The sequence below is a fragment of the Anopheles nili genome, chromosome 3 (assembly GCF_943737925.1).
Source record: "Anopheles nili chromosome 3, idAnoNiliSN_F5_01, whole genome shotgun sequence".
In the NCBI taxonomy this organism is placed as follows: domain Eukaryota; kingdom Metazoa; phylum Arthropoda; class Insecta; order Diptera; family Culicidae; genus Anopheles; species Anopheles nili.
In genome coordinates this window covers 15,736,130-15,806,137 of record NC_071292.1, presented here as the reverse complement: position 1 = coordinate 15,806,137, position 70,008 = coordinate 15,736,130, and the positions used below count along the sequence as shown (strand labels likewise).

Below are 70,008 nucleotides of genomic sequence, written 5' to 3'. Positions count from 1 at the left end.
CCTGATGCCGGATGCTTGGTGCGTCCTACGCAAACGCCTCGAGCACGTTCACCTCGCGACGGAAATGAACTTTCCCAGAATGATGCGAGATTTTTGATTTTCTCTTATCTAAAATTATGCTCATTACCGAGCGCCATCGATGGTGGCGCGTTCGGCAAGGGCACTAATTAGCATTTAAATGGAACTTATTTCGAAGTACACGTCGCGTCCTTCACTCACACGCGGTCGGTGATGATATCGTGCGTGTTCTTGTGCCATTGCTATCCTGCCGAATTGTGGAATCTTTGCGACTCGACCAGAGACCTATTACCACCATTCGCTCGAAGAACGTCCTTTTTTCCTTTTATTCGATTCCTTCCAGAGCGCGCGCCCAAAAATTCACGCGAGAATGACGACGGCGTGGAAATGTATTTCCCGGCTAAGCACGCGTGGGAAGCGCAAGTTTCTAACAAACCGTAACGTGCGAGCACAATGCCACAAAGTGTGAGGGTTTTATGTGCGCGTTTCGTGCAAAGTGAAATTGAATATTTTAAAGGCACACCACGGCCTCACACAAAAGACACACAAAAGACACACCGCATTCCGAGGCGCGCGTGGCTGTGAAAAGCTTTAATGCTCGGTCTGTCACTAAATCAAATTTGTTAGCCACGGCCCGCTGAATGGCATCCACTGCATTAGCCGGAGGCTGGAAAGCGAGGGTGCCAAGAGCTGGGCATAAATGGTTCCAAATACATAATTAAGGTACGCAAGGGCCTGGAAGAACGTACTGCAGGGTGGTAAGATATAAAAAGGGAAGCCCTCATTCGCAAAATAGTACGTCGCCGGCGGTACGTGGGCATTTGCATATTATTAGCTTTTGACCTTAGGGAAATGGTAATCGGTTGAATTAAATTTAATTCCAAGCGGCATTTATAACCTCCCGCTCACCGTTGTCACGGATGCGTGCCTGGATGCGATGCGGGGTGACATTTTCTCCCGGTATGGGTCGGGAATGGTTAAACGCGTTTAGATCCGGGAAGCGGAATAGCATAATCCTTTTTGGGGGATGTGGCCCAAAAACTTTTCCCGAGACATTATACGGCAAGCATCTTTGTTTAACAGCTAGATCTAGTATTATGGTATCAGTATTTCAATTTAAATTATTAAACTGTTAACGTTACTCGCTTTTGAAATGCGGAATGTTTGCCCTGCTTCCTAAAATATTCCATTGACAAAAAGCGGATTCAGTAATTTAATTTTGTCTGCTACGCATTGCTTGCAAGATATTTATCAGCTTTAGACAGCTTTGTAGATTAAATATTTTGCATTAGCTACACGAGGTCCTGGTGTGCATCTTTTGGGAAAATCTTTGCATAAATAAGAACCCACTCGCTGGAGCCTGCAGCCGTATGCGACATATTCTTCCACTTACATCATCAGCACCGCCTCTCGAGAGCCGCGTGCCTGAGCGGGCACATATTTTTCGCTTATGTTAAATTTTCATTCCAGTTTTTTTTCCTTACCCTCCGCCCGAAGCATAACGCTAACACTGGCCACCGTATGCAAAGGCCGGTGCTGCATCGTGCTTGCATAAACGAGCGTTAGAAAAGGAGAAGACACTAAAAGTGTATCTAAACACACCAACAGAGGCAAAGAAGTTCGTCCTAGCAAAGCCGGCGCACGTTTCGCACGTTGCACGGAGTTGATTTTAATTTCATTATCACGTCCCCTGGACCGGCAGCTCGCACCAGCCACCAAGCGAAATCGGGCTTGCAGTGGACATTCGTCCTTGGTTGCATCTTTCCTGCATCGATGCCAGGCTGGTTGCATACTTCAAGGCGACGTTCTTGGGACCGAAGCAGGGAAATGGCGCCGGAAACGAGCTTATACGCGTGTGTGCTTGCGTATAAGTGTGTGTGTGTGTGCCTGCCTACGATTAACCTGGACCCGGCCTCCGAACTGCCGAAGGATACAGCCAGCAACTGAGTGGGTAATGAACGAAGGAAGGAATTTTAATTAAAAAACTTTTGTTGCGATCCCTTTTCCGTTGCCGTGCCGTGAACGCATTGGCGAGGAAAGAAGAGCCAACGAACGCTTTCTCCTTGCCGGGTGTCGAAGCCGGATCTTCAATCGGATGCACTCGGACAAACAGAATCCGTATGCAAAGCGGATGTGAGGCAGGTCACGGTCCTGACAAGCGGAGAGATGCTCTGGGTACGTGAGTCCAAGGTTGTCACCGGATTTGTGGCAAGTTTTCGGGTCTCGCTGTCGGATCGTTGGCGTTGTACAGCTGGGCACTTGAAAGCCTAAATCGAAAAGACCCTGCGATAGGGGGGGCAGGGTCTTGCTCTGGAAAATGGAATATAAATCCTCACAAAAGCCACCGCTAGCGGCGAACTCAGCACAAATGGTTACGTGGTTTTTGCGGTTCATTCCAGTTTAAATGATCCTTTCACGGGTGGAACGAAAAAATGTCGGGTTTTGGCAAATAAAGCTTAATTTGAAGACAATTTGTTTGAGTTGAGGGCATTAAAGCTATGACCATTTATTGGCTCAGCATTCAGAAAAATCTTTTGGATATAAAAACATAATGTAAAGGAGCAAAAAATCCACTCACAGCTGCTAATGTGAACACGTTTCAGAATTTTAAAGCCATCATGTGCCATCTGACCCGAATCAACCCTAACCATTGCACGCTAAACGCGTCAACTTCACGTTCCCGCAAGCACATTTCCCACCCACCCGCGAATGCGCGTGCTGGATGCAGTGAAATAATTGCATTTCTCGTACAATCGTGAAAAGGCCGTGTCCGGAGCGCGTTTGCAATCAGCGGCACTCACCCGATGGCTTTCAGCTTCCACACACATTTGTGTCAAAGCCCGCCAGCCTGCGAATGTTCGTCCGGTCATCAGCTAACGAGCTACAAGAGGGTGATGCGTGGCAAAAGAAAAATCCAATCACATCCACCAAGCACTCACGGCGCTGCAATGGAGTGCCACTTGATAAATCGGAGTAAAACTTTGCTACATTTTCATTCAATCGCCCGACTCCACCACAACCCACTGACTCCGATGACCCGAGCCAGAGTCCCAAGGATCAGCTCCGGTTCGTCGGGATCTTGAGCTGGCCATCGACCGCACGGATGGGATGGTGGCATCCGGCCATGAGCGACATGTGTAGCGAGTGCACTCGGTTTCACTGTTTTCGCATCCACTTTCCTTCACACGACCCACCCGGTGAAGTGTCGTGGCGAAGGATTATTGATGCTTTGTCCGGCAAGCCACTCGACGAGGGCAGTATTGGCTTTGTGGCTACAGCACAAGAAAGGAAAAGTAAAACAAAACTCAGCCCACCGAAGGGTTGCGCAACAAACTTGCTAAATCAGTGCCAATGTTTCCGGAAGGTTTGGTTTCCATTTCAAAGACGGAACGGAATCGTGTGGTGACATTTCGAGCATTCACATCTGCGGCGGAAATCATGCGAATTTTTGTTCTGTTTTCCAATACGGAACGTGAGCTTTTCTCGGAAACATTCAACCAATTTAATAAACAACACACTTCAGAATATGCTGAATGAAGTTGTGTAAACGTGTGATAGAATTTCATAGAATTTGAATCACTATTTCTATTCCGAAAAGCGTGATATGACTACAAATAATTCTCAATTGAGCCCTGAGAGCCAGCAACGAGTTTTGTATTTTTTTTTCACTTCATTCAGAACCAGTGCTTGGTAACGCAACGGTGCTTCTGGGAAAAAGGAAACGCAAATGTGTCCATATTGTGACCCAACAATCAGCGTACGCCATCGTGTGGAACATGGCAGCAAAATTGCATCCAAACGAGCATACGAGCTTCGAGCACAAACGGGAAAAGTCGCAGACAGCTAAAAGTCCTCCGCAAAGTTCTTCTGTCATTCGATTTTTCAATTCGAAGCGAGAAAAACACTCGGCTGGTATTTTTATTTCGCTTGCACCTGGCAAGCTGGTGCGAGAAAAATCAAGATAAAAGCAAAAGGCCATACACGACAAGCGGGTGAATATTCGCATGATAAAAATGCAACACCAAATGCAGCGAGTGACAGGTGGCTTCCTGGTTGGAGTGCAACTTTTGCCACATCACAGACACACCGACAGCGGCCGAAGTGCAAACCGTCGCCCGTCACATGCATTCGATGTCTGTTTTGCCAGTTCCGTGTACGGATTGCTCTTGCTGTATGTTATTTTTAATCCCTTTTTCGGTTGCATTTTTTGTATCGTTGCAGAATGCAAGCACAAAAAAAAGGTTTGTTTTATCATCCTCGAAAGATAAGCTTGTTTGGATTCGAAGAGAAACAAAAACTAACATTCAAAAAATTATACAATCCTCTATGATTTGGTGGTGTTGTAATCCACGAGCAAAATCTAGGAAGGTATTTATTTTTGCCCGTTTGCACACAGAACCATTGAAAATATTTCCCGTGAATCTACACCCCGTGGTGTTTTGGTGGGCCCACGACAAGCATCTGTTTGCGGTGGTGGACTTTCAGTCGGTATGCGAAACTCTGAACAGCTCAGCCCACAGTGTCTCTTTGGTGGAGCAAACCGTCCGACAAAAGATCAGGTAACCAAAAATAAGCTCAGCCTCCGGTGTTGTTTGTTGTGTTTTTTTTTTCAACGATTTGAAACAAGAGTACAAAAACTGCAATTTGTCACCGGTACGCCTCCGCGGTATGGGGATAAATTGCAACAAGAATTTTCTACGCGGTGTAGAACAACCGTCAGCTAAAAAACTGTGCTGTCAATTTTCCCTTTTCCCGGTTTTTGCTCGAAATTATTTTACCTCATACCAAACCCTAAACTTATTTCCCTTTCGCACGCCCGTACAAACCACCCGCGATGCAGGTGAGATGGTACAAAACCTCCCGGCATGATAAGTTATTTAATTTAAAAGTTTCAAGCTGCATCCAACACCGGACCGGTTGTTTGCCTTTAGAGAAGGTGTTTTAGCAATTTTCCTGGTGGCGTGGAAAACACAGCAACCAGAAGTGCAGCCCGATGAGATACAAATGCGTTGCGTTCTAGGAAAGTGCACCGCAATCGAGGCAAAAGTGTCGTCGGTTGGCATCAGTTAATGCGGCCACGTCCGTCACGTCTCCGATCCGACAGGGTTTGGCCACCGAAATGAAGTAAAAGCTGTAAAAGTGCAGCAGGATGCTGGAAGAGATTGCAGCCGAACCCTGTGTGCAAGGGCCGATAGCGAATGCATTACTCTGCTTGTGTGACGGTGTGTGTTTCACTATTCAAATATGGAATGAATGTTGCTGCAGCACCAGTGCCTTTCCATAATGCTGCTGCAGATTGGAGTGTGCACTTCCACTCAACTGCACCGGCAGCAGCAGCAGCACCAGCAGTAATAGCAGGGCGAATGGACGAACGATGAGTCTGGCTGCCGTTCGCATCGTGTGCTGTCACTCTGCGTAATAGATACAATACCCTAAGCTGGAGTCGGTACCATATCGCTCGGGTGAATGTTTTTCCTTGCCGGGACCGTTTTGGTGGATCGTCCATGCACTTGACATTGACGATGCTATCACACCCAGCCATCGGTGTGGGCTGCGAGCGGGAAAGGACGATGGGAGGGAAAGCTTACACGGAGATTACTCGAAATCCCCGGCCCCCGACCGAGGGTTACCGCGGCTTAATTTGTGTTCCCAGCGTTCACCCGGGTCGTGATCCGGGCATTACGAACCAGCCGTAGTCATTAAGGAATTAGGAAACCGGTGTGGTTTGCTGTGCGGGTTGGGGTCGTATTTACATCTGCGTGTGATTCCGATGGCATGCTAAACGTGCCCTAGGACGCGCCACCCCCGAGATCTCCGAGGCAGTCAATTAGCTTTTGGGTTAAGCATTTACATACTATTTGGCCGACATTATCCCTCGGCGTTTGGTGTTTACCGCTCGAGAAATTGAGCCTTAAAGGTGGTGCTGTAAGGCGAGCCGTTTAGAAGACCATCCGGAGGGAAATTAAACGTGAGAGAATGTCGGGCAATTATTTGCGAGTAATTGGCTCGAAGGCGGTCTCATCTGACGCTGATTAGCCCGAGGGAACGGAGCCAATCATCACGATGGCCACTCGCATCCGGAATTAGCGACATAACTCCATCGCGCAATCGATGCAGGAAACCCCGTAGCTCATCCCGTTCGGATGTTGAACCTATCGAACATTCGCTCGCTTCGGGCGCTTTCGTGTATGGTTTTCTTCTCTTTTTCTCCCTCACGCGATGTTCTTTCCGCCATGGCGAAAACGTAGCACGGAAAACGGATGTCGTAAGTACTATGACCACTCCGGGCAATTTACTTAGGACATTCCAATAACCATAACATTTCCATAAACAATGACCGGTTCCGTGCGGGAAGGATCGTCGTATCGTCGCTGCGCTCGCAACGTTACATTGGGGATGGAAAAATGAAACGTGCTTTCCCGCACGCTATCTCTCTTTCATTCTCACTTTTACACTAACACTCTCTCTTTCTCTCTCTCTCCTATTCTCTCGCTCATCCATGACCATCCATTTCCACGGTCAACTGCGATGGAGGGTAAGATTTTGAAATGATCTGACAACCGTCGCCCATAAATATGTATGACGCGGTGTGCGTGTATCGGACAACTCAGGGCCGTTGGGGTGAGAGCCCATATCTTTTACTTTTTCGCGCCACAACCGGGAAATCGTACGCCACCAAGGCCATTCGCCCGCCATTGCAGCCGATGCCGGAAAATGACCCCAGGTGCCAATTGATGGGCATCCGTCGAGCAGATGAATGTTACCACGTTCCGGGAGCATCGATCGGACGCGTCCCACGAAAGGCTCAACGAGGCTACTACAGATAGCCCAACGGCTCGTCGTCTAGCCTTGCAATGCAGAGCGTTCAGCTAGCGCCGAATTTTCACTCTATTCAACGCACGCAACTCGTAGAAGCGAACGAGGATATTGGTTTGTGTTTACCAGGATGCGCGCCTTTTCCCTCAGGAGAGCCACGAACGGTGATGGATCGGTGCATCCACGCGTTAACGTAGAAAGGAGCGAGAGAAAAGAACACCTCGCGAGCGATCATTAATAATAGTCGCATTATTGATTGGGAGCGCAACGTACAGTGACAGCGATAAATTCTTCGGCACATTCACGAATCCGAACGATTTCAACGCTCCACCGCCGCCAGATTGGCGTTGGTTAAACAGGCACTAGCTTTTGCACAAAAAGCCACCCTTAAGGGACGCTGGAACTCATTAGCTATGCATACAAGCTGGGATTGTGGAGGTGTGTTTGAGAGAATGCATCGCAAGCTAAGGATGCAATCAAAGATTTACATCCCTTTTCCCATCGGGCCCGTTTGCCGTTGCATCCGGGTGGTTATGTTTTGTAATATGGATGCCCGAGTTTCGCCTCGAAGTGGACCACATGCGGGACCGCAGGATTGCCATAAATTGAGAGTTGATGAATGGATTTCGATACGAGCCCTTCTCGTGTGGTGCGGGACCGTGACTCGGTTCGGTTGAGTTATGCTTCGATCATCAACCATCCGGGGTTTGGTACGATAATTTAGAGAATTCCACCGTGGATTCGTTTCCCATAGCAGAATAGAAACCATATATTTGGGCAGTTGGCGGAAGGATACCGCACACACACACACACGTAGATGGTATGTTCATAATTTATAGCTGAAGTCGAAAATAAAATGGAGAGCATCTCGTTTAGATATGTGGTTTTTTCTCCCCTAGCGATCCTTTTCGAAACAGCTTGAACACTTCGCGATGAGCGAGCGAGAAAAACACACGCACAACAATGGCACACACACATTTCAAAAAGTCGTTAAAACTGACACTACCGATTGCCCGCGACACAACGGCTCCAATCTGATCGATAAACCATCAATCATAAGAGCGTAACCGAAAACACGCCACCCATGACAAATGCGATCGCTCGCGGTATCCTCCATCGGAATCGTTTTTCACGCCGGTTGTTTTTGCGCCCAGCATCGACAGTTTACAAAATGTAGCGTGCAAAAAGCGTCACATGAACCACACTCAACAACTGTGACCGACAAGTGGGAGTGAATGAAGTGGAAAAAAAAGCCCTCCGTAAAAGGAGGGGTTTAAATTTTGCGCATGAAAACCCGAAAAACAAAAGTTTGAAAAGTGTTCCGCTTCTGCCATTCATCGAATGATGGAGACCCTATAAACCCGGACAACTGAGGCACATTTTTGTTTTTTTAGGTGTTATTTATTTTGTTGGTTTTTGTGCGTGAACGTGATTTTATGACGTATGCATTTATCGAATCGATTCCCGCGCGATAATTGGTTGAATACCACAGCAAATAAAACGAAACACATCAACCCCGCGCAGGTGAAACCGGGGAGACGATAAAAGGATGCTTCAATATTGACACAAATTTCACAGAGAGAAACAGAACCGTTGAGGTAACAAATCGAAATCAATTTTCGTGGTAGTAAATTGGAATTTCACCAAGCTGGCCGTTACCTATCCGGCGATCATCGGTCCCTAATTACTTTAGATACAACCCAGCGATACGTACTCCGGTTGCTTCGGTAAAGTGGTTCACTTTTGACAGGCCACCACGGGGTTCCACGATCACGTGCCCTTGCAGGACAGTGACTCGAAACGATCCTGGCGATATTGATTGACATAACCGGATTTCGCTTTCCTTCGGTTGCTACGAGGCTCGACCGAAAGAAGAACCCCTGGGAGCGAGTGAGAAATATGCTGTCAACAGACCGAAATTCGATTTTCCATCCGAACTCTCGATCAGCCGATGTAGGTGGCATGTGTGGTGGGCCAAAAGCATCACGAGAGCCTTGCAGGTTGTGGTGGCTTTCGGCGGGCCGGTTTGCCGGTCGCAGGAGAAACGTTAAAGCGCTAATCGTAATTGTATAAGTATAATTTGCTGATTCTCTCTCTCTCGTAGGCGCACAGGCGACCACTTTGGGCGAGTGATTTATTTAATAAGGCGTGTATAGCACTGCTTCTCTCAGCTGCAAAGGCTGATGAAAATGGGTCTCTAAAAATAGCTCCCACTTTAAACCCACGCAGCCGCATTTCTCGACCCGTCGACCCGACCTCGCCGCACAAATCTAATCAAACTTTTCGTGAAGTTTATGATGTTCCGTGCCCATCGTGCATCAGTTGTCGATTCTGACGCGGATCGCTAACACGCCTAACTACCCTTCACGGTTCGCATCCCGTCTCCGCACATGATCAGCGATTTTCCATCCACGCCCGGATGCGCCCGGAAGGGTAGCTCCGATGCTCCGTCACTCAAATGGCAAAAAACCCCTTAACCCGGTCCGGGGAATCAGAGGAAACCATTTTGTATCGTTCCGAGTCACTTTTGGGGGTACGTTCTGAGAAGAAGACAGAACTTTTTGGGAAAGTTTGAGTAGCAAAAAGAAAATCTCACCACCAGCCCGAGAGCCGTGCGTTAAGTCAAACGAAAAGCAACACTCGGCATCTTCTTTCAGCGTAGCGACGCGAGGCTATAGTTTTTCGTTCCGTTTCGTAAGGCGTAAACGAGCGTAAACGAATTTAAACTGGCTACACTATTACGAAAACCGATCGCTTCGGGGCCGAGACGAAAACATAAACGGCTCTTAACGAAAATGGAAGGAAAAAAAAGCAGACAAACCCGTTTTCCCGCTCGGTTACGAAACTTCCAGTCCATCCTGTCCGGTCCAGCTCGGACACGGACTTTCAACTCAATTCATTTCTCGAATCACGGCGCGTCTTGGTTTCGGTGAATCTGGCGGGTCCAAAGTGTTGGAAAATAATAAGCACGAGAAAAAGCGAACGAAGGAAGGACAAACGCCACGTAGTGCAACTTTTCCCACCACTCGTTTTTGGGGAGTTTCTATTTCCTTTCCAACAGCCGGTGAAGCGGTTTTAACTTCTTTTTTTTCCTACCCCGCTTTACGGTTTTAGGTTTACAATCGTGATGGGGTGAAAATCAAATTTAGTTGAATCAATTTTCGTACTTAACTGACAACGCTGCACAGTCATTCCCGGATGTTGCTTTTCTTTTTGGCAAGCGTAATAGTCGATCCCGTTTTGTTCGTTAAAACGATCTGGATTGTGAATCGTTTGTCTGTGTGCAAGGAAGCAGAGCGAAGGAAAAACACGAACAACCATTGCAATATGAAAAATCACAAAACCTTTACCAGTATACAGCTGATTGTGCTGTAAAGTTAACGGTGCATTCGGTCTGTTAGAAAGTCTGACCCAAAATAAGTGCAGATCCACAGGTTTACAGAAGTTCTACGCCGTCTAACAACGTCGTTACTGTTGGCGATCGTGTGGTTTCTGTCTAGCCGAAGATATTGCCAGGACAAGACGCCAAGTTTTTCGCCATACCCACCCTTTAGACGACACGTCATCCGAAACGTACCAGTCCGGGTTAAGAACACGTTTACTCGGTGATAAGTTGTAATTTTACTACTCCCCTGGTGGAAATGGGGATCGTTTTTTCATCGTTTTATTTTTTTTTCAAATGGCCCTGTTACATGCATCCACACGTATGCGGATAGGAGTGGTTGGTGTGATTTGCACCGACTTTTTTCCCGATCGATAACTCTGAACCATTATCCGATTTGTTTGTCGTGTTTGAGATGCGAGTCTGTAACGCGATGTCTAATCGTCTGGCGGGATAAATTCACAAAAGGCACACAAAAAAAAACACGCAGTAATGGAGAAGAAGCAAAATCTCACCATCAACCAGCGTCCTGTTGGCGCTGGAAATTGGAAATGGATCACTTTCTGCGCGACTGACCTATCCGTTTCACTGTGGTGCTGAAAATTTCAGCTCAACTCCGTCCGGTTCGAACTCCGGTGCCGCACATTTTTCTTTCCAACTTCTTGACAGCCAACTGGACTCGGGCTCGAATATTAGCCGATTTATGAACGCAATATATTCTGCCCCAGCGCGATAGAAAGAGTGCCCGAAAGAGAACAGATCCCCGCGGGGGTGGCGGAAAGCATAAATTTATCGCAAACATGCTCCAACGTGGTGGCTCGGGGGGTGAATGTGAAGGAAGCTGACGAAATAAAAGATCGATGATACCGATGCCGTATCATTCGCCGAGAAGAGAAACCAAGCGATGACCCACCTCCAGCTCCACCCAGCCAATCAACCGGAAATTTGATGGACATCGAAATAAAGCCAATGAACCGATTCTGCTGAGAGTGCGTTTCGCGAATCAGACTAACACCAGGATTATGTCAGCACTCGGCAGTCGTGTTTTTGGCCAAGGGAAATTGTGGGTTTATGATATGCGCTCCGCGGGTGGAACAGTTTACTTTGGTTGTTAATTCATAAAGCTCTTTTTTAAACCAAATTGATTACTTTGCAATTATGAGTGAGGGTGGTACAAAACATCCAATTTTGTAAACTCACGGATTAAGGCTAGGCACAAAGCGGCGTATGACGGCACCATACGCCCAAATCGATCATTTCAAGAGCACGAACGACCAGCGTCAAACGTCGCCAGTGGCTAGCCGGCTGGAACAAAATGGAAACGTTACCATCACTCATCGAGCGCTAGCGCCACTCATAATCAGTGCCGAGTTTGCGGAGCAACTTTTTTCATATCTTATCATAAATCAACAGCTAATGGCGCTCCACGTCTCGAGCAGCCCTGACCAATCGCTCAGAGAAATCCCTTGGCACAAGTTGCGCGCCATCATCGCGCGTGCCTGCAATCGATCGCTATTCAATCATTAAAATGTTTAATCTAATTACCGCCTATCGTTGAGGCGCCCTTGAGCTAACTCGGCAACCCATTTTGCGATTCGGGGTCTGACGCGTCTGGCTGTTGCTTAAGCACTCGCAGGGCCTCGGCGTGAGACACATTTTGGACCACTGCCAGTTGGGTCTTGCTCGAACCCTCAAATTGCTCCCTCCGTTGAAGGCTTCACAAGACGCCATCGCAGAGGGTGCGACTCAGTTCATTAAATATTCATGGCGCTTGACACTTTCGCTGCCTCCGTGCTGATATCCCGACAACTAGCGCGTCTGCAAACGGCAAGTTAAGGGGCTTTCTTCCGGCAACACCAGCCCTTCGTCGAAAGACGCGAGGTTGGCATTTGACCCGGGTGAACCGTTTTCAGGGTGTTGCGTACCCGCACAGAAAAGCCGTCGCCCCTTCTCGGCATTGCAACGTCGAATGTCACGCCGATGCTAATGACTGTCAAAAATCAATTTGAAATTAATTAACAAACATTTTCGCCGGATCCGGTACGCCGATGCGAACGGGTAGACGGGAGGTTGCTTTAAGCACAGTTGTGAAAATGGTAAATTATGTTTCTCTTTTCCAGACCCTTCTTATGGGGTATGTTCGGCTGAGAATATCAAGCTAAATGACGTTTCTTTCACGATTGCACGGTGCTTGGGCGCTGTTAAAGATGTTTAGCTGCACAAAGACTATTTGTAAACTCATTACATCACCCTCACTGACTTAGAGTGGGATTCAGACAATTGCAATCGTTCCACAAGACGAACTGCTCGACCGATGAAAACAGCTTCGAAAACAAGATAAAATTTGGAAACATCTCATTACAGAACAATAAACTCGAGTCACTTGGGATGATACGTTTTATCAGTAACCAGTACTAAATTAAAAATGTTGTTGATCAGCAATATCAAAGTTGTTTTTTTGTATACCTAGTTTGTATTATATAAATCAAGAATGTGGTATACGATCCAATACTAGAATAGAATTGAAATTAATCGTTTATCTCGCCGATATATATGGGTAGGCTTTTACAACCTTACGAACCACCAGCGTCTCCATTAAACCACCTATTGCCCAGTTCAAAATATTGTTTATCTACAAAAATAAAATTTATTTATTTGATCCGCGCATACTTTAGTTGTGAAGCTGGCTTTAATTTCAATAAAATACTACAGGGCTGACATAATGATTTAACATCGATATAAACATTATGTACAACCAGACGCCTCCATCAGAACCGCCAAATTCTTAATTCAACATACTATTGATTAATAACAAACTTATTTTTATGCTTCACGAATGCATGTGATGACTTAATAAGTGTTAAGACAATTCATTAAATACTATGGCAAGAAATCTTTCAATTCGACATAATATGGTTGAATATTTTCATATTGCTACAAACAACCATGCGCCTCCATCGAACCACGTGATGGAGCTTTATCACAAAAATAAAAAAAAAATCTGCTTAAATCTGCCAAATATTCGAAAACTGTTATGCATAGTTCTCCTTTAACACGCAAATGGTGTATTGAGTTTTTTTTATAATCGAAAATACTGTCCCTATAATACTGTCACGTTAGCTGTCGTTCGCCTTAATGAACAACCAGGCGCCTCCATCAGGAGCGCAAAATTCTTAAATCAACATGCTATTGGTTTAAAACAAATTTATATTTTTGCTTCTCGAATCCACTAAATGAGTCGAAAGGTGTTCATATAATTCATTAAATAGTACGGCAAGAAAGCTTCCAATCCGACAGAAAATGGGTGAATATTTTCATATTGCTACCAACAACCATGCGTCTCGATCGAACCACGTGATGGAACTATATCACAGAAATAAAAAAAAAATGTTAAATCTGCCAAACATTCGAAAACTTTTATGTATGATTCTCCGTCCCCACGCAAATGGTGAATTGAGTTTCTTTTTTCTAATCGAAAATATCGCTATAAAACTGACACGTTAGCTGTCGTTTGCGTTCGAAAGCGTTTTAATTACGTGTCGCTCAGGGAGTTGACTCCGGTTCGTGAGTGAAGACGAAAGAAAAAAAACCTCGCACCCAGCAGTTGCTTAATTATCCTTCGACAGCGCCGTGACGCAAACAGTTCTCCGAAATCGACCCATTCGAGTGGTCTCAAACCACTCGGACGGCAACGGGAAGCTGCCATCAATACTTCACATTTGCGACCACCTCCCGGAAGGCGACGGGTCGGTGTTAATTTCAAAATGATGTGACAAAAATTATTACCATACGCAAACATTTGCGCGACGCCTTCGATTTCATGCGAGCGTCGCCACGCCAACGAACCGACACGGACCCATCACGGATTGATGTCAAAACCGGGCGCGGTTGCTGTCCGTCACCGGCGGATTGGTCGCGAACCGTGATCGTATTTCCACGGGCTCGTCCTGCCGGCGCGCAGTCGTCTCAATTACCGTCGGGTCGCTGCGTGGCCACACATCCTACGAACAAAGCGGGTGGACGAGCTCGAAGGCGCAACGTTCCCGCTGCTCCTTTGGGCGGTCGTTTGCGATTTCTTTTCCTCCTCGGATCGGTGGATTTGTTTGCTTACTCGTACGCCCTCAGGCGAGGTCGTGGAAAATGGGTGCGACACTCGCGGTACGACGCCATACAGTGCGAGTAGGTGGGGTACGACGAACACACATACACATAAAAAAGTTGTGCCGACGCCCTGGAGACGGCGCCCAGGGGGTGGTTTTTCCCACCCTCTAGCTAGCCGCTTTCCGCGTGGTGCCACTCCCTCGGTTCCCGGGGCGAGGGTTTCCATTCCCTTTTATCATGCAATCGATTTGGCGAACGAAATTTGTCCGACTCAAGCTTCGAATGAATTGGCGACAAAGTGTGACGCGTTGACAAGCACGTTAGGGGTCGTGCGTGCGCGCGGTAAGACGCCATCTCGGTGCTCCACCACGCCACACCCGGAAAGAAACATCCGGAACGATGCCATCTTCCAGCCACGGGAAGCAGCAGTAAACCACCGAAAGTGGAAGCAAATTCGGGTATTTTTTTCCGTCGCTGTGAACAAGTTTTTTTTTCTTGGCAATTTTCTTTGCAATTTTCACTCAACCGTAGCGAATATTTTGCTGGCGGAGCTCTCGAGTACGGTCGCGACCTAACCGGCCGTCTTTGAAGTCGAGAAGATGTAAAATTAGATATCAATAAAATGATATTTCCCGAGCTAATGAAACGAGCTGCCCGTAACGACATCGCTGCACTAGGCGTTAGCATTTTTATTGGATAACATTTTAGTTTCGCCCATTTCTGGCAGTGCGAGCAACGATCAACAGTAAGATGAAAGTTTTAATACTTTACGGAGAGAATATTTAGTTTAACAATAAACGGCAAACGAAACGAATAATAAAAAAAAGCTTTCCAAGGCCTTAAAATGACATTCACTTTAAATTGTGTTTGCTTTTTGTTGTTTTCTCTGTTCTTGAAAGCTCTATTACATTCGAAAGATTGTGCTGTAAATTACATTGAAAGCGCATGTAGTTTTTGGTGGTAGTTCAAATTTATATAACACCAAAGACCGATTCAAACTTGCCCTACTGCATTCAGTTGGCAGACTCTCCCTCTTTAAATTGGTTAATGGTTTCGAAAGATAGCGATAGCTATAGTCATTGGTTCAAATTCGTCCTGGAGCGTGGCGCCATGCCGAAAAATGGCCTGCTCTCAACATTTTTGTTCTTCCACCATACAATGCTCTAAGGAACAGAATGAAAAGAAATTCAAAATCTGCACATAAAAAAATTGTTTAAACTACATTATCTTCGCGGTGGCTCCATACGTATTCCAAACCCTCGGTACTGTTATGAAGCGGACAAAAACTACCCCCGAAGCGGTCGGGAAATGGGAACGAAGCTTATAGTGAATTATGTATGAACGTCGAATGAGGAACGCCAGCGTGTGTGCTTTTTCCATACCGATATTTCGTGGAATTCGGAGATTATGCATACGGTGAGCATTAATTTTATTCCACACCGTTTGCACCGTTCACATAACTAGCGCAAGATGGCGCCTTTAGCGTGGATTGGTGCTATGAATAAAATGTAATAAGCAAACAACGTATCCAATTCGCATACTTTATAACGCCTCTCCTCTTAAGCGCTCCTCTTATTTTTAAACGGCACTCAACGCACCGCTGATAAAACGCCTTTGCACCCACAAATCAACGGTTGATGTGAGCTGCTGTGTAACCGTTGCTGCACACCATCAGCGGCACGTGGCATTCGCCCTCGCACCGTGTGCATAATAAAGCAGCGCAAAAAAGGCGATTACGGGCGAATGATGATGTCTTGTCTTGTGCCTCGGCGTTTTGTTCCCCGAGTTGACTCCAGGCATCGCAGAACAGTAAGCCAAAATCTGATTAAACCAACCAGCCCGAGGGCCACCCGACCAACTCAATTTAATTGCCAGCGAGGGGGAAACATCTGTTCGCCACAATCTCTCCACCGCTGGCATCACAGGAAGGCTCGGCAACAAAACGACGAAGCATAATACGCAGCCAACGATAGCCCGGTAGCAAAACGCGAGCAGCAAGGCTTGGCCCCATAAGCGCTGCCATAATGTGATGAGCTTTCGTAACTGCACCGGCTTTTCCGCCGCCCATGGTTCCGCGTATTGACATCACCACTTGGCCGAGCGTGGAGAAACAGGAGAAAGATTTCCACCGAAGCCAACTCACCAAGTCTCGGAGGATTTTAGTCCAGGAAGCTGCGGATCAGTCTGGGGTATGGCATTTTTTAACCGACCTCCGTCCGGCGCTTCTTCACTCAAACCATCGTTCACTCACCGATGTGAGCGGGACTGAGCGTGACATTTTCTAAATTAAGGATCATCTTAATTATCCACCCCCGGAGGGAATCATTCAACGTCGCCATCGCCATCGGAAGCGACATAATCGAACAAAAGAGGGAGGCTCAAGGGTGGAGATGATAAACAAACTATTCCCGGGCTTGCAAGCTCCCAAGGTGCCCATCGTTGGCCATCACCGGTTAGGACATCATCTCCGGTCCGGCAAAGTCCAACCTTTCGAAACGGGGGGACTCGCGCCCGACGTCACGACCTTATCCGGTGACCATAAATTATGGCGTCTAATTACCGTTTTAAATCATTCTCGATGCTTCCACCACACCCACGCCACGGGTCTGCCATTCCCACTGGGATAGGGGTCGGTCCTGTGCCAGTTGGGGTCCAAAGTGCCGCTAAAACACGCTCGTCAGCCTTGTGCAGCATAATGCACGGTTCAGGACATGCGGTGTAACCGCACCGTATCGAAACCCTGTGCAGCCCGCGTGCATCCTTCATCGCTGGGGCACGTTGTTAGCGCACTGCAAATAGCGCAGCGGTCAACACTAATTTGCCGTCCGAGTGCACCGACAAGTGTTGGCATGTCGCGTGTTTTCCTCATTTTTTTCTCTCTCTCTCTCTGCCTTGCTTCCCGTGGGGCAGAAGCCGGAGCCGAACGTTCATTTGCACTCGCGACACGCATCGCATAATGGAGCGGTTAACACACCTTGCTAGCCACGTGTGTATGTGGCTGTGTGTGTGACGGTTCGAGTCCCAAGGCTTCATGTGGCCAGTGACATTTGAACGGTCCCAGGCGATGGTGTTTCAATGGCCGTACCGAAAATAGCGCGAAAAGCTCTGTGCCGTCTTTCCGACGAACGCCACGGACGCGATGCTGTTGCTTTAAAAACATCGTTCCATTTTCCGGATCAGAACATAATGGGGAAAAAAACATCACCGACATTCGATGAGACGTGAAACTGTTGCACAGTTCGGTACATTGTTGCGTTGGAATGGAGAAACTTTAATTAGCTAACGAGTGTTCGGGATAGCGGGCGGAAAACAGGTACATTGGCTTGTTCCTGTTTTTGGGCTCAAAAGTTTCCGACTTACTAAAACTTTCCCAAACATCTCCGTTCGTCGAACGCCAGCTCTACTACGGACAACGGAAGTTTGTTCAACGGCACCTTTATAGCTAGAGGGAATTGCACAAAAAAAAACAAGTTTATCTTTATCAGGGAAATCCTAGTTCGCTAGCTTCTGAATATGAAGTTAACAAGGTCTGATCCCAACCCTTCATACCCATCAGGCACTCAAATTCACATCCATAAGTGACAGCGGATTTAAATCATAATCATTACATCGCCTTCTGGGAAAATGTTTCCATCGTCTTTTTACCCTTAGCATTGCTCAACTGTGTTCCATTAATTGCGGCACAAGCTTCCAGAGAAAGCCTGTTACATATTGCTTCCCGGGAACGGATACAGCAAAAGCTCTAACGTATTGGTATTGTTACTCGCTTGACATCTTGTCACTCGGCGTCGTGGCGCCTGACAGTTTGTACGCTTCGGGTGGAAAAATTCGGAGAAATATGAACACACACACAAATCCGAGCAAAGGAAAAAGAAAATTGACCAAAGCAAGGGCATCAGAAAGGCCAGAGACCTAGGTAAAAATATATGCCTGTAATTGTTAAAAAAAATAAAACAAGCGATCAAAGTAAAAGCATAGTTTCACACAAACATTCTCATACCACCGCCTACTTTGTCATTTCAAATCGCTCCATCAACTCCATCCATCGAGGCGTGTTCGGTTTCACTCGTTCATCATGCTTTAAAAAAAACCTTAGCTTTTAAAGCAACGCAATTTTCCTTTGCTAAATTCTATTTGCACCATTCTTTTTCCATCGCCGAAAACGTTGTCAAAACTGGCCGTCTCTTTAGCGAATCCGACCGGGTTGGTCGCTTTTGGTAGCAAGGAATCAAAGGACGGTTTGCTCAAATGCTCTGCAATTACCGGTCATTCGATGCGGAAATTAGCTATTACAGTGAGTTGCGCTGCTCGCCGGCAAAATGCACGAAACCAGCACCAGACCCGCTATTTTCGGATAAATAAATGATAGCGGCACGACTCGCATAAATCTTCGTCCGCGTTTAGTGGCTTGTTTGTTGAGAAGACGGGTAGGTATTGTTAAAGAGAACGCAAGCACAAAAAAACGAACTCAGCCGTTTTCCCGGCGAAGTGCGCTGCTCGCGGCTAAACGGAGTTACGGTATTTAAAATTCGATCTTTGAACGCCTCTGAGATGTAACACGAGACGTCACCTCAGGCCAACTCAGCTCGGGCCGGTCCGAAGACAGCACAGGACGGGAAGAAGTTTTATTTATCGATAAACTTTGCTAATCTCTAAACCGAGACGCCATCGTCTCCCGAGGGGTAGATTTTTTGTTTTTTTCGTACACAAATCCGCACACTTCCCATCGTCACGTGGTGTCCTTTTTCGTGTCCTGGACGCGTTTCGTTTCGGGACGCGCTTGAAGGAGATTAGGGGAGGGAAAAAAATAAACCCAAACCTCCAGATTGTGGCCGCCGGAGCCGTGGAAACGCCAGGATTATCGTGCCTACGGAAATCGTTTGCCGGCGCAGGTCCCGTGGCTCTCCAAGACAACGCGAGGGATAAACTGAATTATGCTACAAGCGTAAAAAATCGTTTAACGATGCTGGCTCCCTTCGGGCTGGTGGAACGTCGCCTTAACGGGATGCCGTATCGATGAAGCTTTTCATCCACGGGGGCGAAAATTAAGCGCACGAATTATGGTCCCTCGCGGTCTCGAGCGTGCGTCAGGCGTAATATGTTGTGGCTTGCTGATAATGCAAACATTATTCTATTAATGTCCGCCACGATTTCATTTGCATTGCGTGGCACTTTCCATGTGGCTTTAGTAACTCTTACGAAGTTATTACTTACGAGCTTAAGCACACAAATCATGCTTTAGCTGTGCTGTGTAGGACACAGGGCCTTTACTTACATTAAATAAATGGCAGCAAATTGTCTAGAACATGCACCATGTTCAATTTATTTCCATATTTTCTGCTAAAAACCTGTGTATTCAAAGGACGTTAAACATCCACAAAGAGACACAGAGCACCGTTGCAAAGCATTTAATAGTAAATTCTCGATTCGGAAAGGTCACCGTCGCTCTAACCCAGGAAAAGGTATTCCCAATTGAAATGAACAAAGAAAGCTAAATATAATAGAATAACACATCAAGCTCTCTCGGCTGGACGCTACCGTTAATGAATGTGTCGAAAACCACCACAACAAGCGTTTCCCAGCGAGCCACCAAACCGATTCCACCAGATTAGACCTTCCCGAGCCGATGGATCTTAATAAATACTGTTCGAGGGAGTCGGTAAGGAGAGCTAGAGTGTGGTAATGTTTTCCTTCGATTCCTCACAGGGCCCTGGGTTTGTATGGCGCACGACGGAACCAAAGGGTTTCCCGTGAGGCGGCAGGCGGACATCCCCACGAGAACATAAACAGTTTCCGGAACCGGACCATCGGAGAAAAACCACCGAAACCAAACTCCCCATGTAAACACCCCACGTAAGCAGTCCCTCTAGCTGACCCGCTTGGTCTGCTCTCGCACAAATGAATACATCCAATCAATTAACCACCCAGGACCAGACGCGGAACGAGCCACCCGGGAGGAGTTTCCGCACCGGTAGCATGAACCTACATATGCTACGTATGCTTTACGCGGTAACGCACGGTGGACGACGAAGAAGAATGGCAAGAAGAAAAAAAGCACGGTAGCTAAAGCGGCCAAAAGCGACGCAGCTTAATTAATCCGTTCTAATCAGTCAGCAAATCAATCAACGCCGTTGTCACGCTGGGAAGGAAATTAATAGAGTGTTAGCCGTCCGGCCTTCGATCCTTCGCGGAATCGGTGTTCACTTACCGGGCTGGGGGCATTTTTGGTGCAGCGTGGGAGTGCTACTGCCTGTCGAAAAATGTTGTTCCCCAACCGAAAGAGGAAAGTTCAAAAGAATGCCCATCGAAGATGCTCGAGCTCGTGCGAGGAAAAAAAAGACCGAAAATTCCATCCTGCTGTTGCAAACTAAACGGCACAAAGGCGATACAAACTGGGCGGCCCATTTTCGGATAAGAGGTGGCTTTAAAACCCCGCGAGTGAGAAAGGTAACCCGTGAGAGGTTTCCTTTCATCATGGGGTAAGGTCACGGAGGTCCTTTTGAATGCGCACACACGTCCTTCTCGGTGAGGTCTCGAAGCAAAGTGAAAGCAAAATTCCACGTCCTGTCAACGACGCGAACCGGGTCGGAAAACTTTGGCAGCACTTTATGGGACAGCCACTGATTGCGTCGCATCAAATTCACTCACTTACAGGCGCACACACACACACACACAAACATATTATCTAACGCGCCTTTGAAGTGCCATCCAAGACGATTTGAGTCTGTCGTCGGGAAACCGCCACGACAACGGCCTTGAAGAGGCTCGCATACCGACGAGTGGAAAACCAATCGAAAAACGGTTCGAAACAGGGGGGAAAAATTGTTTACATAAACTATCCGGTGTGGCACAACCGAAGGTCCTCAATCAGCACCCCTTGCGCACCCCGATTCCACCGATGTATGGCCTTTCCGCCATCAAATACCGAACACCCAGAGGTTCGGTAAACATCCAGTTCTAATTAAATCCCATCCCACCGGTGGTGGCTTCCGGTGTTTCGGTTCCCATGCCCGCCAGCAGTGGCACCGATGCTCCGGTGATTAACACTCTCATCGAACCTGTTGGCCGTGCAGCGAAAGGAGTAAGCTCGTCCCGGAACCGACGTGCTACTCCAACCGTTCGTTTCTAGCGCCATTTCCGGTGCCGCACACATCTTCCCATCCCAGCACGTCATTTCGCTTCGCTTCTCGTTGATCCCGAACGCGAAGTGATGGGGTGGAACGATTTATAATGACTATATCTTAATTTTCGCAACAAACCAACCCGCGTCCGGTTGATGACCTCGCTGGTACCTTTCGTGCCACCTTTGCATTCCGCAAATGCTCCACGAGTTACAACTTATGGGCGGGAGCTCGCGATTTGTGACTTTAAACGAACGCAGCTACGCGAATCCTTAATCCTGGCAACGGGCTGGCCCTTATTCGGCGCCCTGTAACCACCCACGGAAAAAGGGAGCTTTTACGGTGGCTCGATTACTGGGCCGTAAATTCATTTGGCTTCTTTTTCCAACCTCGCATTCTGTTGCGGCGCCGTGGAGGTTATTTCGAGGAGCCATTAATTGCCGCTAATGGAAAATAGTTTTCCCTACAAACAAGCTCACCCTCACGGGGCGCGATGTTTGCTCGGCCGACCACTAGGCCCATCCGTGACCTATATCCTTCCTCGGGTTGCCTTCCCCGGGCCTTCTTGGAATACCCGTAATTAATTGACATTTTTAACTGCCCTTTCAAGCAGAGCCAGTGCGGCTTTCCGTGTGCAAAACTGCACGTGTTCGCTCCGGTCGTAGCTTGCAGCAGATGCTGAACGAAAGCATCAGCTGTCCGGAACAACGCCCGGCTTGGCAAAGAGGCGATTGGGCTAAGGGTGGACTTTTGGAAATGTCCCCGCCAGATGTTGGATGCGTTGGCGTAACCGCGAGCTGAGGATCGTTCCAGGCAACGTGCAGTGTGAATTGTTGGCACCATAAATGGGAATGTGGTGTCCATAAATGTGGTGCTATGATTGTAGACGCATTGCTGCACGTAAAGAGATCATTTTAAACATGAAAAATTTGCATTGCACGCTGACAAATATTTGTGCAACTTTTAAACATCTAGCCGCCTAAATTCATAAACAACAAAACATTTTTAAATTAAGCTTAAATGGACTCAAGTTTAACTGGAACTGATTTAACATTTCCAGAATGCCTAAGAGGATAATTGATCGCAGAGAACTCAAATATCACCAAACAAACGATGCATCAATGACCTTAAATCATGCCGATCATAACGATGCAATGGCAGTTGATTAGTTCGACATTTCGAGCGTCGGATTGGAGCCAACCGGACAGTGTCGATTTCGTAATTGTAGAGCAGCATCCACGGAGCAGATAATTAAATCATCATTTCATCCAGCGCAACCCGCTCGTTTAATGCCAATAAATCACTTCAATCTCACCTTTACCTTGACGGTCGGAGGAATTAATGGTTTCAAACAGGGGCAGGGAAAGAAAGAAAACGGAAACGACCTAAATGATTGATGTCCCGAACGGGTCGGTTTGATCGTATGTTAATGCGCATACCTGTCTGAAAGGTGGGCACTTGCACACGCTGCACGCCCTCCGACGGTCAGTGATGATGATGTTGGACCTGATCACGGCCACCAAGCTACGTGTATCCAGTGCCGGATGCCTGTCAACGGTTGGCACAAGCTTCACTCACGACACCTTTGGACACATTCACCGGGCATTCGTGTGCACTCGTGCGCATCTCCTGTTTAATCCACTGTCCGCAAGCTCCGTAATCAATCAGCAAGTTTCACCGGGTCGGAAATTCGACTTTCCCAGGTAGACCTACGTACGTACGCTCGCCTCGCCTCGACTCGCACGTGGACACATCCCTCTAGGGGCACTTATTTACACGGATTCGCTTGAAACTTTCAGCGCACAATTTTGAACAATTTCACTGAACACCCGGCAGCCGGGTTCGGAGGGGCGTGTTGAGTCCTTGACGCATCCCACCGGGCAGCACCTTCCGGAAGTCCGCCACGACTTGCAAACAGGCGCCGATGCAAACACGGTCCTGTTTTCTCGGGTGGCTACATAAATTTTCCGCAATTTCAACGCCCTCTTCAGAGTGGGCGCCCGTTGTGGGCTGCTGCAGAGAGATGGGAAACGTCTCGTCTCGGGTGTCCCGGTTTGTTAAATTGGTTTGCGTCAGGTCCACCGAGGGGTAGAAAAGCACTTGCAAACACCCACCGAAAGCGGCCCCAACCGCACTTGGGAATACTCGGAAACACTGGAAAGTGCAGCAGCACCGGCAACGCTAGCGACCTCCAAGAGCTTCTTCCTTCGAGAAGTTCATTATGTTGCATTTAATTATCCACTCTCTATGTTCCGCTTTCTTCAATAAATTTACCCATTCCGATGGTGAAAGCGGTCCGCGGTTGCACTAACGCACCATGGTGACCCCGGGCAGACTCCGGAGTAGGCTGGGAGTGTGGCTTTTATTTTTCACCGCAACCTTGGCAGGCACGGCCCACTTGGGTCGGGAAACAGGATCCCCTGGAACAAGCGGCACAACAATGAGTACACAAAGCACAGCACTTGTGCTCGCTCGGAGGAAAACTCTTTTCTACACTTTGAACTGCTTACTTAGTGGGTCGTTTTCTCTGATGGTTATTTTATTGCACTGTTTGCGTATTAACAACCATCACGGCACCAGCAACAGCGTTAACTTTAAGCTTATTTGAATTTAAATCCCACAATTCTAAATCACAATAAACCACGCGTCCGTTAATTCGAACATTGTTTTCCTTATCACATTTCAATTTTGCAGTTTGCCTACCTTCCAGGAGTAATGATGATGAAGTTGTCAGGATGCAAAAGAAGTTGTATTTACGAACAATATCTATTCGCCTGTTAGCGTTATCACTCCCCTTCTGTCGCCAAGTGAAATGCAGCTGCAAAGAACTACATACCGACGAGCAAGATGCAGAAGAAGCAGTACCGCCGGACAGTATCTGCTTGTCTGTTCGCGTTATCACTCTGCCTCTATCGGTGCGCGACTTGGAAGGGTCCCCCGAATGCACTGCCGCGGGAACGCGCCGATAGCCTGCTGCCGATGCGATTGTTTGTTTATCGGAGACTGGACAGCTCGCGTGGCATCGTGCCTCCATTCAGAACGAGGATCATCATCATGCCGCTGACTCGGATTCGGATCGGAAGCCGAATAACTCATGCCCCCCCCCCCCCCCCCCCCTTTGCCGGCCCACCACGTCTCGGGAGAGTCGCAGGATAACGTGGCCATCGGATACGGTGTCACGCGCCGGAGAGCATGCCAGAGAGAGCACCGGAAAAGCACACCCGAGAGCGCTCGTTCACCCGAACTGGCGGTGGATGATGATGATGATGACGATGATGGAACCGAACTGATTCACGATTTTGATCTCAAGCTTGCGCGCAGCATCTCCCACGCGGTTTCCACTCACTCACGCAATCTTCTAATCTTGGTCGCCATATTTCTCTCCTTTTCACTCACTTCTCTTGTTCTCTTTCTTTCTCGCTATTGTTCACGCGTTTTTTTTGGTCCTGAACCCGTACTCTCGCACGCATCCGGTTCGTAAAGCATTACGAAACCGCCAGCTGCCTTTTTCATGCGGCGTGCATTCCGGGTTGCCTATCTTTCAGGCGCCAACAGACCGCTCTCTGCGTAGGGCTCTCGCTCCGGTCCCTTCGGTCGCTTACCGACACGAAGACTCGACAGGCTCCCCTCAGGACCATTTTCCTGCGCCACTCCTTACGTGGCGCACCCTTCAGCAGAATGATAAAACTCGTAAAGTGTTGAAATGGCTCCGTTATCCATTATCAGACGACCGTTTCCCACCGGGTTCAGCCGGAACCGAAACCCCACCAGGTCGGGAGGGTTCCAATGGGCGGAGAGCCGAGCCCTTTCTGTCCGACTCGGTGCGTACGTGTGCAATAAGGTATTAAGGTATGAGTTTGGTCACTTGTGCAACGTGAAATTCGCTCGCACGGTCATGGAAAGCTTCCGCGGTTGCTCGCCACCATCAGCGTCAGTCGTTAGCCGTTATCCTCATCGCTGCCGATGTGATCTGATTCATTTTTGCTTGCCCCCCGAACGAGCAAGGGTTCGCAAATGGGCTGAGAATGAGATTAGAGCCGTAAACGGTTGAGTGTGACATTGCGCCGTTCAACAAAACGGTCGTATCTCCATCCGGCAGCGTGCACTTTCCAGTTGGTCTTCATGCTTCACGGCACCTGAACGAGAGAATGCCATAAATGCGGAACTAGCACGCTGATGGTTGCTGGGATTGCAAGAATGCTTTTTGATCTCTTTTTAGTGCATCGGGATATGCATGAGCGATCGTGGCGATCGTGCTTCGCGTTAAATGATCTGCCAGCAATATGCAAATGTTTTGTCTGCACTTTCGATTCATGCCATTGATTTGAAATTCAAACATTCAAATAAATGCAAACACACCGAGGATCTGATGCATCTGAGCCAAACGAAAGCCGAAAGGGACACAAATTTTCGCGTAGATTAAATAAACGCATAGTTGAAATATATAAATGCATTGATCTTTATTCGTATTTATTCTCGCGTGATTCGGCTTCTTAGAAGCATTCGGAAACCCGTTACAAAGTATTTGAGAGGTAGTAAGGCTTTATTGCCAAATCGGTTGCCCGCGCCCATCGATGTTGTGCACGTGCGTGACCACTGGCGAGCTGAGACTCCATTCGTACCAAACCTTGTGCGACGCAACGCAACGCCAGAAGTGCACCGTAATGTCGTCGCCTTCCTTCAGCTGCACCGGCTCCGTGAGTGGGATGAACATCGAGAACCAGGAGGCCAACCCTTTCGTATGGGTAAAAGGATGGATGCTGAGCTTGACGTCCTTATACAGCACCGTATCGAAGTATCCCGTAAACCCGTTCAGCGCGCAATCAAGCGAAGCTTGGAACCGAACCGTCTTGTAGCGGTTATTGTCAATCGGATCGCTGTCCCGGTTCGGATGCTCGAACTCGAACAGAGTCTGCGGGTTATCGATGTGGTACGCATTCTTCTGGTACGCCACGTACGTTTGCTCCATCGTACGCGAGGATATTATGCGATCCTTGCAGTGCGGACTTCGTTCTAACATGCGCACCTGATTGTACACCTTCGACGCGAAGCATGGATTAATGTAGGAGGTAGATTTGCAGGGAATGCTAATACCGTTGTCTTTCAGGTGCTTCTGCGCACCGTCAAGGCATTCGGGCGACAGCTCGTTGTCTCCGAACGAACCCAACAGCTCGGACACCAAAATGTCCGCTTTTTCCGGTGGATTAAAGTCGCGCATGTCCGTGCTGATGAGTTCCACGTTCCGATCGCTCCACAGCTCGTTGATGTGTGCCGTCAGCGTGACTATCGCGTTCGGATTTTTTTCGATCACGTACACCTTTACGGCACGGTTCGTGGTCTTGGAGGCATTTAGTGCAGCACGCACGAGAGGTCCTCGTCCGCCTCCGACCACCATGATGATCGACGTCATCGTTTCGCGTTCGCTCTCCGGCACGCGATCGATCAAGGCTTGTTCGATAGCTTTTTGGTAGTAGATGTACTTAACCGGGTCCTTTTCGAACACCTCGTACGTCAAGCTGTCGAGATTGTCGTACAGTGGCTGCAAGGGTATTTGGAGGATATCGTCATACCCCAGCAATGGATCCTGCACGTGATTGCTCCTCAGGATGTGCTTGATGTAGTCCACGTAATGTGCAACATGCCCATCCGATGGGTTTGCTTTCAGAATGAAGTGGCAGGAGAACGTCCGATACAATAAAGTCAGCATCGACTGGTGAGCCTTCGAAAGGACAGGATAATTGTTGGCGTTTGTGAGAAAAATGTTAGCCGGCAGCACCAGAGCATCGATCGGTTCGCCTAACCAACGATAGATTTCATCCTTTTTCGGTACGTCCGCCGTCAGTTCTAGGGCTATTTTAACAGCCGGGTTATAGTCCGCGTGCATACGGAACGTGTTCCACCAGTTCCAAGGGTTTTCTACCGTCTGCTCCTCTTCCACGTCTCGCCGCCAGCCGTTTTGTGTAAGCTTTGGATTGGACATGGGAACTTCAATGAGCAGCGTTCCCTTCGACATATTGCAGGCGACCGTTCTGGCTAAGTTGGCGCAGTTTGATCCCGTCAGTTTGGTGTACAGGTACCCTTGCTGTACCAGATGTTCAGCGAACGATAGCTCTTGCCGAACCGTTCGTTCCGCTTGGCGACGGATGTGATCAATGGGTGAGTCCAAATGCACGTTATTCCCGATGCGACAGATCACTTTGTTCAGCCACTGAGAGGACGACAGCAGCAAATCCGATCGAGTGAACTGGCTGTGCTTCGAACGAAGCGGTTCCCGCACAAATTCGCGATCGTAGTTCCAGTGCACGATGGGAATGGTCACGGAACAGCAATTCACCTTGGTAGCATGTTCAAGCTCCTTCGATAAATCGTGCACTGTGTCGAGGTAGAGCGATACAGCTATCTTTAATTTCTGCTCCGTGGGCATGGTGCTCGAGTGGGAACAAATTAGAAAACGAACTGGGAAATATGCCGGCAGTTTGTTGTTACGTTTAACATGTGTACGATGTCAACATGACAGCAGCATAAACAACAGCATAGAATCATTGTCAAATAGCCGTCATTTAAGTACTGTTTCGCGCCAAACAACTCAAGTGCTTGCTGCTCGCAATTTTCTTAGCAAACAAATTTAAATTACGATTTGTGGGTGAAGTTTGTAGCTACGAGGCTGCTGTCGGCGCTAATTAAAATGGCGCTCTGGGTTGATCGCTACCGACCGCGTGAACTAGCCAAGTTGGATTATCACAAAACCCAAGCATCTCAGTTAATAAACTTATGCTCCCAGGGGGATTTTCCGCATCTGATGTTCTACGGTCCATCTGGAGCCGGTAAGAAAACACGCATCATCTGCCTGTTGCGTGAGCTGTATGGGCCCGGTGTCGAGCGTCTACGCAACGAGACGATGAATTTCACCACGCCATCGAACAAGAAGATCGAAATTATGACCGTTAGCAGCAACTACCACATCGAGGTGAACCCGTCCGACGTCGGCATTTACGATCGGGTCGTTATAACCGACATGATCAAGCAGATTGCCCAAACACAGCAGATCGATCCGTCCGGGCAACGCGAGTTCAAAACGATCGTGTTGTCAGAGGTGGACGAGCTGACAAAGGACGCTCAGCACGCGTTGCGCCGTACGATGGAAAAGTACGTGGCGACATGCCGGCTGATCCTGTGCGTTAACTCTACCTCACGCATCATTCCCGCTGTTAAAAGCCGTTGCCTTGGAATACGCGTATCGGCTCCGAGCGAGGAGGAAATTGTAACCATCTTGAACGTAAGTGTGCGCTTTTGATGCTCATCCGTCGTAGGATAAGGCTTATTATTTATCTTTCTTTTCGGCAACGTGTTTCAGTCTATCTGCAAAAAGGAGAGCCTTCACATTCCGCCAGAGCTAGCGACACGGATAGCGCAGAAGTCGGATCGTAATCTGCGGCGGGCCATACTCACACTCGAAGCCTGCAAAGTGATGCAGTATCCTTTCACGACGAACCAGGACATCCCCGACATGGACTGGCAGTCTTATTTGAAGGAAACGGCGGATATGATCATGCAGGAGCAAACACCACAGCGGTTGGAGAATGTACGCGAGCGGCTGTACGAGCTGCTATCCCAAGGTATCCCGCCCGATGTCATTTTCAAGGGTTTGGTGCAGGTTCTCGTCAAAAATTGCGACATGACCTTGAAGGCGCAAACGATCAGTTACGCCGGATTGTACGATCATCGGATGCAGCGTGGTAGCAAACACATATTCCACCTGGAGGCGTTCGTTGCTCAGTTTATGGCACTGTACAAACCCTTCATCCAAAGTTTATCTTCGACAATCAACATGGATGATGCATTTTAAAGCCGCATATTCCCCCTTCAATCAATCATAAAGCATCTGTTCAACATAAGCGTTTCCATAAACGAACGTAATAAATAATTTGAGCAATCTAATAATTCGAACGACATTTACAAAAATAATACAAATCCACGTGATTGTGAGGCAGAACACAACCTGAACAGAATTTAATGAAGAAAAACCAATCACACCATCTAAATTCGATGCCACAAAATTGTGTTTATTTCCACTTCGTTAATAATTAGGGTAATGCTTAACTCTAAACAACGATACAGTGCTCTCCTTATTCCCGAGAGCCAGGTAACCTCCGGAGGGAGAAAAGGAAATCTTCGTTACGCTACCAAGCTGGGAATTCGGCAGTGGAAAATTTCGAAACACAGTTCCGCTCTTGATGTGGATCAGCTTTACCGCATTCTTCACGGTCGACGAAGCGATGCCCAACAGCTCCGATGTTGGATTAAACGTGAGAGAATCAATATAGGTTGTCAGATTAGTGATAGTCTTCTGGGGTATCGGTTGCTTTTGAATTAGCAACACATCTAGCGGATAGATGTTCACGACACCTTGTCGGCTACCAGTCGCAACCAGCTCGCCGTTAGGAGAGATCGCGATGCAAGATCCGTTCACGCATCCTTCGTCATGGAATACATTCACAATCCGCTTCGATTCGATGCTGTACACAGTTACCTCGGTGTCATTGCTGTGGCTAAACAAATAACGCGAATCGGGCGTGAAAGCAAGTGCTTGGCAGGTGTAGCGCTGCTGAATTGTGCGCAACACCTCCTTCGACTTCGCACTCATTAGATGCACCTCGCCTGATTCGCCAGCCGACGCAAGATACTTTCCGCAAGCAGACACACAAAAGTTTGTCATTAACCAGGTGTCTTTTTCGGGAATCTTCAGAGTGTGGCCCTGACCGCTGATAAGATTGTAAACGTGATAAAACTTTCTATAGCTCCCAAAGATGGCCTCGTTACCATCGGGAGACAACGTACTGCACGCAATTCGTACTTTTGGTAGCCAGATCGTGTGTAGCTTCTCGTTACGCACGCCATCGACCGCGACAATAGATACCAACCCCTTCTTGCCAGCCATGATTGCCACCATCGACGTGGGATGAAAGTTAATGGCCGTTATTTCCCCTTCGCCTTTTGTCTCGCGGTTTAAATTTTTAAGCATCTTCAGCTGGATCACGCCCTTCGGTAGAAACAGCGAATCATCTTTCTTAACAACATAACCGACATTCTGGAGCAATTCGTCGTCCGAGTTGGGTTCCTGTACTTGATCCAAGTCTGCCCACTTCGGATTACCGACAATCTGTTCGAACTGTCTTCGACGCTTTTCATTTGTTAGCTGTCCTTTAATTTCTTGGCGGGCGAACTTGTTTTTCTTTGTGTTTTGGGCATCCTCATCATCATCGTCATCAGAATCTTGCCACGCGACAGACCGTTGCGATTTCGATGGAGCAGAAGCCATCGGTGCAACCGATTCGTCGACGATTGGATCTGGCCGCTTTCGCTTCTTCTGCCTGGCAATCTTATTTTCCTGCTTCGTCATTGTTGAAACGAGATCAGCAGTTCCGCTAAATACAAGCGACATGAGCTCCTTTTCCATTTTGGTTCGTGGGCGGTCTACTTTCAACTCTTTTGAAGGTTTTTTCTTCAGACGCTTCTTTTTTTTATCTTTCATTTTTACATCTTGTAAATTCTTTTTTGTGGTTTTCACGACACTTTCTGGCTCATCCTCTTCATCCTTTATTTCCTGCTTTATCTCGATTTCCAAGCTGCTTTTCGAGGTCTTTCGTTTTCGTTTGGCACTGTTATTGAATGTGCCATCCAGATCGTGTTCCGAAAAAGCTTTCGTTTCGTCATCACTAGAACCATCTGAAAATTGTTCTGCTTCGCTGTCGGTTGCAGATGCTGGATTGCCATAGTCATCTTCGGAAGACTCTCGTTTTATCATAGCAGGATCCATTATTTCAATAGGACCCAGCTGCTCTCCATCACTTTCCCAATCAGGAAACTCCTGTTCATCGGACGATTGTGGCGTCTCTTTATTTCGCTCGCTAAAACCTTTCTTCGCCTTCAATTCGGATACATAACCCGAAATTAGATTATCTAGCTCGTTATCGCTTTCCATCATAATTGACCGAGAATGGACCAAAATATGCACTAAACAATGTTGAACACGAACAAAACCCTAAACACGTGAAAAATGAAAACTTGAGAATATTGTCAGTTTTGACAGAAAATGCAGCTTTGTTTTGGTCGGAACGTCAACATCCTGTTAAGAGAAAAGTCAAAACATACGTAATTATGTAAAAGCGGTCGTATATTCTCGTTATTGCATTCCATTGCATCAATATCATCATTTCAGATGATCATACGCAAGAGTAACACACTGAAAAAGCTGTTGGATCGATGGCCCGGTAAAAAATCACTAGGGATATATCGATTTCTACCCATCTTCTTCGGTCTTGGTGCAGCATTAGAATTTTCGATGATCCATTGGAGAGTTGGTGAAACAAATTTCTGTAAGAAACATCACGTTACTGCTGTATTTTCTGCATTAACCATGACCATTTTTATTCGCAGATAACACGTTTAAAAAGCGACAGGCTAAAGAAATCGTAGAGGAAAAGCTAAGGTTACATCAGCTGGAACCCATACCGTTAAAGTAGATCGTACATCGAATTATAAATAACCATGCCCGCTGGTGTTCCCATGCGGCAGTATCTCACCTTTACGGTGGCCGCTCTGCTGTCCATGTTCGTCGGTTCGCAAGTTGTGCACACCTACTACCATCCACTGCGGGATCTTAACTATTATGTCGAGCGGGAAATTAAGATGCAACGATTGCGTGAGGCTCCACAGGCTTCGGATAAAATAGACTCTTCAAAGCATGTGTCATAAATAAACGGAAAGCTAATCTTGAATTGGATACACGGAAGTAGTGAGAGTATATATTCAGCCTGAAATATTTGGATAATTGCGGAATGTAACGCATTATTTTGAATGCGTTTCAGGCGCTCTTTGTTGCTGGCTAGATACAGCTTGAGCAGCCTTCAGCGCTTTTAGATGCTTCATAAGAACCTCGTTACGCTGGCATTCCATTGTGAGCTGTTTTACTGTGGCAGCGTACTTACGCTGTTGCTCGACCAGACAGAGTAGCTGTGAATTCAGCCCATCTCGTTTGACTTTTTCATCGTCAAACTTTTTCTTCAATTTATCTTTCGTAGAGCGTATACCTTCGACTATTGTTTCAAACTGATGCACAAACTGTTCGCGGGAATGTGGAGATTGCATCGCGTTTGCATAATTGTCGTAGATGGAATTCAACAGCGACATTTCCTTTTCCAGATACAACTTAGTGTCATCCAGCGTGTTGTACAGAGTGTAGAATTGTTTCGTTTCCCGATGCTTTGCACTAACTACAGAGGGCCGTGAATGTAATTGAATAAAATTGTATTAAAAAACAAACCAAACAGTACATACCTTGGTTATAAAGCTCAAGAAATCTTCTCTGATACTGAGCCAACTCCGTGCGGTCGGGAATATTGTCCAATTGACGTCTGATCGATATGTAAGCTCGGTTCTTCTTCGCCAACTGCAAACGGAGTGATTTTAAACGTTCTTGTTCCATGTCTAATTGCCTTTGTAGCTCCAGCATGTCTTCGTCAGGGGTAGATGATTCTGCTTTCCTACAAAACATAATTAATTATGAAATAGGTCGAAAACATTTTTGATGCAGCTTTACAACCGCTCAGCAGTCTTAAGATGCATCAACACCTTTACAGCAGATGTTATTCGAGAGAAGTAATTTATAGAACGTTATAGTATGATCGGTAGGATGTCAGTACCCTTAGTATGCTTCTGTTATCAATAGTTTTAAACGCAGAATTAGATTACTTGGACTACTCACTCAACTCTCTGTTGTAGTTCCGCCAACTCTTTCTTGCAATTTTCTTTAAACTGCGACTCTTCTTTCTTCATGCGTTCGTTTTTCAACACCAATTCTTTGACATGGTCTAATATCCTGGAAAAATTAATATGAACCATTAGTTTATCGATCATCAATTTAAAATAGCAACTTTAAACGTGACAACGTTTACATACTTTTGATTACTTTCGCTAATCTCCAAATTGTCGAGATTGCGTATTTCCTCTTCCAGCGTTTCTTTTCGGTTGTTGCCCTCTTGCAAAAGCCCCTCTTCTTCTAAAACCGTATTTTGCAGCAGTTCACATTCACTTCGAGCTTGTTCTAGCTTCTTTTCTAACGCTAGTTTCAAAGCCAGTTGCGTTTTAATGCGATTTCGCTCAGCCACGTGTTCCACCGATTCTGGTGAGAGTTTCTGCGTAATCTCATCGTATCGTTTCGTTAAAGCCGTATGATCCACATCGGATAGTTCTAAGGCAATATTGTGCTAAAAGATTCAAAATATCTTATTATAATTTGCCGCACTTTTGCAACATGTAAATCCGGCCTGTACCTCTTTTGCTGCAATCTTGAACAAAACATCAAAATCAAGCTAAAAAATCAAATATAAATAAACCGAAAACATAAATAATATATAACGAATAAACAAATCCTTAAATGAAAAATGCGCTCCGATGAAATTAAAAAGCATCTACAGAATCAAAGGTGCCATACCTCCCGTTCTGTAGACAAAGGAACGGTCTCTTCCTCCTCTTCTTCCTGCTCGATATCTGCGCTATCAGTATCGGTTGCTGTTAGCATATCGTCCGCTAATTCCTGTTCCGGTGCATCTTTGGGGCGAACCGGTATCCAACCGCCACCAGCGGCCTTGCGGAGTTTGAAGTGTCGCTTGGGAAGATACTTCGCTTCAATAGCTTGTAAATGCGCCAACTGTTTGACGCGCAACCGCTGGAGTTCCTTATCAGATTCGAGGGTAAAATGGTTTTGAAATTGAGTAGCTGCAAGCTTTCGCAGTGTATCCGCCTTTTTACTCCGATTTTCAACCGACCGCTTCACCAACCACTGCACCACGGGGAATATGTTGATAAAGTCCAGCCCCTGTATCTGGTGCGGTTCGATCAAAAACGGACACTTCATCCGCGGTAAAACACCGACAATTTTTTCCGTTAGAGCACTGCAAAGTACAAGGCGCATAAGTGAGATACCGAGGAAGGGTTGCAATCATAAAGGACGTGATTGCAACTTATATGGGTTCGTGTTAACGGCAGCGATTTGCGGAAAGTGCTTACATTTTCTGGCCTATGGTAAGATTCTCGTGAAATAGTAGATCCACATTGACGTCATAGTCACAGGCTTCGATGCACCAGGTCATGCCGCCGACTATCTTGTCGAATGACGAGAGTCCTTGTATGTGCGCCCGGTAGTACCCGGCTCCGACCAGTGTGTCGATGATATCCTGTTCCTTACGTTTTTGCTCTTCATCTTCACGTTTCTCGACCTTAGAGATGCGAGTGGCATAAAAGTAACAGTTGCGAATATTAATAACAAGCTAATTCTGGTGCTATACATACTGATAAGCATATCAAGAACTTTGTTATCGCTCTTCCTATCCCATGAACTTACCTGAATTTCATTTCCTTCGGCATCGAAACGTGTAGCCAGCTTTACGTTGGGTAGATGCTTAGAAAAAATGTTCTTCGCAGCCATCGTAACAAGGAAAAAAGGAACCTAATCACGCTCCGAAAAATTCACGATCGCTGGGAGAATGACCCTTTGCAATTGAATTCACACTGAAAGCATAATTGCATCTCACAGCGGTATCAACAAGACACTGCACTATGTTTGACAGTTTGTCAGAAATAAACAGAGAAAAAACGAGAGAGGAAAAAGTTATAGCGAGAAAGAGAGAGAGAACGAAAGAGAGCAAAAGAGATGAATAGAAAATTTCATGCTCTTCTATCGTAAAAAGGTATGTTGACTATTTGTAATTTTATGCTGTGGTTTTAGGACGTTTTGGTTTCTTTTTCGCTAAAAAGTCTGCGAAAACAATGATGATCATAATTATTAGAAGTCGTACCGCTTCCCCTTATAAAAAAATATACAAAAAAATTAAACTGAAATCTGTTAAATTAGTTTATTTCACGTTCTGTGTAAAGTTTGCTATTTTCGACACTTGCTAAACATATTTTATCTATATTATTTTTAAAAAATCTCTTGCGCTTTCGTTTATATTTAAACATAAAAAACGGGATCGAGATACACGATCACGACACTTAGAAAATAGTCCTAAAAAGCTGCACATCAAAATAGGAAGCACATGGGAGTAACGGATAAAGGCTTGAGATAAAGGATAAGGCGTTTTACAATACCTTGGTGTTAGCTTATTCAGTTCACATTCAAGATAGGCTGTCTGATGAAGCCATACGAGGAAGAAAGTTCGTTTGGTACACACATTTTGAGCCTATTCCCATGATATATAGAACATAATTGCCCTACCCATCAATTCTAGCTGCCTAATAACATGTTACATAGTCAGACACCAACATAAAGCGCTAAATTATAAAGTCAAGGTACGTTTTGCATCGTCCGTTAATACAAGCGAAAATGCTTAGCTACAATATGCTTTAGGAAAGCAAGACTGATTTCCGCTTATCGATCGTTTTGATTTTTGCTGCGTGAGCGCACACATACAAAATACGTATGTGAGCCGTTTTTTTCTTTTTCTTAAACTTAACTTTAATCTAAACCGGAAGCAAACTTACAATCTAAAGGCAAGCGTCTCTCGTATTTCGGGAGCAATAGTCGCTTCCCTATGTGTAGAGTACTACTTTTCGTTGGCAGCTATTTGATTTCGGCACATTTCCTTCTCACGGAACTTGCTTCGAGGACAATCTCTCTCAGTCTCAGTTACTTGAGGTGATACGTTGGGAGTGAATTCGATAAAAGTGTTTCTGTCCTTGCAGACCATTATACTGGATTTGGAATTGTGTAGAAATAAAATTAAAGGGTTCGGAGAAACGCTAGGTATCATAAGGTAGCACAGTGGTTTGTGGGAGATGCGGGGATTTGCAGACGTTCAATGAACCAAGCTCGGTTCATTTTCATTTCATTCATGATGAAACACACAAATTGATTGTAAACAAAAAAAATGCTATCAAATACCTATTGATGTGAGGGAAATGCAGATGAACTATACAAGCATCACCCATCGTCTACTAGATGACGGGGATGGGAAATCTTTACAAACAATCCTTAACACAGATTGAAAGGTGACAAAAGATACCTTTCAGAGTAAGTGCATCACCGCATCGCACCTAAGAAACCTCCATATTTCGATGGACGGTCACAGGGACGAGAATGTGGTGCCCGCTGGGAGGGCTGGCAACGGGTGAGCCCGGTGGCAGTACCGTCGCCCCAAGCACACCCGTTCTTGAGACGGACGTCGGAGAGGGAAGTAACGATTGCATCGACGGATCCGTAAACCGATCCGCGATCGTACCGAACGTTTTCGCCTCGCCCACCATCGGTGGTTTCGAGAGGAACGAGCTTCCGGCACCTCCAGTGTGGTTGCTGTACGGGCTTGAAACGGACGTGCTTATCGACGCGCTGTCCGATATGGAGTGCCGCTTACCGCTAGCACCATGCCCTCCGCTTCCGTGAGCCGTAGGGATGCCCTGAGGATCCACGTTCGATAAACACAGATGCTCGGATTCCTCGTGGTGCGTCATGGTGGAGTAACCATGATCGGATGAACCACCGCCACCGCCGCCATTTGGGCGGCGATAGTCCGAGGACATTTGATACGGCGAAGCCACGTTCGGGATGATCATGTAGTTCGCGTTGTGCTGACCGTTCAACAGTAGATTCTGCTTGGCATTCGTGCGACCAATGTCGCAGTCGTCTGACGGACTTCCATCATCTAGATCAAAGCGGGACAATGGCAACCCGTGGCAGAGGTCTGCAACCAGATCGTCATACAGTTGATCGGACGCTCCGCTCTGGTCGGTATTCTGCCGGAAGCAGTACATCGCGAACCCGACCACTAGACAAAGCGCCAAAATGGCTCCGGCAACGGGCCCAATTGAACTGTAGGCTGGCGGTAAGATCGATTCCATGTTATTGCCTGTGTACGCTGCATCACCGTAAGGCGTTGGTGCTCCGAAAACGCCGTTGAAACAGGCCAACTGCGCCGTACAGAATGGCGTGCTTAACTTGTTTTCTCCGTCCACATCTATCTGGCACCATTCGCAACCAACCAAACCTAAAACGGAAAGCAATCATCAGTTTGACGACTCATCGAACACATCGATATAACCATCCCATGCTTACCTAAGCACTCGTTCTGGGTCGTGTAGTCTTCACAATTGATACCAGTGCAGCTCTTCAACTCGTAGTCCGTGTCGTAGTTAATAGCACTCATCGATATCAATTCTTCGGGCAAAGGTGAACAGAGTGGGACCGGAAGGTTTCCTGCCAATTTTATTCGTTTTGGCTGCACCGAACACCCACTAGCACCACTGTCCCCATCGGCCCAACCATACTCCAGAGGACACTCACAAGGGCACTCGCATTCCGTTTGCTCCATGCGATTACAATTGAGACAGGAGTTACCGACCTACAACGAAAAAGACCGTTCGGAGGACATCCGATTAACTCAAACCTAAAATAGGACGGAAATGGTGTTTTACGCTACTTACCGTACTACACGGACAGAAAGCACCCCCATCGTTGGTGGAATTGACGATGCCAAGGAACAGATTCGTGCCCGGAATCAGCATTATTTGATACTTTGTTTTCTCACCGTACAACAGATTAGTGATAACTTCGTCCACTGCGAGGCTCATATTGAACTGGTAGAAACGCTGCACGGTGCGGTTCACGTAGTTGTAGCACATTTTCTTCGTGACCAACTGCTTGTGGTTGAGAATGTCGTTCGCGACCTGCGATTCCTTGTGCGTTATGTGCTCCACGGTACGACGCGTGTTTCCCGGTCTCAGTGACGCTTCCGCAAGCATCGGATGCGCCACCAGGTAGCCGCGGTCATCCATCAGGAAGCACTTGATGTTTTCCATACTGCAGACGGCCGCGGAGTCCAACAGCAGCTTATAGAAGAACGCCTGTGTAAAATCTACCGCTACAACGGCTATAGCCCGGTGATCCGCACTGCCGGAAGACGTTCCTGCCGATTGTCCCTCGAAGATTGCATATGCGACGCTGACAACGTAACCAGCGCCACCAGCATCCAGATACGGTTGCGTTACCACCATCCGTCCGGGGTATTCCATCGCTTTCACGAACCACGGCCGCTTGGTTGGTTCGAGATCGGTGTCAAGCAAACCGCCAGGGAATACTTGCAGCACTCCGTTCACGGTGGCGGCATAACGTCTCACGACGTACCGACTGAGATTGCTCTGGGCGTGACGCAGCCGGTAGTCGTAAAGTATCTGCAGAAGCGCTAGCACATCGCTACGAACGTCCGGTTGGAGACCCGGGTTGGCAAACAGCAGCTTCCCGTACGTGTCCTTCATGTAAGCCATGATGTTCTGTATCGTCCTCACGTTGTCCTCTTCGCTAGTGCCCTCGCGGTTATTTCTAATGTGGGCGAACGGTGACTGAAACGAGGACGCACTTAGATACAACGTGCTTGCGTCGGCCACGGCCAGTTGCTTCACCAGTCGGCACATCGATCCGTCGCTTCCGGATTGCAACAGATCGGCTGAAGGCCGTTGTTGCTGGGGAGGATAGATGTCAATCCGATGGTGGAGCAGCATCGACAGAAGGTTCCGTGTTGTGCTGCTGCTGGCTGCGATGAAATTGTACTCCACATTGCTTCCACCACCAGCACTTCCAGACAAAGGATACATGTTCTGCGCCGTGGTGCTTGAGGCGGCGTAAAAGCTGGACCCGTCCGTATCGAAGGATTGTTCCGCGTCCACATTCAACGTACGTACGATACAAACGATGTACGAATGCACCCGCTTCCAGTAGTACATTGTGGTACGGTTCGTACCGTAGTGGTTGATTCGCAAATTCCCCTCCGGATCGGCAAGCATCCGTTTATAGGCCGGAGCGAAATGCTCACGCTCTAACCGGGTGATATTGGTGACGAAGAAATTCCCTCGGGCAGCTATCGGGCGCGGGAAGGATGGATGCATGATCGTGTTACCTTGCAGATCGATCAGAAATGCGTACGAATCGTCCTGCTGCCGGTAGTAAGCGACATGCTCGGCCAGATCACTCAAGTAAAGGTCAACCCCAACGAGCCCGTGCGTTCCAGCCGGATAGCTCACCGTCACGACCGTGTCCTGCAGTGCCGGATCGTAATACGGTAGGTGTACCCGCAGATGCTCTTCGATGAACCGAGCTGCGCTCAAAAACGGTTCCATCAGCGCCACGATAAATCGCTGTGCGTCGAATGAGTGCTTCGAAATCATGACCATCTTCCCGGCGGGATAGATGACCTGCGAGAGGTTGTACCGGGCGTAGTTCTGTGTGCTGATGTCCACAATAAGTTGCTTCTCCTGGGAAACCTCGCGCTCATCCAACAAAATTAAGCAGCTGTTGATAATCACCGGGTAAGGCAGGCGTGTCTGACCGTCGTGAATAGTTTGCAAGATGCTCTTCGCCAGCGGCGAACCCGATGGAAGAAGGGCACGCCCAAGATACAGGAACACCACTGGTACCTCATCGTCGTGCATTCGGTAGATGTCGCTGAATGCGTCAAACGCGTACCGAAACCCAGCCGCATGATCCGTCGCCTGTTTCGTGCGGTTCCGCGATTCGATGAACTCCACCAACCGCTCCTTTTCGTCCATAGTCGCACGCACGAACCGATCCGATCTGTGACAGTCGAAGAATTCTTCCGACGTAACGACACGCTGCCCTACTGCAGCCACCGACACGCGGTCATTCTCGTTGAGCAGATACAGCACAAACTTGCTGATCGCCTTCGCCACCTCGAGCTGATCAAATGTGATCGTGTTGCCGACATCGAGCAGTATCATCACGTGCTTGTTGCGCACGGCAGACAGGTAAAGTGCCTTCAACCGACTGTCTCGCGGGTAATAGTGACACTTGTAAGCTCTCGCATGGTCCAACGAGGACAGAAAGAACTGCTGTCGGTAGCTGACATAATTGTCGTCCATGAGCGCACTCTGCTCGGCAAATAGCTGCTGCAGATTCGCATTATTGTCGTCGATCGTCTGATCAGTGATGCGTATCCGTGGCCGATCAGAGTCCGCGTTTGCCGGGAAGGCACTGAAATCGAGGAACCCGCCCGCGGTACCAGAGCTTCCGGAGCCACCGCTGGTTCCCAGACCCGGATCGCCTGCCAGCGGTTGCTGCCGACTCGCTGAAACATTGGACAACTTCGTGCTCTGGATGAAGCTTTGCAGATCGAACGGAGCATCGTCTTCCCACGGGTTGATGTGCTCGCTGTACGGGCACGGGTTGAGTAGGGTGTTGTACTTGGCGCTGTACTTCGTGCCGGTTTGCTGGATGAACCGTCGCAGCTCTTCGATCACCGAGATCGTTTGATCAAGCTTCCTGGATAACTTTTGGGCGATCCTTTCCAGCAGCTCGACGTCATCGCGCGTTGTGGTTGTGATTTCCAGGTTGTTGTACAGTTTCTAGAAATAAAGACACATCTTCAGTGAATATCACTTGAACCGTGAAAAGAAACTCGATGGCGATCGAATACCTGCACGTTCGCCACGTCGAGCTCTTCGTTGCGGATGTGCTCGAATGTGTTTTCCAGCATTTTCGTCAACTCCTGAATGCCATATTCACCGTGGTTCGCTAGGGATGCCACTGGCGTGACCCCAAAGCCAGGTGCCGTCGATGATACTGGCGCGGACGGCGATGATGTGGGTGAAGATATCGTCACCCCAGGCACTTGGTGGTTATCGGAACTTATCGGTACACTTACACTAATGTTGCTTATCAGAGGAACTATGCTATTTACAAAAATTGTGCTCGAGGGTGCTAACGCACCCCGGCACTGAAGTGGCGCAAGTAGCAGCGCCAACAGCACCAACGAAGCATAATAATACTGGACGGTATGAGGTGGCCGCTTCATGTTGGTGGATGCGGTGATTTTATTCCTCAAAGGGATTAAACGCGGGTTAAATGCCCTGCCCTTCACGCGCTCCGTACCAGCAGAAACCATTCGTCATTTTCACTTTACCGAAATTCGTAACCGGGCTCCCTTTGAAGCCCTTTTTTCAAGCGCTCACTTTCGGGTTCGATTCCTCGCGTTTACGTTTCTCCTCATCGACCGTACACTTTCCTAAACATCTCCGTAACGCCTTGTCCCTACTCACTCAATAATACGCACCCCCGCGTCTTTCGGGTCCTCCGTGGCCCTTCGATCCCTTTTTTCGATTTTTACCCTGCTCTTTCGCACGCGCGCGTTGTGCTCTCTACCTATCTTTCTCTCTCCGATCGACGAGTCGATCGTTTGAACCCTAAACACAGCACGCTCGTCTGGACCGAAATCACGGAACTATCGGCGGCGGCGGTCTGCTTTGTTGTTTATGGTACTGAATCGTACTTCTCGCTCACTCTCATACACAGTGCCACGTTTTCTTCGCCGCTCTCATTTTCATTCACGCACTCCGATGGCTTCTTTTTACGGGCAGCGCTTTCTTCGTTATCTTAACGCACTCATCGGGAAGGATCTCTGTTGAACTTTGGCGATGATCGCTGATCGATTAACGAAGCATCATACGAATTTCGCGAGCAGCACACGGTTGCGGTGATCGTGGGGAAGATTTTACTGCTATATATGATGGAATTCGTTTGCTTGCGCGTGCCGTTCTTCACTCGCGACGACCGATATCCAAAAATACATGGTGGATTATCAAACACTGTTAGCTCTTCAATGCATGTGATTTTCACGACCCTGAGGACACGTTTACTATTTCTATTTAATCTTGGATTACATTACTCACGGGCGGATTAGCTTTTGGCACAAAATGTTGTAAATGAAGCAGCTAGAAAAGAAAATAATCTTTCCGCGACGTGCACACACTTCTGTTATAGGCTTTTGGCAGATTTGACAGTCGATTCGTTTTGACGTTTGTAGAATAATCGATAAAAGCTGGTACAGCTGAGAGTCGATGATCGGTGAGATTGTATTTCACCATTTTTAAGTCTCTTTTAAAAAACGTAAATTAATGGCTTTCATTTCCCTTTAAATAAAGAAGCATTTGCAATAAAGCATGGGAGTTGTTCATCTCTCGATCTAAGTTAAATAAAGCTTATTAATGAGAACAAATTCTGCATCGGTGATTCTGATTGCAACGTAACATGTTTAAAGGGAAAAACACAATATATCGCAGAAATAGTTAAATGTTTTATCTGTTTTCTTATTATAACCTTAGCTCTTCTCAATTTTATTGCCATACTGTGATGTTTTTACTAATTCACTCCTTATTTCAAATACGTGCAAGAAGGCTGTCCACGTGCTGTAAACCACGTGGTCGGTTTTGAATTCTACTACATTTCTCATGTAAACAATAATCGATTAATTGCATTTTTTATTTTTCGGAGGATTTTTATATTTATTTCAATATAAAACATTCTATCAACTATTAAATTAAAACGATATTTACAATTGCATGTTTGTGTTTGTGTGATGTGTGAACATGAATGCATGCAGACGGTCGATTCAGGTTTGCTTTCTTTCACCAAATGATGTAGTACAGATGGGCTAAATTTCGCTTTTTAGATAACGATTGCCAAACGAGTAGTTAAAAAGGACGTGTCGAAGAAAACAAAACACACGCAAACGAATGATTCTTGAAGCATACTAACGATAGCTAAGGGAAACGAGCGCGTTTTACATTCATTTCTTCATAAGAGACGTCTTGATTTTTAGCAATAAAACAATTGGTAGCATACATGTGTTGTGCTTGCTTGGGTATCCCAAAGGATTTACCTTTAGTAAAATATTTCAATGGATTCTCTTAAAAGTAAAAACACTGAGCATTAAGTTGGTGCAGCAAGAGAAACGTGCATGGCATGCAGTTTCCCACACAAAAAAAAATGAACAAACCATGTAAATGGTGTTCTCATATACTTGCGAAATAACCAACCATCATTTCACAACCCTCGACATGACATGGGCGTAAAATTTTGCTATTGTAGCCTTCCGCAAGTGACTACATACACTTGGGCACATTCCAATGAACACCACGTGTAGTTTTCACACCAGCACCCTTGCTTGCAACCCCAGCAGTTCCTGAGCAGCTTAAGGTGTTATTTTCCGTTCGAGATCGAACACAAAACGGACCTTACGGAACGGGGCACGCAAGGCGTCATCAAACCGACAACCGATGTCGTCGACAAGCGGGCATACTTTACGGTTATTATCATTATTATGATTTCCCAACCGATCGGTATCATGGAAGGCGAACATCCAGATCCTGCCGTGGCCGTGATCGGGGGAAACAGCAGCCAACCTGAACGCGATTCGCGAGCCACAAATGGCGGTGAATGAAAAATGGGCGAAAAGTTGGCAGTAAGATTGGCGCATTATGAAACACGCTGCCGAACCGCTTGCTCGAACACCTCTAACGACACCATGCACTGGCTGCGAATGTCGAAATCCTGCCGAGCCGATAGATAAATTACGCTTACAGGTCAACGCCGCGGCTCGTACGGCGTCTCAAATGGATCAATAACATTCAATTTGCGATGATTTATGGAACACTTTCCTTCCAATTCCGACGGACCCGCGTGCGATTCTCGCCGATGCGGCCACGGGGCGCATGGAAAGCGGAAACTAACGTGTGCCACTTCGCACATGGCTTAGTAAAAAAAAAGAAAATGGGTACTGGTTTCAACAGATCGATTAATGCGGCACCCGCGCTAGCCGACCCGTCGTTTTCCACCGATCGGAGCTAAACGCCCATAATTCATAGCACCCCGTGGTGGAGGAATTAAGCCATATTAAATTACGATCAGTAATTCGTGCCCCAACTGCCCTTGGCGTGTGTGGTTGCGAGCAACTGGCATCGCAGCAAAAACAAAAAGAAAGATCACAAAGATTCGTTCACAACACCTAAAACCACAACAAATAGCAACCCTTGCCTTTCGCATCCGGAGGAGTTGCGCATCCTGGCATTGCCATTGCTTGCTCCATCATTTCCCATCAAAGTGTGCTGTTGCTATTCCCTAGTATAATGATTTTTTTCTCTTATTTCCCCTTAATTCTTCTGTCCAGAGAGGTCCGCTGGTACACATCTTTTCTTCGTCTACATTATAAAAACTACCTTTTATAGGATAAGAAAAGAAGTATCGAATCGAAGTGATAACAATTTAGCGTTTTTTTTAAAGAGAGTCGAGGTTTTTGCCGGCCGGCGATTGCAAACTCCTACCAATGCCACCGCACCTCGACGGGTGCCATGCTCCGTGGCACAACGGGAAGCTTCCGATCCTTTCGTTTTCTTCGAGTTTTTTTTTCAACTAAATTTAATAAATAAACAACATGACGGCGTACAGGCGGCGTACAGAGTGTTGCGCATGTGGGAAACGACACATGCTTCACACATTCGCGAAACGGGATGATGAAGGAAGAGGGACATGTGTGTAAATTCAGTCGCTTTGCGCCAGGACTCATGTGTGTAATGAGCGGGAGAGAGAACGGTGATGTCGGAGAAAGCTTTCGACAGAAACATTCTACGGGAGGCATAAGCTTTCCTTGCTAGTTTTCCACTGGGTGATGTACACAGAGCAAGGATTCAAAGCTCTTCAACGTACCTCTTGGAAATGTAAGCCAAAATCAATCGTAGCAAGCTCTAGCCGACGTACAGGACCTTTGAATGTTTCCAGGACAAATAAGTGAGTCCATAGAATTTTGAATTCCTTTCCAGAATTCTAGTAGAGGAAAACCGCAGGTTATCGACTATGTGACGAGTAGACGGTAGGATTGATGAATGACCCGGATATCGGTATGATGATGTCGAAGGATATTTGTATCGTGTGTGTGTGTAGGTCTGTGTCGTTGTATGTGTGTGTGTGGGTGTTTGAGGAGCAAATGAAAACAAACAGTAATAATTTGTACAATTCGTGTCACGGAAGTATCACTATTACGTCGTGCCGGCCACCTGTGGCTGCGGGCCCTTCGGTTTGATCATCATGGTGGCCTTCTTGAGCGTGTAGTCCCATCCTCTCCAACGGAACCAAACGATACCTTGCCGGGCGGTCAGATCCTGCGGATCGTGTAGATACAGTCCGTTCAGTCCTCGTCCACATGACTTCCACCACCAGCCGCCCTGGAAGGAAGGGAGAGAAAGAAGAGTATTAGATCTCAGGTCAGAACGGCCTCTGATCGAAGTCTAGCGTACCTTCAGCATGCTGGCGCAGTTGAGCGAACTTCTGTCGTTATCCCGGTTATACGTCGAGAATGGGCTGTTGTTAGAGCCGTACCACGGATCGTTAAGCGAATCGCCGGCATTGCCCTCGTATCCATCGATCTCCAGCTTGTAATAGTCCTGTTCCGAGTGTATCTTGAAGTGCGAATATTGTGCGTATCTGAAATTTGAGTCGTAAGGAAACTCTGGTTACAAATCTCTTCCGGAAACTCCCCAACGCACGCGAAGCCTAACCTCTTGTTGCCCTCGAAGTCTTCCAGCTCGACTCGCAGCGAGTAGTCTTCGTTGTTCGTCAGCATGTAGATATTTTCGTTACCGAGCCAGAATTCCTTGGCCGGATCGCCGAAGCCGTTCTTGTAGTCCGCCCAGTCGCGGTTGAAGTTCTCGCGCGGATCTCCATAATCGTCACGCCGTTGGATGACCTGTTTGGTTGGGGTGAAAGGTTAGTGTCATTTCCAAATGATCCCTTCTCCAAAAACGTACCGTCCATCCACCGTCAGCGATTTCCTGCTCGCAGAACACCTTCAGGAACCAGTAAGTCGTGCCACGGATCTGGAGATAATACACGCCCGATTGGCGCATTCCGGCGTTCATCAGGTCCACACAAGAGTAACCCTGGAAGAGAGATATAAAAAATAGAAATAGAACACCAGTTGATAGATAGAACGCGCCTCTAACAGGCTTAAAACGTCGTGTGAAGTCTAATGTATTGCTTGGCAGCTGAGCGAATCGACGTAATAGCATGAAGCCAGAATGCCGCAAATTGTTGCGATCCCCTCGTCCCAGGGATGATTTGCCGGACGGGCAAAGAACACCGGTGTTTACGTGGTCACGATCCTAATAAAAATATAAACGCATCCATCTGCCCGATGACGGCCGGAAAGATTAGCCACGGACCACGAATAACGTGCCAATTACCGCGACCGGCCAGCCGTGTCCGAGATGAGCCCACTCTTAAGCCCGTATTTCATCACCATTCCCTAGGACGCGGCCTAATCCAAGGCTTCCCAAGGCGGGTGGAATTTACTTTATCCATTTCTCATCCATCATCATTCATTCTTCCGCCTAAACGCGCACTCGCGCCCAATCGAGAGCATCGTCCGATCGGCTGACCGGTGGTCCGCTGGAATGCCAGGACCAGAAGGTTGCCCTTGGCCGGTGTGATCTCGGTGGGAAATTGTCGATGTATCAACCATCGCTCGATTCATGACCGGTAATTACAGCCCTGCGGGCATCGTCAAGGTTTAGCCGGACGGAATCACTCGATCGTCTTCGTTTCGTCGTTTAGCGTCTTCATGACGCGCGGTTTGGCCGTTAAATGTTCGATCAATTTGGGAACAAACACACAAAGTAATAAAACTAATTCACTCTTCCCACAGGCTTGAGGAACATCTCTCGGGTTCTTCTGTACCCGCGGGATGCTCCGCGATCGAGCTGGTTCGGCCGGAAGGTGACTCCGCAGCGGTGGACCCCGATTCTGGCACGTCGAAGCTGTCGCCCTGATTGGCAAATGCTAAAGTTCGGCCGTAAAGAGGTTCGAGCTGGCGAGGATCATCTTAATTCCTGCCAAAGGCCACTCGCGTGCACGAACGCAACCGGATCGTGCGGATCGCTCGAGAGCGCTTCTAAATGGGCATCTAGTGATAAATGTAACAAATGCGGAGTTTGACCGTGCGTTGAGGTTGACAAAAATGGCGAACCGGCCCCCGGGTGACCGGAAGGCAGCCCGAACCGGCCTGTCCGCGTTCGCGAAAACCTGCGCGGACATATGTTCTTCCTGCGTTCGCTTCGCCAAAACCTGTTCATAGGTCAAGCTGGGTGACTTCTGCGCAGGCGATGGTTCTTGTTTCGGGACGGGGATTTAATTGTTGCGCTGACCTTTTTGGACCATTTTGCGGGTATTTTCCGCGTGGATTTGAACGCGATGGCGTGCGGATGAGATTCGATTGGCATTTCTAGCAAAGCAGCCGTTGCTAGGAATTGATCAGATCGGTTTGTTTTCGATTGATAGCCCGTCCGTTTTGGAGCTCCAGGCCTGGCCTAGCTTGTTCATTAGGGGCGAGTTTTAATGGATCACTTTGACCTGTTTTGTTCAAGTTGATTTTGGTACATGAACACGTACGTGGTACTAGAGGTTCGTTTATTTCCACGATCAAGCATAAAAGTGATCGCGATCTTGCAACAAAATCGAATGATCACCAATTTTACGATGCAATGCGTCAAATTAAAGCTCTACCTCAAACGAGCCCCATTTGCATGTGGTTTTACCCACGATATTCTACTTCTAGCCGATACGTTACAAAATTATACCGGTCCGGTATGCGTTCGCCCAGCAGAAACCCGTCTACCAGCAGCAGCAGCAGCAGCAACAGCAAACTATCAGGTACGGTGTGCGCTAGATCCACAATTACTAAACGTTACTGCAAACCGTGGCCGACCTCCGGACACCGATAGACGTGGTGTGTAAAAAGTCAACTGTCGGTCGCGCGAATGCGGTAATGCGCTCTAATTCCACGCTCCTCGAGCTGAGCGTTTTCCCAACCCCAAATGTGCTCGATTGCCAGCATAATCCACCGGCGTTGTGCCAAATGTCAATGCGATGCCGACTTCCATTCGAGCCCGCGGACAATTAACCCACCGAGTTGGGAAACGGCAATCCATTTAGCACCTTCCGCTCACTTTCGATGCTGCCGACGCCCACGTGCGAGCTGTCGGGTTCGGTTTCAGTTAAGGTGGTCTTTCTTGAAACCGTAAAACCGACCAACCGGGGCGTCACCAGTGATGGCGAGTTGACCTGTTTCAAGGGACGGAAAGCCCGCGTGATAACGTGCGTTTGAAATGTTTATTAGCACCCTTTTCTTCTTCGTCGTATCTAGTCGTTGGCCAGTGGATTGCTCGTGTGCGGGAAAGGAAATATGATCTTTTCCGTCTTAGGCGGTTGGTCCACCGGGTTGGTTAATGGAAACGTCCAAAAACCTCGCACGAGCTTTAACCATCGAGGTGGGGAGAATCGATCGTTGATCCATATTTATCAGCCAGCGAGCGAACGAGCGAACATTCGGAAGAGTAAGGCTAGTTAATCCTACCATTGAGTGTATCGTATGGAAAAAAGCTCCCCAAAATTAAGCTCCTCTCTTGCTTTGCGTGTGTTCTTGTGAGCAAGATCTTACCGGAAGCTCACTCAAAACGCCACTTGGTCGCGCGTGAAAGTGAAAGCACAACCATTCGGCCAGTTACATCAGCGGTCACCGGCATGTAGCATTTCGCGATTAGATTATCCTAGCAGGCTCGCTTTACCCGAGAGGTTAAATGGTCAGCCGCACCCCGAACGGTGGAAATGTGTTTGCAAAAATGCTCCTGTGATTGGTCGGTCGGAGTAGGAGGTCACACTACCGGTTGAAAATCGCAACCGATCAATCTCCATCCATAGTGACGCTGCGTTGCTGGTCGAGAGATAGAGAGAGGGACTCCAAACACCGTGACTAGAGCACATATTTGTGCCTCGAACTTGCTGATTCGCGAGATCGTCGTGTCGAAACTATTAATTTAATAACGAACGCCAATTAATCATCGTTGGCCGTGATGGAGTACAAGGCAAATAGTGCTGTATCCTGTAGCTGTTTTATAGTGGCACGTCATTCGAAAACTACAAACAGCACCGGGTACATTTTAGAGAGTAAATTGCTCCTGGAAAGGTTCCAAAACCTGGCTGAAACTCCTCACTCGCCTACGATCCCTTTTGTGCATCAGTTGCAGGATAGGATTTCAATCAGTTCCCGATTAAATGCACCAACGAACAACCCAAAGATAGGCTCAATTTACTACCGCACGTGTTTACGAATGCCTCTCCATCGCATCAGAGAGCTTTTGAAAAAGCCCTTGACGTACGCGATCATCCCGCTCATTTCCTGCAACATGTTTAGATGTTCTCGGAGTCGTAAAAAACTACATCTACGACCACCCTCGGGGTGATCGGGCCAACTCCTAATGTTGCTGACTAATTAATCAACGCACCCGATTGAGCTGCAAGCCGCCATTACGGGGCGCTTTTCGTGAAAAGCTTCCGCAGCGCTTCGGCTCTGACAAGCGCGCGGACACGAAAAGGAAATCCAATCATAAATTGCCGGCCACTTTCGGGCAGGAGGTGCAATAAAAAAAATCGTTTCAACCCTCCGATTGGTGGTGTTCAACCGGCGTGTGTGTGTGTGTGTGCATGTGCAAGTCACTAGCCTAGTGGCGCTCTGGCCAATCGAGCCGTGAGTGTTACGAAGTTCTGCTCCATGGTGCTATTAGTCTCTTTTTTTTTCAAGCGCTGGTCCCAAGGGTCCAAACTTCGTGTGGAAGGAGTTTGATCATAGACCGACTGCGAGCAGCGACTCAATCGCACCGACACCGACTTCGAAGTCGTGCCTTGTGTCTATTGCGTCATACAGTCTCGGATTTTTATCCTTTTTTCAGCCGGTCTGCCATTGCCCATTCTTACTGCCCTCCTTCCAGAGCACGCAATTATGCAACGTCTCGTAAATCAGATCACCTCAGGCAAGTGCACACGCACTTATGGACCTCCATAGCAGGTGGCCTACCTTGATGTCCTTCAGGAAGATGCTCTCGGTAGCGAAGGTGCTGTTCAACACAGATGGCTTGTTCTTGACGCTCGGGAATATGATGCCACCCTTGCGGGACACATTCTTGCCGGTACCGGTTGTCGATGGGCTGCTGTTGGAGACGTTCGTGTTGCTCTGCGTCGTACTGCTGGTGCTCGTACTCGACGCCGTGCTGGTAGATGTCGACGACGACGCCGCTGAAGAAGACGCCGTCGGATAGGTCGTAGTTGGCAGTGCTTCAGTGAAGTCCTCCACAATGTATCTGTGAGTGTATGGGGAGCAAAAAAACAGGCGTTATCAAAAGATCTCGTGTTTCAAACTGTTTCTTTGAAAGATCTTTCTTACCTGTTGGGGTCGTACTCCACCAACCGATCGATGGTGGGATCCATCAGTAGTTCCGCAGGTACAGGTCGTTGAGCCAGCACGGCAACATCGTCCTCTTGCTTCTTGAGTCGTTTCTCGACCATATCCAGATTGTTGATGATGAGGTTCGTCTTCGTCTTCAGATCATGGTGAATCTCACCGATGGCACGTTCCTGCCGTTGGTTCTGCGTCAGTAGCGCATCCGATTTCGGCACCAAGTCATCGACGGAGCTCTTCGTTCCTACGACCACATCCCACACTTCGTCCATCTTCTCCGACACCGACATGATGGGGCGGATCTGCTTCACCAGGATGTCGATCTTGCTCGACTTCACGTACGGTGGCAGGGTCGAGGTCGCATTATATCCTCCATACCCACCGGTGCTGTGATCAACCACCGCATCGTGCACATCGTTCAACAGCGTAAGCGTCTTGCCGAGATTCTCCGACACCACGTTAATGTGGAACTGCAGCTTCTTGTCGATACCCTCCGTAATGGTACGCAACTGACCGAGTTCCTTCGTAATGTGGCCCATCACCTCCGAGTGCATCGCCTTCGTGATCTCGGCCACATTCATGCTGACCGTTTTGCGTTCGCTCGCCTCCGCATTAATGTCGTCCACCGGCAGGAAGTTGCTGTCGATTTGGCTCTTCAACCCGTTCAGCTTGCTGTCGATGTCGCTCACCTTCTGATCCAGCGACACCAGCCGACTATCGAGCGAATTGGCCGCCTTCGCTGTCCTGACGCTGTTTGGACGCCCATCCACGATGGTGTCCACGTCCACCGTCGAGAGTTTGCTATCGAGCGTGCGCAGCTTCGAGATGACGGAGTCCGTCTTCAGGATGTTGTCCGCTACCTTGCTGTCGAGGGACTCGACCCGTCGCATCAGGTGCTCGACCGCCTTGTCGAGGTTGTCTATCCGCTGTAGCTTGCCCTCAAGCGTCGACACGACGACCTCGAACACGTTCAGCAGCTGTTGCTCTCTGGAATGAAACGGAGCATAAATAACGGTCATTTCGAATCGGCCGATAAGCTCCCGGGAAATCCGCGCGCTCGAGTGAGTTTGGCGTGGGTTTATGCAACCGTGCGGGCGCCTCCTTAATGTACGTTTTAATCTACATTGTAGCGTCACGTTGTGAGCCGAGCCGTTATCAGGTGCTCGCCACTTTCGCCAGGATCGCGAGGGCGAACGTCGGCGAAAAGTGAACGTCTTCGCTTATCTTAATAATTTAATTACTAACGTGCGCGCGCGGTTGCGTTTTCTCCCCTTTTCGCACTTTAATTAACATGATTTATTCGTGTCGTTCGTGTCGCCGTTTTCTGGACCGGCTTCCGGGACACACGGCCGTGTCACCCTTTTCCGGCGTGCAGGCCTTTTTAATTTCTGCGAAAAATCGATCTCACTGAGGCATCTTTCACCTCAAGCATCTCGGTGAAGTCGAACGCGGTACGAACACCGTGGGGAATTAATCTCACCGTTGGTAGCATTTATCACGAGCTGACACCACGCCCGGTCGATAAATGCGGGACTTTTAATACTCGCGTTCCACTACCGGTGGAAAGTGGATGTGTTTTTTGGGAAAATGTTTCGGTTCTTTCAAGTAGCCGATCGAGAAGGAAACGCTACCACGATTTGGGATGCCGATCGCCCTTTCGAAAAGCGATGCGATGCCGATAGCACAAAAAAGAGCGACCCCGTGAAGAGGGAAGCTAATTAATCAATTAATTAGCAAAATTAAACATGCCAAACCGTAATTGGAACTCGAAATTCGACGTTTCGGTGTCCGGCGTCGGCGAGCACAGAACCGGCCGAACGTGAACGAGAAAGGGCGAGACTTCTTGGGTTTTGTCGTTGCGCAATGTGACTGCGGAAAATGTGAACGCGATCGGCGAGCTACTTTGTAGCGCTTGAATTGGGCAGGTGTGTAGCATGGGTTTGGACGGGTTTTATGCAATGAGAAGCTCGGCTTCAGGAAGCAAAAAAAAGAGAACGAAGAAAACACACGCACAGCGCCACAGAACGACATGAGTCCGGTTATGTACTTCGGATCGGCAGCCACGATCGCGGAAAAGGCAATGTGGTATTGTAAATGTACGAGATTTCGGTACAACTTAAATGGAACCGTTTTGTCGGAGGTTGAGCCCTTTCCCTTTTTTTTCTTCGAAAGCTCACCGGTGCAATGTTTACAGTAATAGCCTAATTTTACCAACTGTACCCGATTCCGATTGTGGTAACAAACCGCCAGGATGTGGTACATTTTAAGAAGCCAAATCGTTCAACAGCCCAAGTGCAGATATGGTCATTTTTAATAATCGCTCCCATAACGGTGGCTCGATTTGTGGTGGTTTTGGATTAAAGCTCCAACAACCCGGTTCGGCACGCCATTTTGGTAGTGGGTAGAGCATGATTTTATTTTGATGGAAGAAAAGACATAAAATTTCGCTCGGTCAGATGATGGTGGAATAAAAAAAAACGGTAGAAACTAATTGACCAAAATTGTTGACCTATTCCGCGCTTCATTGAGTGCCGTTTTTTTACGACTTCCCATGGCGATCGTCAATCATTCTCTGCCTGGAACGGGAGTGATTGTGCAAGTACACTTGGTAGCAAAAAAACACTTCCCTTTGGTGAGCGTTTGACATGCTGCGCCCTTATACAGCTCGATCGGCTTGAACAGCCCACGATCGACGCTTTTGGCTTAATTTGGCGCAAAATTCGAGTAAACGGTCCTCGGGACCTATACCTGGACCCGTGTAACGCGTCGTTTTGAACACCCGTGGACTTCTCAGGCGGGAGTTTGCGATTGTTCCCGAGAGAAGTCCTCCACCATGGGTTTGTGCTTTTTCCTGCCTTCTGTGTGCCTGGGTGTGTGTGTTTTTTTCTCTCTCTCTCTCTCTCTCTTCAGTTCCTTAAGTCGCCACGCCGCCGGTGGCCGGTTGTCAATTAATGCGAAACTCCATTTACGGACCTAAACGCAGTACGAGCGACTTTCGAACGCTCCCGTCAACGACTCGTGCGTTCGCTTTGCGTAAAATAACAAAATTGCGCTCTATGCGTCGGGGGAATTTTATTTTTATGTACACCACCTCATGCCCCCGGGGCGGGCTTCTGAACCTCGACGAGGTTTTCGAGAGAGCGATGAAAATGGGAAAATGAAGACAGGAGGTTGAACTCCGCGCGAACGCCAACGGCAGAAGGGCTCTTGAAGTTCGCTACCGTACAGGGGCACATGTCTGGAGACCAATTCTAAGAGCGAGAGACAGCGAAAAAACGACACACAGATCCATTGCGCCATTTTGGAAACGTAAATCACTTTCGAATGGTCGGAATCCCTCTAACACCACCCACACCACGCTTCCCGCAAGGGCTCGATGAGCTCTAATTTTACGATCCTCGTTGGTTCTCTGCCACCTGTGTCTGGGCTCTCTACACGCGCCTCCATGGGGCCTAATAGCAAAATAATTAATTTCCCAATGAAAAGCCAATGGAAATGACTCGTTTGACAAGCCGTTTGACAAGCGGCCGCGTGTTCGAGCGGAATTCAAATCACCTGGTCGGCAAAATTGCGGCATTTTCTGCAGGCTCGTTTTCAGGTGTGAAATTAACGCACTCAGAACGCGCCCCGGTGGAACTGGCAGTTGGTCGGCACTCATCAATTGCGGTTGATTGCGAAATGGGCTGGCTAGTGGGCAAGGTGGCAAGAAAGCAGCAGGACCTGCCGCATTTAGCGCACCGTTTTTCCAGCACCTTCTCGTGCCGGTGCGCTTGCGTTTAATGTCGGCACCAGCTGTGCCTGTAAATGGTGTCTGATTACGTCTGAGGACGATTTCTTTCGTCGCATTTAGCGCAATCTGATGGTGCGGGTTGGTGACCGATTTTCGCGTTTCACGCGCGTTGGATTTTCCCGAAGGAGCACAAAGATTTGCTTATGTTTGTCATTAAACCCACGGCCCACAGGTGGATCGTCAATCGATGCTTTATTCAAATCGCGCCGATGGTTTCGTTGGACATGAATAATTCAGCGCACTCGCGTTGGCTCGCAAATCTTCTCGACACGATTCTACACCGATCGATCGACCGATCGCGAATGTAACCCAAGGGCAATGTGACTGCCGGGAATAGGGTCTCAACGCCACGGTGTGCCTGTATGCGATGGGCTATTGAAAAACAAAAAGACACGGCCTCTGATGGCCACGAATTCCCTCCTGGCCAGCGCCACATTGGGCTACTCTAGATTTAGCGCGGCCGGCCAAACGGGACACCGGGACAAATAAAAATGTAACTCCCCAGCGCGATCACCGCAATCGACGATCGACCAACCGACGATCGGCAGCCAACTTGTTTGACTTCTTCGTTTGTCAACCCCTAGCTCTGCTCTCCTTCGGTCAGCCAACGTTTGAGCGGCTCGGCGAAACACGCGCACACGCAGGTTGCTCGAGCTGTTGCCGCGGTTGCGTAAGGCGGAATAGAAAGCTAGCTCAAGCGGGGCGTTTGTGCGCGTGTGGTGCCAACTTCTTGCCGTTTGTTGTGCGCTACCACAAGGGGCGAGAAAAATCGAACCCGATGGGGGTTGCGTTTTCGCGGTTCAATCGCAAGGCGGGAAATTCGTGACGCGTCAATTCGGTGCGCGTTTTGTCGCGTGGTTTCGGCCGCCCAATCAACCGTTTAAACCGTGGTGTTTGGCAAATCTATGCCCTTTGATGTACTGGTGGCAATGTTGCTCTAATGTAGCCTTCTGCGTCCTCGTAGAGCCGTCGACGTTAACGGGGTCGATAGTAGAAGCCAAAGCATAAAAAAAGAACCACCAGATCAAGCACCTTCAAACCGGCTGGAGTCTGAGGGTGGGCTGTCCTTCGCGGTATTGTACGACCCGTTCGCCAATGCACGGTGTGTGTGTGCCATACTTCCGTTCCACAATTTCCAACCAGTAGCCGGTAAGGGTATGGACGGTAAAGCTCAATTAACCCAATTATCCCACGCACGCGTGACTCGCAGCCACGCTAAGCAGGCTGCCCCCTGTCGGTGGCTGGACGTTGCGATTCCGAACCACCCCAAGACACCGACCAGATAAGCTGCACCATCGCCTGCGGGTCTCGAAAATCACCGATTCAACACTTCTTTAGCGAACGAGGGTTGAGTTGATGGCAGAAATTCACAAGGCACAGGGCGACCCCACCCGGCGTGACCGTTTGGAGTGACGGAGTTGCAAAGTTTGCGTAACGTTGGCGCGAGTTTAATTTCGCGCACTATCGGTCAACACACACACACACGTCAGTACGTGTACCAGCCGGTGGGGATGGTGGGGTGGTTTTGTCAGAATTCCAACAACCCGAAAATACCGTCGAACTACCCCTGAGGGCGGCATGCGCGAGTGCGTGAATATTTTTACGCACGCTCTTAGAGGGTTGGTTCGTGGGGGGGTTGAGGGACGATTAGGCACCCTGTGTGCACCCTTCGCGGCCGGTGGGAACCCTATAATCACTTAATTAATACGACTCGGCACGATGATGGCCTCCGCCACTGGGGTGCGTAAAGTGTTGCGAATTTCACCCCCAAACCCTTGTGAGGTGGTAGTTTATGCTTCTTTTGCTCCCTCTCGCTCTCTCTCTCTCTTTCTCTCTCTCTCTCTCTTATGCTGACACTCTGTGCGGCTTTTGTTCCCACACCGGGACAGCAGTCTCCGGTAATTACCAGTGGCTCTCGTACCGTAAACATGCAAAAAATAATAACCATCATAGCTGGAGTGTGGAGTCTGTGAAGCGATCGTTTAACACTCGCGTGAGGTCACCACGGACTCTGTGCATTCCCTCGGGCAAGTGCTGCTGGAATGTGCGATCTTCACGCTTTTCCCTCGACCGAGCATTAGACGCTCAATCACGTGGTCCTTTACGAGTCGTGGGCGCAAAAGTAGGAGGTGTGGGTAATTTCTCTTCATTCCGCACGAGCTCACGATCGTCACATTACGTCTGGGTAACGAGGCAGGCTACTGACTGTTTGAGGTGATTTTTCCGGGCCCGATAACGACTGCTGCGATTAAGTAATTCCACCCCAAAACCGTTTCGAACCGTTTACGAGATCAAGCGCTGAACGTGGAGGTGATAAACCAGCACCCAGGAGGTGCCATAATGGCGTTCGTTCGAATGGAATATCTGCAAACACGTGACACCGATGCTAACGAGTGTACTCATAAATCATTGGCACAAGTCGAAACGAACGAACCAAACCCAAATAGCAGGGAAGGAAAATAAAAAGAGGCCCTGGAACCTGCAAAGGCAAATGGAGCAGCAAAACAAACCGATCGCACGATCCATTTACAGGGAGTCTCGGCCCATCTCTAGGGACATTGCACCCTTGCGACCGATTGCGTCGATTGTGCCTGGACACGCTGGAGGTGTGAGATTAGGCGCACAATTGGGAAAACAAACAAACGCAATGGGCGGCCGAAGGCCAGTAGCGGTGGTGGTCATTATGGGCCGTGACTTGGATCGCTCGACCAGGCGTTGATTGACAGCTGAATCCCACCGGAGGTGCTCCAGTTGGCTTGACTTGGCTTGGTTGACCGTTCCGGTGGCAAAAAGAGCGCCTTCACGGATTGGTGGGCGTCGGTGGTTACGAATTTTAACAATTGTCCGTTCAAAGCAGCGACACCGCCACTGTTTTGTCGCGAAAACCACGACCGATCGGAAAGGGGTTGAAACGCCTAAACAGGACACCTCCAACACGGGTGATCAATCAAAAATCAATTGTTCGCCAATATGGACGCCGCAATGTCCGTGCATCGGGTGAGCCTTCGTACCGGGCGTCTATCAATCACGAAACACGTGCCTCGGAAGGCTCTTGGGAAAGGGTGTTTTGCGCAGGAAGTTGCCCGTCGTGCCATTTTGGCCAGCCAATCGTGAGGAATCATGAACCACACGCCACGCCACTCGATCTGGGGCAGTTTGTGGTGTGTAGCTTCGTCCTCGCCCTGTTTTGTACGCCGGACAAAAGCGATTCTAGAACCGCATAACGCCAAGGATACCTTAACCTGCCCTGCAACCGAACCGAAAGGTTAGCCAACATTGTCCAAACAAATGGCGGCGATTTGGCTTAGAACCTAATGGAACCATTCTCTCGTTTGTACGGCCGCCTTCACGGAACGGCATTTTCCCAGAGGTAGCTGACACATTTAGAAGGCACCCAGCCCTCCTAATTGACGCCTTCGAATCCCTTGGTAGCGATCGTTCGATCACCCATTCACCAGGTTGGACCCTTTTCGGTGGGTGCAAGATCATTTCACTCCACCCGCGAGGGCTCGAAGGTCCGTGACTGGAGCGTCCAATCGTGGAGCTTTCGGTGTCCGTCAAATCCCAGTGATTGCCGATCGCCATTCCATTGGCCTTAAACGGAATTAGTCTCGTTGGGTGCCCGCGAGACTGGGATTTAAATTACACATCACCCAGCCCGAAGGGACGTGCCCCCGACCGAGGTGGTGGATATTTAGCGGCCATTTGAAGCGTTCTTCCCAACCCATGCGCTGGGTCTATATGCGCACGTACTACTGGCGTTTGTGAATTAGCATAATAGTCCCCCTACTCGACTCGGGGTGATGTATTATTAATGAGTTAACGCGCGGGAAAGCGCAAAAACGGCTCACGCCCGGTCATTCGGAGTTGTCGGTTGTATCGTTAGCTCGCATTAGGAATTGGTTAACATTTTGCAAACCTGTGCTAATTTCGGTACGATCACCGATCGATCTTACGCTTTGGGTGCTGGATTGAGCCACGACCGGACGAACCCATCATCGCAGCGTGATAACGGATAGATGGCGCTAGCATTTTGCATAATTTTCTCCTTCACAGTTCATCCTGATTCCGTCCACAAGCCACGGTTTGTCAACACCTCGGAGCCACTGCAGTGGAATGCGATGGTCGGAATTGTGAAAATATTCTACATTTCAAAGCCACCTCAAACGAGAAAAGGTTGCAGCATGCAATCGATCGGCTCCAAAGCTGGGCGTATTATAATTGTAAATGTAAATGAGTGAAAATTCATAAACAAGAATCGAGCAATAGGGCCCGAACCCTTGCCGTAAAGATGCTATTCCCTTCGTGAGCCCTCGTAATGCCGCTATTAGCGTTTATGGCTGCGTCGTCCTTTCACAACACGACCGGCTAATTAATGCCACCGTAACCCATTTGGAATGCGGAGTTGCCAGCATCCAACCGTCGGCGAAGATCGGACAAACGACACCGCGCCCCATTAATCAAGCTGGAAAGACTCGCTCGCCATCCCGCCATCGATTACGGATTATTAATTCGCTGCCCGAAAAATCCGATAGTCCTCGAACGAGCGATGCAGCATTATGGCGTGTTTAGTGCAAACGACGGGTCAATTATCACCCGTGATGCACGGAAGGGCCTGCAGGATTTTGGGTGTCGGAGAAAATCAAACCCGACAACCCGTTGGCGTTCTGCCGGATTTGAGGCATCAATTTGTCGAGCGGCTTAAGTGAACCACCCAGCCCCCAGCGGACCAATTAGTTGGCTATTTTTCACGCCGACACCGAACCTTTCCCCGCCTGAAGGGCTTTCGTCTTGAGCGGTCCAGAGCCGGACGGGTGCGCGAAGGTTTCGTTGATTTAGCGGGCTCCTTGGCGCGCTTGGCAGGCTTATGGCAGTGTTACGAAATCAGATGCACCGGGAGCGAACCTGGCGCTTTAGATTGATCTGCAGTGAGAGTGGATTGACATCTTTCCCCAAAAACCCACAAAAGAGCAATACTTGTCCTCTCGCCTTACGCAATTTCCGCTCCAAAACGGTTCCCGGAATACGCGTGCGGCACAAACTTATGCAAGGAAGCGAAAGGAGCGTTGGAGCATTTTCCCGCTTGTGAGCAACCGTGTCCCACGAGTGTCACTCACCTGGCATTGATGTGCCGAAATTTGCAACAACTTGGCAAACCCACGGGCACGAAAAGGTGAGCCTCCATCAAACGCGTGTCGCTGTCGAAACGCCGTCCATTTTGGTGCCCGTTTCAAACCGTACCCAAGATGAGCTTAATCAATTTGACGTGGTCTCTGCCCTCCACCCCATTCTCCTAGCCTGCGACCGACCCTGACAACCGACCCATCCGAGTGTCGTCTCATCATGCGAAGGGTCACATAAATTAGCAGCAGCAGCTTTTTTTTTCTCCTAACCCCAATTGGTGAGGTGGCCAGTTTGGCAAATGTTTTGTTGCTCGAGTCGCAAGCGTCGCAAATAGGCAAACAAAATCGTGAAAACAAAGTCCTCTCTTTTACCCACCGTAAAAACGACCGAAAAGCTACCCAAAACAAATTGTGCATAAGAGGAAATGATTATCGCTTTGGCCGGATCGCTGGTGAACGGGTGCCAGAAGAGGTCCTGCCCTCCACACTACGGCGAGGTTTTGCGATGGTGTCGAAGATGGCATCCACTAATTAGTGTGTGGTATAGAAGAAGAAGAAGAAGAAGAAGAAGCAGCAAACTACTAAAATAAAAAAGCAACACCAGAAGACAATTCCCGTTCTCCGGCCGAGGATGGAAAGTGAATGTGTGCCTCGGAGAGCCGTCGGAATTGAACGAAACGATGACGGATCGGGTGGCGTTTTCGCTTTGATACCTCGACTCAAGGCGATCCGTTCGAGGTTTCCCTCATGGTGGGTGCATTTTCGATAGGTTTTCCTCCCCCTCGCACCCCACACGAGTGCGCCATCTCCCCGTAATTATAATCCTTTTAATCTGCAGCGGGGGGCTTTTTTTTTCGTGTGTGTGCCAGCGCTCCCGAACGACCTTTGCCGCTCATCAATCAGGTGGCAAATGGTGGTGCCTGGAGCTTGATTGAGGTCGCGAATTTCGCGCCTGATGCAAAATAAATGCATCATGAGGCTTTGTGCGAATGTGGTAGGGTTTGATTTTGACGTCCTTCTTTGAACCAGAAGCGCGTATTAGTGCGCTGGGTCACAATGGGTTCAAATCAAGCCACCATCGAGCGTCATGTGAGGCTTTTGGGATCTCATGCTGCGAAGTATGACGCCACAAAGATTGCGCCATTCGCTGAGTGGGGCGCCTTATTAGGTACCAGCTGGTATTGTCATATCGCTTATCGCGATAAATCTGATAAGCAATCTTCGAGGTGGCGATATAAAAACGCATAAATTCGCTGTTCTGAACGACGTTCCCTTCTTTGGAAATGATAGACCGGTCTGGTATGGTGAAGATGCGCGCATTTATGAAAGTATCCATCGATGGCTAGATCCAGCAGGTGCCTTTCGAGATCGCAACGCAAGGGTCGCTGTGAACCGTGTGTGATTGGTGAAAAACACTAGCTGACCTTATCCGTAATCACACGAACTCCCGGTGAAAGGAATGGCAATTTCGGTGTGCATTTTATCGCTCCAATGTTATGCGCTGAGCGTTATGCTGCCTCTACACTCACGATGGATGTTTCTTTCTTCCTTTTTTACTTGGCGCAATAATTCCTCAAACCAAATGACAATTTAAGCATGCGCTTGCTACCTTTCCGTTACCAAGCAACCGGCAACCGATGACATTCCACGCAACAACAGCTCAATTTCTCAACTCCGTAGCCTGGCCCTCCAGCGTGAAATGGCCGCCTAGTGCGGGATCTGTCATCGTTGCCATTAATTCGTAGCTAATACGGTTTCACATACCCCGTGGCCGTGGTCGCACAGCCGGGAAATCACCGTACAGGGCACGATTAAGACGCCAGCCCTATGTCGCCGAAAGCGATTGAGTAAGCGTGACCTGTCAACGACAACACCGAACGATCGTTACCGGCCCTAACAGGCCCAACAAACGAACAAATACCCGCCGCAACAATGCGCGTGCGTTGACTAATTGCCTCACTTTCGTAGGGGGCAGCCCGTGTCACTGGGCCCAGCCAAAAATTGCCCAAAATCGCCTCCGCAAGCGAGCGCGTGTGAACGCGAACGAAAGGCGTACGGTTCGAATTCGAACCAAACCACCACGCCTGCGCTCGACGCCATCATGTTTACTGATCACCGAAAGTGCTGCCAGCGCTTGCCCAACGGCCATTGCCGCATGGCTCGAGGGTGCCGTTTTTTTTTTGTTTTACGGCACCGTTTCAATTGCTCCGAAACCGATTCGAGCACTTCGGGGACATCCCGATGGCGCTCGAGGACGAAATTTCCCAACGCATCGTGGCTGGGCTCCGCCGTAGACGATCGTTTCTAATTTTGTGGTGACCTCCGGAGAACCCAAGAGAGAAAGAGCAATGATGGATTGCTGTGCAAACAGTGGATTATTTTGAGGGAGCAAAGAGAAGCAAAAAAAAACTGCTCAAGCGAGGTTTAGGTCTCCGGCCCACCCAAGCCTTTGGGGTGGGTTTAGGCAAAGGGGAGTCATAACACAAGGATCTCCTCTTAAAAAGCTGGCGCACCACGTGCGAGTAGAGAATTGTCGCCAACCTGACGCAGACACTCCATGCCGTTGGCTCGATGATGTTTCTATAATCCTAAATCTTAAACCCGGTGAACCATCGCCTTACTCGCAGATGGGATCATTTACGGTAAAGTGTTTGGCAAACTCTTGACTTGTATTTAATTGGCTACGCTCGTAGGTGTCTTCTAGCTTGCGTGTGCTTTGTATCGTCGCTAGCAGTACGTTTGTTTAGTGGGGGCGTGCTTTTTTAGAGCTCGCAGAACTTCAAATCAGTCTCGAAATCTCTCCGTGGATGGTTGACAAAAAATATGGAACAAATATGGCAATCAAGCCCTCCCGAACAGCAAAAGGGTTCACATCCAAATCTGCAGATGCCGAAGTGTTCAAGTCTCCACCAGGTGTTAGCAAAAGGGACCCGCTTGGTCTCACGAGCAGGCTTGGGCACAATTAAGATGTCAGATGTAATGGTGGCAGAAATTTATCAACCCCCCAACAAAGTCCCAGAATATGGGGCGAATGTTTTTTTTTACGCTCACTCTCGATTCTTTCCACGGTTTGCATTATTTATGCGACCGCCTTGTGTTAGGCAGCGGTTTTCGGTGGGTTTTCAGCAAATCGAAGCTGCCAGATTACAGATAGCAGCGAGTACAGAAAGCGTCAGCACATGACATATGGCACATATGGGGCCAGGATCCTGAGCACCTGGCAAGAATCGAGTCGCCCTTCGCACCGTTGTGAATATGATTTGTGATTTTGTGTGTGTGTGGCATGTGTTAAATTGGGGCCAGCGTCAGGAAACGGAGGGCTCCAGAGGGCAACTCCAATGACGATCGAATGAATGATTTTTCAATTCGATATCAGCACCTTCGGAGCTAGGGCAACCGAGCAACAATGTTGTTGCGGTTGCGGTTCACTCTTGCAGCTCCTTTTTTTTTCCTACGACACCAAGCTGCTGGACACCGCTCAATGCTACCCTTTTCGATCAGTGTCAGTGGCGTATCTTGAATATCATTATGAGCGTATTAGGATATTTGTCACGTTTGCAAAAAAGAAAAATTGGCCTGTATGCGACGCATTTAGACAGGGTTTGCCGTTTGACCCAAATGTTTGCCGTGTGCGTCATGGGCCATGGCTAGCCGTTTTGAGGGACACATCCGTGAGAGAGACACATTCTCTGCGACTTTTGAAAAAGCAGCCAAGATGGATATAGTAAAGTGACGAAGGATTTTCACATAAATTTTGTACAAAAGAAAGTAGAATAATTCCGGAAAAAGCATCCAAACGAGGGATTAGACCCCCAAAACGAGCCAGTTAAATCACTTGTCTCATCAATTATCTCATCCACTAGTTTATTCAGTGGCTGGTTCACCCTCGGCTAAGCTTCTGTTACGTACAGTAACGTTGACCGAAGATGGCACAAAACTCGTCACGTTTCCACCAGCTGGCGTCGAAAGCGGATTGTGCTGGTGGCAAAGAGAAGTTGTTTAGTTCCTTCTTTTCCATTTTTCCCAACCAGTTTTCACATCGTCAGCCACCGGATAGCTCGAGGAAGATGTCCAGACGCAAAGTGAGCCTATAGCCGAAGCCTCGAGACAGCGTGGCTCGAAGTGAAGCCGGCGTGAGTCGAACTGGTACTTGGGATATAGCCTCTCCAGACCGGAGCTAGTTCAAGCGGATGACTAGTCGTTTAGTTTGCTTTTTTTTGCTGCTTTCCTCCCCCTTTGCGATGAAGTATAATCCAAACACTAAGGAGACACTTTTGCTGATAAATTAATCGATTACCATAAACATTCGATCGGCGGGAGATCTCGGGCTTAGCGATTGCACTTGAGCGAGGAAGAGTGCGGAAACTCGTTAAAGCCACTCGTCGCAAGCCTCGTCAGTGTTGACCGGTTCGCTAACACGTTAGTTGATCTCTGGCCACTCTTGGAGGCTTTGCATTAGCGATGGAAAGTGAGGAAAACAAATTTGCTGTCGAATCATGAGCAAGTCCCATCGGTTTTAATGATTCAGTTTGCTCTTAGAAAAAGCGGAGTTAATTCAAGACGATGAAAAATATAAAAAACATTTCATTCCATCATACCAAGCTGAAGCATCATCATGAGGTATCTCACCTGAAATGGGAAGAAAAAACATTTTTCGATTAAAAAGCCATACGTAAGATATTGTAAGATGCTTCTGTTCACGTAAATGTAAATCATATGCACTATCGGACGTACGTAATATTCCTCGTGCTTGTCAACTATTTAATCGCTAACCGTTTAATGTTAATTCAAATCGTGCGGTGATTCTGGGCAAAAAATTCACGTAACTGCGCACGATCGCACTCGTGGCCACCTTGCCAGTGCTAATGGCTATTGTATTTTATGCTTATTTTCAAGTGCCCCGTGTCCACCATATCCACCAGTATCTTGTCTCCTTCACAATGGCACGAGGCTGAATGCGAACGTGGTTAAATTTTATTAGTGTTTTTTTTTTGCTGAGGGCCAGGCCGCCTGGGCAACATAGGGCGTTGGCGTTTGTTCTGTCCACTGCTTATGCTACCTTATGCTGGTGCGCGCCAGTGGTGCTTCGATTGGCGAACGTGCCCGCTCCGGTTCGCGTTGGTTTAGTTTTTAATTTTTCGACATGTTTGGTACCGTTATGGGAAAACTGTTTGCCTCGCCGCCATGACGCAATGCGCGCCCGGTCACGATTAATGTGACAAACGGAATGGGAAGAATGGACGCTGGCGGGCGACCTAAAATAACTGCTGATTTCATGACTGGAACGAACCCGCACTCTGTGGGGTTAGCCTCTAGAGTGGCTCGGGTGTCGTTGAAGCCGCCGCGAGAGCAATCTGCGGAAAAGCCACGAGTTTCCGCGCCCGATCTTAAGGGAATTTACGTTGCGGGGCCGCCGGATTCCATTTTGGGAGTCGCAAAAATGAAAGGGAATCGAAAGCACGCTGAATGTCAACATGAATTACGCTTCGGTGCACCGGAAAGACCCGCGGCGATTCGCACAACGGCAGCAAGGGCGCGGTTCGAGAGACTGGCGTGTGCAACGAATTTCCAGCTGTGGCTGGAGAACACGAGATCGAGCACCGGGGGCAACCGATTCCGGCCGGCATAAAGCAGGATAGGATTAAGAGTTTCGCGCTTAAACCGTCAACCATCGTTGAGATCCTTTTAATGCGCCAAAATGGCCACCATAAACATCGATAGGCGTTAATATCGCAATCGCGTAGTTCGCCGCGAGCATTGCGAGCGATTATTATTCGTTGTACTGCTTTTTTTTCCATTTTATTCTCTCTCCTTCATTTCCTTTTATCAAAACTGTCCCATGTTGCCTTTCTCCCTGATGGTTTGCCGGCGAGGGAACGAAGAACGAATTTGCACTTCGGTGCCGAAAACGATCGAGCCCATTTCCGGCACACGTGCAGTCACGAGGCGGGAGTGGATTTTTTGCTGCATTTTTGATTTCTTACCCCAATTCGGCTAACGTAACTGCCCCGTACGTAATCGCGTGGCAGCGGTGAAGCTGCGAAAAACGAACGAAACGAAAACCCATTCCCATTCCATTACGCACAATTGCGGCACCTGAATCGCTGCCGGCAGCGCTAGGGCAGGAAGTTTGGGATGATAACGTTTATTTTCGCATTCCCATTTCGAGGAAGGCGACCGGTTTCGTGCAAAAGGAGAAAAAAAAACGATCCCCTACACAGGGCCCAGGGTGGAGAAGCGAGGCATTTCCAATTTTCGTGCAACTTTCTTGCAAATGTTACATTTTTTCTTTCTGTTTCACAATACAGACGCCGCCAGCATCAGGTGTGAAAGCTCTTTAGCAGGCGGAGAACCCCGTCCGGTCGGCTGCCGGGGCGGTGTTAATTCAATAAATTTGCGATCGCGCTAAAAATAAGGCTCGCCTCGCAGTGTGTCGGGAGCGATAGCAGCACGATCGCGAAAGGGTGCGTTAAAGTCGCGCGTTAATAACGCTCGTCGGATCGTCCCCGGATTACGTGCCGCAAATGCAACGCTGGTTGACTGGAAAGCGAAAAGAAGCGAAAATGGCAAGAAGACGCGTGCAAGCCGTTTCCATTATCGAATTAATGCGATACGATGTTCGTTATTTGTCACTGTTATGATCGTTTTTAATTGAGCACGAATTATTATGCCTCAGGTTGCGTGGGGACCGGTTTCGGGAATTGGATGATTGAAGGGATGATTTTATTGCGCGTCCGCATTTGCTCGTGACATCTCGCGATGGCACCGACGGTTGCGGTTGAAGGAAGCAGTATAAAATGCAGAAGCTCGAACAAGTCGGTAAGCATGAGCGCGATCTCGTGATCGAGGGGCACAGCTTACACTAAGGTGTAGGGAGCGAAATTACGATATTTATGGCTGTAAGATTATACGAGACAGGAACAGTTTACAAATTGATTTTCTTTTTTGAGACGCTTCTCAGGCATGTAGCGATTAATTATCTCCAGCATGACGTTGAACATGCTTTATTTTGTGCTGAAAAAATCTTCTTAAGAGAAACGTCAAACCGTTCCATTGAGCCATTAAAAATTTGGCAAAATGCAACACTCACTATAAGTGCGATTTTAAAAGCCCCTCGTTTGTTTTATGCAAATAAAACCCTCTCGCGTGTCAGCTTACGGTGTTTTACAATTAATTAAGGAACCAATAAACCGGAAACTCGACCTACGTTAACCCCACTCAGTCGATCGTAAAACTTATCAAGCGAATCGTGGGACATCGCAGGACTATGTAATCACAGCCCGGACGATGCAACCCGTTTGCAAAGCTTGTATTGCAAAAAGGTTTCCTCCGCTTTAAAGCGAGTCGTAAAAATGCGACAAATTAACGATGTAGATCGACAAATCGGATTAAACCGTTTGCGGTATCTAAACATGACTGCGGAGTGTCAACACCGACATCACCGTAAGTTCATACAATCCAGCTTCGGTAGCTATTAGGTGGAAGTTTGGAGAAAAACCAAACATGACAGTCCAGCGTTTTGGTTTCTAAAAGCAAGCATTTTTTGTGCTAAATGATTAGCATCTTTTTCGTTAATTTTCGCACGCCATTTGGCGGTGGTAAGCAAAGCTGCACTCTTTGCCTAGCCGTACCTAGTATGCCCGCTTGCTGCGGCCGGTTAACCGTGATGAGAAGGTTAAAACAATTAAACGGTTTAAATCTAACCGTAACCGAACGGCGTTCTGCCCATCTGACCTTCTGACACGGCGCGAAATGCCCAATCTTCTGCCAGTTTGTGACATCATTTGGCGCGGATGGGAAAGGGCAGCTGGGTAGGTTTAAGTGGCGTAAGATTGTTCCGTCTTTTGAGCGCAAATCTCCCACCCCACGACTGACAAGCCACCCAAAAGTGCTCCACGTCGTGACCTCCACCGTCTAATGGTATGGTGCGCTTAAATTCCGCCCAGCAAAACCAACGGCAAACAAACGGGCGAACGGCCCTCGAGATAGCACGCAGCATAATGTTGCGGTGACCGAACGAGATGAGAACCGGAGGAGAGTGAAAAAAAAACTACGCATAACAATCATAAGGCGAGACCTCAAAACGCTAGGTAAATATTAGTGGACAACTGCGTGCGAGTACGAGCACTTTGACCACGGTTTCGGAGAAGCTGAGCAAAAGAACAGAAATTAGCACCTCGTGGCCTTTTATTTCTGACCACGAAATTGCGGCAGGACAGCTGATCAAATTCTGAGCACTGAGCACCACCCCATTAGAGGGTGGTAAAATCCCATCCAAGCCACCCTTTCGGGTGAAACAATCAAAAAACCCATCCCTGACCTACGCGCCTGCTCGTTCAGTTCGGTTCGGACCACGACGGGTCGGTTCTTCGCGAGCATATTTACATAATTAATTCACACCCCCGCCACCCTCAACGGTGGGGTTTAACGCGTTATTTTGCTTCATAACGTGAAGCAGCGGCCGTCTCATTTTCGCCCATCACCTGGTTGGTAATGCTTCCGATCGCGTCATAGCACGCATTGTTTGATTAGTCGTTTGGACGCCGAGAGTTTATTTGCCTCTTTGAGGTATGTTTGTGGGCTCGAGATTCGGGCGGATGGGTAGTGATGCTTACCTTCGAGTGTCTTTTTCAAGGGTTTCAAACCGTACCGTGGCTGTCGATCATTTCCTTCGGTGAGAAGGATCCGAAGCAAAAATATCACGCTTACGCTAGTGTATGACTTGACAGAACTGTCAAATCCGTTGGCACAATTTTTAAACCACGCAAACCATTTCAGTACACCTCCCAGGCTGGCTTTGTCTTCGAAAAGGTGTTTGCGGATGTTTGCGTATAGTAAATATCACCATAGCGCATCTCAATTCCTACCATCTAAAAGGCGGTCGTTTAGGAATGACTAAGATTTCCGCATCCCGACGGATGAAGTCGAATGGAAGGGAGATAAAATTTAATTTTCAACCAACACATGATACGCGCAGCCCTTTTTTGGAAATTCCTCTGCGAGGTAGTAGGGTTTCCGGGTTCGTTAGCCTAATAAAGCACTGGCTCGCAATACTATCGTATCGAAATCAGCTAAAAGAACATCATTCCAGTGATGCAGCGATAGCACTAAATATACAAAATGCTAACTTCCTACAGCAACGTTGGCCAAGATTGGCTCGGTTCGCTGCTTTTTGCGAGCAGGGCAAATTATCATACCACTATCTGACAGACATCCGCCAAAAGGGATGGTTCCCCGGAGGAAAAACAGCAACAATTCCGAGTCACAATCCAAACACTAGCCACTCTGCACGACGACATCCGGTCCGTACGGTGGCACCAACGGTTGCAGAAACGAGTCTGGGTTTTGTTCACCGTTTCGGTCGCGAGTTCGAGATCACTCGCAACAATTTACGGTAGCCCCCGGGGGCTGAACTAGCCGTCAAATTATGCAAAATCGCCGCCCTGGGGGCAGTCCGAGGTTCTCGGTCGGGATTTAGTGATGATTTTCAACGATGAGATAATTGTTCCCCTAATGACTTTATCAAACACAACCGGGTGCATGTTAGCGATTGGCGCAGGATGTGGTGGATCGTGGGAACACTCATGTGTGGCATTCGCGTTTTGCAGACGATCGAGTGTGGTGTTAACATCGTTACATGAAGTTTGGGATGGTTAATGATTCATGTTGCAGGTATTCTCTGTGGGATGATTGGCAGATGTAAGATAAGTAACATGCTTTATTATAATTAAATTGAAACAAATACTTGGTTAAGTTGTTTTAATTGATTGTTAACAGTTTTAAAAAAAGTCATTGATTTAAAAAATCATTTCAATGCTGGAAATCATTTCAAAAGCTTTCATATGAGCTCATGCAGCATAACTAGATCAAATGTTGAACATTACTGTCACGTGTTTTACCGCCTTCGATCATGTGCACTTACCATGCATTAGTTTCCCGCACCCAGAGGCGTTACATCGGTAAAGCATCGAGTTGTTTGGGCGTTTTATGTCTGTATTTTTCACGGTCTAAGCCCAGCCCACAGAGCTCGGCGGCTGGCATGGTAAAAGATTTACACGTTTTACCGCTTTTCCTTTTCAAATGCTCCCTCAGCCCTGGTAGCCACTATTCATCTTCCCGAAAAGGGGGCGCATAAAAGCGTAAAACAAGGAAAGCAAGCGATCAGCCGTCGCAACGATCGCCGATCGCGATGTAAATATTTCTCGTTTCCAGCCGCGTGTCGTGCGTTCGCGTACCGAGCGAATGATTTCGCTTTCTTTTTTTCTTTTCTTTTCTTTTTTTCGCCACGAGCAGGAACGAAGTGAAAAGGAAAACTGACCACCATCGGATGTTTCCTTCTCCTTATGCTTCACTTCGTTTGATCCTTCATGCAAGACGCACCCTGTCTCGATGCACCTGAATGTCTGTTGCACTTGCACTTGAAAGTGCATCATCTCGCCGTTTCCTCCCTACCATTCTCTCATCCCTACCATTTTCCCCTCCATTTACCTGCCTATCGAAGAACTCGTATTGTAACGGGAGATTTCCCTTTCGAGCA

General features: G+C 48.1%; 7 protein-coding genes across 7 annotated transcripts; 2 read left to right on the top strand and 5 right to left on the bottom strand.

Moving 5' to 3' along the window:
• Positions 1-25,920: 25,920 nt before the first annotated feature.
• LOC128727810 (protein arginine N-methyltransferase 5) lies at positions 25,921-27,862 on the bottom strand. The gene has a single exon (XM_053821755.1). The coding sequence runs from the start codon at positions 27,860-27,862 to the stop codon at positions 25,982-25,984; it is 1,881 nt and encodes a 626-aa protein (XP_053677730.1). The 3' UTR covers positions 25,921-25,981.
• A 261-nt stretch (positions 27,863-28,123) lies between these two features.
• On the top strand, positions 28,124-29,284 carry LOC128723776 (replication factor C subunit 3). The gene is made up of 2 exons (XM_053817541.1): positions 28,124-28,714; positions 28,793-29,284. The coding sequence occupies exons 1-2, from the start codon at positions 28,124-28,126 to the stop codon at positions 29,282-29,284; spliced, it is 1,083 nt and encodes a 360-aa protein (XP_053673516.1).
• A 231-nt stretch (positions 29,285-29,515) lies between these two features.
• Positions 29,516-31,420, bottom strand: LOC128723774 (U3 small nucleolar RNA-associated protein 18 homolog). The gene has a single exon (XM_053817540.1). It carries the CDS (start codon positions 31,418-31,420, stop codon positions 29,516-29,518), a length of 1,905 nt encoding a protein of 634 aa, XP_053673515.1.
• A 237-nt stretch (positions 31,421-31,657) lies between these two features.
• Positions 31,658-32,095, top strand: LOC128727813 (small integral membrane protein 4). Its single transcript, XM_053821758.1, has 2 exons — positions 31,658-31,814; positions 31,876-32,095. Exons 1-2 carry the CDS (start codon positions 31,658-31,660, stop codon positions 31,959-31,961), a joined length of 243 nt encoding a protein of 80 aa, XP_053677733.1. The 3' UTR covers positions 31,962-32,095.
• A 127-nt stretch (positions 32,096-32,222) lies between these two features.
• Positions 32,223-34,924, bottom strand: LOC128727811 (coiled-coil domain-containing protein 93). Its single transcript, XM_053821756.1, has 8 exons — positions 34,841-34,924; positions 34,507-34,715; positions 33,932-34,391; positions 33,771-33,809; positions 33,397-33,704; positions 33,203-33,316; positions 32,776-32,981; positions 32,223-32,711 (listed from the first exon to the last, which is right to left on the bottom strand). The coding sequence occupies exons 1-8, from the start codon at positions 34,922-34,924 to the stop codon at positions 32,287-32,289; spliced, it is 1,845 nt and encodes a 614-aa protein (XP_053677731.1). The 3' UTR covers positions 32,223-32,286.
• Positions 34,925-36,448: 1,524 nt separating this feature from the next.
• On the bottom strand, positions 36,449-41,294 carry LOC128727805 (VWFA and cache domain-containing protein CG16868). Its single transcript, XM_053821750.1, has 4 exons — positions 40,917-41,294; positions 37,915-40,845; positions 37,547-37,832; positions 36,449-37,478 (listed from the first exon to the last, which is right to left on the bottom strand). The coding sequence occupies exons 1-4, from the start codon at positions 41,292-41,294 to the stop codon at positions 36,532-36,534; spliced, it is 4,542 nt and encodes a 1,513-aa protein (XP_053677725.1). The 3' UTR covers positions 36,449-36,531.
• A 4,015-nt stretch (positions 41,295-45,309) lies between these two features.
• On the bottom strand, positions 45,310-51,463 carry LOC128727809 (angiopoietin-related protein 3). The gene is made up of 6 exons (XM_053821753.1): positions 50,544-51,463; positions 50,178-50,460; positions 46,078-46,209; positions 45,829-46,016; positions 45,568-45,754; positions 45,310-45,495 (listed from the first exon to the last, which is right to left on the bottom strand). Exons 1-6 carry the CDS (start codon positions 51,446-51,448, stop codon positions 45,310-45,312), a joined length of 1,881 nt encoding a protein of 626 aa, XP_053677728.1. The 5' UTR covers positions 51,449-51,463.
• Positions 51,464-70,008: the final 18,545 nt, after the last annotated feature.

Coding starts and splice junctions, on each gene's coding strand:
- LOC128727809 (XM_053821753.1), bottom strand. CDS start 51,448: ATGCGACGGGTCGAGTCCCTCGACAGCAAGGTAGCGGACAACATCCTG. Junction 50,461..50,543: donor GTGGAGTACGACCCCAACAG/GTAAGAAAGATC, acceptor ATACACTCACAG/ATACATTGTGGAGGACTTCA. Junction 45,496..45,567: donor ACTGCGCCAGCATGCTGAAG/GTACGCTAGACT, acceptor CCTTCCTTCCAG/GGCGGCTGGTGGTGGAAGTC.
- LOC128723774 (XM_053817540.1), bottom strand. CDS start 31,420: ATGGAAAGCGATAACGAGCTAGATAATCTAATTTCGGGTTATGTATCC.
- LOC128723776 (XM_053817541.1), top strand. CDS start 28,124: ATGGCGCTCTGGGTTGATCGCTACCGACCGCGTGAACTAGCCAAGTTG. Junction 28,715..28,792: donor AAATTGTAACCATCTTGAAC/GTAAGTGTGCGC, acceptor AACGTGTTTCAG/TCTATCTGCAAAAAGGAGAG.
- LOC128727811 (XM_053821756.1), bottom strand. CDS start 34,924: ATGGCTGCGAAGAACATTTTTTCTAAGCATCTACCCAACGTAAAGCTG. Junction 33,705..33,770: donor TCAAGATTGCAGCAAAAGAG/GTACAGGCCGGA, acceptor TGAATCTTTTAG/CACAATATTGCCTTAGAACT. Junction 32,712..32,775: donor TCTTGAGCTTTATAACCAAG/GTATGTACTGTT, acceptor GGCCCTCTGTAG/TTAGTGCAAAGCATCGGGAA.
- LOC128727805 (XM_053821750.1), bottom strand. CDS start 41,294: ATGAAGCGGCCACCTCATACCGTCCAGTATTATTATGCTTCGTTGGTG. Junction 37,833..37,914: donor CTTTCTGTCCGTGTAGTACG/GTAAGTAGCGTA, acceptor TTTTCGTTGTAG/GTCGGTAACTCCTGTCTCAA. Junction 37,479..37,546: donor GACCCAGAACGAGTGCTTAG/GTAAGCATGGGA, acceptor TTTCCGTTTTAG/GTTTGGTTGGTTGCGAATGG.
- LOC128727810 (XM_053821755.1), bottom strand. CDS start 27,862: ATGCCCACGGAGCAGAAATTAAAGATAGCTGTATCGCTCTACCTCGAC.
- LOC128727813 (XM_053821758.1), top strand. CDS start 31,658: ATGATCATACGCAAGAGTAACACACTGAAAAAGCTGTTGGATCGATGG. Junction 31,815..31,875: donor AGTTGGTGAAACAAATTTCT/GTAAGAAACATC, acceptor TTTTATTCGCAG/ATAACACGTTTAAAAAGCGA.